The sequence below is a fragment of the Strix uralensis genome, unplaced genomic scaffold (genome assembly GCF_047716275.1).
Source record: "Strix uralensis isolate ZFMK-TIS-50842 unplaced genomic scaffold, bStrUra1 scaffold_147, whole genome shotgun sequence".
Classification (NCBI taxonomy): domain Eukaryota; kingdom Metazoa; phylum Chordata; class Aves; order Strigiformes; family Strigidae; genus Strix; species Strix uralensis.
The window spans coordinates 202,244-273,822 of NW_027436781.1; the positions used below are offsets into that span (position 1 = coordinate 202,244).

The 71,579-nt window shown below is 40.9% G+C and overlaps 3 protein-coding genes and 1 long non-coding RNA gene across 5 annotated transcripts in view; 1 reads left to right on the forward strand and 3 right to left on the reverse strand.

Annotated features, from left to right (window-relative positions):
* The window catches only part of LOC141938557 (kinesin-like protein KIF20B), a 9,727-nt gene extending 3,028 nt beyond the window's left edge, over window positions 1–6,699 (reverse strand). The window contains exons 1-2 of the mRNA XM_074857431.1: window positions 6,574–6,699; window positions 1–129 (exon numbers count right to left, since the gene is read on the reverse strand). The exon at window positions 1–129 is cut by the window's left edge and continues 19 nt beyond it. Of these exons, the coding sequence (XP_074713532.1) occupies window positions 1–129; window positions 6,574–6,699 (255 nt within the window). The remainder of the gene's footprint in view (window positions 130–6,573) is intronic.
* Window positions 6,700–10,300: 3,601 nt separating this feature from the next.
* Window positions 10,301–33,843, reverse strand: LOC141938559 (uncharacterized). Its single transcript, XM_074857435.1, has 18 exons — window positions 33,824–33,843; window positions 32,208–32,364; window positions 31,629–31,715; window positions 31,395–31,502; window positions 31,058–31,196; window positions 28,652–28,836; window positions 26,599–26,647; window positions 25,755–25,949; window positions 24,225–24,301; window positions 16,987–17,242; window positions 16,341–16,402; window positions 16,037–16,156; window positions 14,326–14,452; window positions 13,869–13,994; window positions 13,466–13,602; window positions 12,312–12,467; window positions 11,077–11,253; window positions 10,301–10,483 (listed from the first exon to the last, which is right to left on the reverse strand). Exons 2-18 carry the CDS (start codon window positions 32,361–32,363, stop codon window positions 10,301–10,303), a joined length of 2,340 nt encoding a protein of 779 aa, XP_074713536.1. The 5' UTR covers window position 32,364; window positions 33,824–33,843.
* A 1,889-nt stretch (window positions 33,844–35,732) lies between these two features.
* On the forward strand, window positions 35,733–43,970 carry LOC141938560 (uncharacterized). Its single transcript, XR_012627329.1, has 4 exons — window positions 35,733–35,845; window positions 39,505–39,681; window positions 43,531–43,625; window positions 43,880–43,970. It is a non-coding gene; the product is annotated as an uncharacterized LOC141938560 (long non-coding RNA).
* Window positions 43,971–45,867: 1,897 nt separating this feature from the next.
* On the reverse strand, window positions 45,868–52,974 carry LOC141938558 (syncytin-2-like). Of its 2 annotated transcripts, none has more exons than XM_074857434.1 (2): window positions 52,532–52,974; window positions 45,868–47,392 (listed from the first exon to the last, which is right to left on the reverse strand). In XM_074857434.1, exon 2 carries the CDS (start codon window positions 47,390–47,392, stop codon window positions 46,250–46,252), a length of 1,143 nt encoding a protein of 380 aa, XP_074713535.1. In that variant the 5' UTR covers window positions 52,532–52,974; the 3' UTR covers window positions 45,868–46,249. The 2 variants fall into 2 exon arrangements, with proteins under 2 accessions (XP_074713535.1, XP_074713533.1); XM_074857432.1 differs by lacking the exon at window positions 52,532–52,974 and adding an exon at window positions 50,207–50,595.
* Window positions 52,975–71,579: the final 18,605 nt, after the last annotated feature.

The window sequence follows — 71,579 nt, forward strand, 5'->3', positions numbered from 1 at the left end:
AGGAGAACTTTGGAAAAAATCTCCAATTTTTTGTAGTGTTCCATCTTTCTTTTTAGCTGACTTTTTACGTGAAGTAGATTCTTGCTTTCTTAAGGGGTATTCTTTTCTTTTCTTCTGTGTAGAAGACATCTGTACAGAAATACACAGTCATTGTTTAAGTCAAAAAGTTGACTTATCTTCAAGTTTAATTCCATTTTGTTTGGCTTCAATGTTATTTTCAAGCTGACATTTTGAGCTTTGCTACCGAAACCTCTGCTCATTAATGATACTGCCGCAGCAAGCAATGTAGACAACCTTATTTTATACCCAAAAGAAAAAAAATTGTCAGTTTCACAGAATACATCTAAGGGCATGAGTAATATAGGAAACAAATAGTTTCTTTTAAAAAAGTAGATTCAAAGTTTTAGAGTATTTCATTAGACTAGCTGTTCTAGTTATAAAACAGAAGAAAACTGATGGTGAAAATAAATCTACTGTCCACCCTTTGAGCCTGCCCAGGTTACTACTAAGGCCTAAAATCATATTTTTATAGTTGTCATGCATATAGATGACACAAACCTTAGTTTTACTTCAAAAGGAATTGCCTATAACATGACATATGCTAAGAGTATGCTCAAACTAGTCTTCATAACTACTCAGCATGCAACATCCTTCCCTGGGAATCCCTGTACGCTGCAGCCAGTACACGTTCTGGGCAAATACAGACTGACTCTCCTTGGTTAGCTTAGAAAGTTTAGTAGGAAGACAACGTACGTGTTTAAGAATCCTATTAAAATACATAGATAAGGATTAAGATACTGCTGCATAAGAATGTTTGCTCCTTTCACAAGTCCACCTTTACAGAAAAGGTGGACTTATGAAAGGAGAAACTAACTTCAAAATTGAACAAAACCAAACTATTTTCTTGTTGCTTGTAGAAGGTGAATTAGTCATAGCAGGTTTTGCATTTTCTTGTTCTCACTTTTCACAAAATCCTAAGAAAATAAACATGACAAATTTTAACTAGGATTCTTCCGGAAAGAATAATGATTACCTATATTACAGAAGCAGCCACTATTTAAATGCTATGACTAACAGTAGGGAGGCATTGACTACTGCTGGATAGAGGTAACTATTCAAACGTGAAATAAACACTAAACAAACTTGTGGAAGGGAACTAGAAATGCCTGTAGTCAAACCATTCTGACATTTACTATTTTCTTCTCTCTGTTATTTCCTATACTTTTGACTTTAAGAGATTTGACAAGCCAACACCCAAATTGAAATTAATAAATCTAAGTGTAAATTTGGATTTATGGTGACAAGTATATAAAAAACAGGTTGGTAGCACAGTGCCATTGTTAAGCTGTCTTTTAATGACATCTTCTATCTTGTGAAGTGGTGCTGAGAGATTTCAGATAACCGACAGCCATACCAACTGATAACAGCATCAGAAAATGGAAAGAGGATTTTGTTCTTTAATTAGAAGGGAGCCTCTGAAAAAGATTTGGTTTTGTTTGTTTCTAAAACACCAGGGAGTTTGTTTCATTTTTAAAAAAATTTGACATGAGCAGTATGTGGTTATTTTAGCACTACAGGTTTCCCCTCAGTTTTAGTTTTCACAATGCTTTTCAGTTTTAGGAAATTTAAAAAAACAAACTGTGTCTTCAGTAGACTTGTAACAGTTAAAGTTACTGAATCATTTTATAATCTGTTTGGCATATGTAACATGAAGATAAATATTTAAATATTTAAATATGGGTACAGAAGGCCCCATATGCAGACCGGACCCGCTTCATAGGGAAGTCTGCTGCCTCCCTGGGGGCCGCGTCAATGACCTCAAGGCAAAACTCCCCACTCTAGTGAGACCCAAGGACTACTACCCTCTCCTGGTTTTTCAGGTAGGTAGTGACGACATTACTAGGAGAAGTCCTAAAGCAATGAAGAGAGATTTCAGGTCCTTGGGGAAAGTGATTAAGGGGTCGGGGGCACAAATTGTGTTCTCCTCCATCCCTTCAGTTGGAGGGATGGATGAAGAAGAACACAGGAGAACTCAACAGATGAGCTTGTGGCTCCAAGACTGGTGTTACAGTCAGGGCTTTGGATTTTTCAATCATGGGTTGGTATACAGGGCGCCAGACCTTTTGGCATTAGATGGAATGCACCTGTCCCAGAGGGGGAAGAGGATCATGGGACAGGAGTTAGCTGGGCTCATTGACAGAGCTTTAAACTAGATTTGAAGGGGGAAGGGGGAAAACATCAGCCCATCTGAAGTACATGTATACCAATGCACACAGTATGGGTAACAAACAGGAGGAGCTTGAAGCCATGATGAAACAGGAAAATTATGATGTTGTGGCTATTACAGAAACATGGTGGGATGTCTCCCATGACTGGAGTGCGCCTGTTGATGGCTACAAGCTCTTTAGAAGGGACAGACAAGGAAGGAGAGGTGGTGGGGTGGCGCTGTATGTTAGGGACTGTTATGATTGCCTTGAGCACAAGTGTAGCGAAGACAGGGTAGAGTGTCTTTGCGTTAGAATCAGGGGGAAGGCCAACAGGGCAGATGTTGTAGTAGGAGTCTACTAGAGGCCACCCACCCAGGACAGAGAGGTGGATGAAATATTCTATAAGTATTTAGAAGAAATCTCATGATCGCTTGCCCTTGTTCTTGTGGGAGACTTCAACTTCCCAGACATCTGCTGGAAGTACAGTACAGCAGAGCGAGACAGTCCCGGAGATTCCTGGAATGTGTGGGAGACAACTTCCTGACGCAACTGGTGAGAGAACCAACCAGAGAAGGTGCCCTGCTGGATCTCCTCTTTGTGAACAGAGAAGGACTGGTGGACAATGTGGCAGCTGGAGGCCAACTAGGGCACAGTGATCATGAAATAATAGAGTTCTCTATTCTTAGAGAGGCCAGGAGAGGGCTAAGCAGAACTGACATCCTGGACTTCAAAAGGGCTGACTTTGTATTGATTAGGCACCTGCTTGAAAGGATCCCTTGGGAGACAATCCTGAACAGTATAGGGGTCCAGGAAGGCTGGGCACTCTTTAAGAAGGAAGTGTTAATGGCTCAGGAACAGGCAGTCCCCAGGTGCTGTAAGAGAAGCCAGCGACAGAGAAGACCAACCTGGCTGAACAGGGAGCTTTGGCTGCAACTCAGGGAGAAAAGGAAAGTTTACAGCCTTTGGATGAAGGGACTAGCCACTCACAGTGATTACAAAGACACAGTGAGGCTATGCAGGGCAGAAATCAGGAGGTCTAAAGCCCAGCTGGAAATTACCCTGGCTTCAGCAATCAAGGATAACAAGAAATGTTTCTATAAGTATGTCAACAGCAAAAGAAAGACCAGGGAGAGTCTCCATCCCCTGCTGGATGCGGGGGGAAACATGGTAACAAGTGATGAGGAGAAGGCTGAGGTCCTTAATGCCTTCTTTGCCTCAGTCTTTAATAACAAGACTAGTTGGACTGAGGGAATCCAGCCTCCTCAGCCAGAGGACAGAGACTGGGAGAACGACCCCCCTGCAATCCAGGAGACAGTCAGTGACCTACTGCATCACATAGACACACACAAGTCTATGGGACCTGATGGGATACACCCGAGGGTGCTGAAGGAGCTGGCTGGGGTGCTCGCCAAGCCACTTTCCATCATTATCAGCAGTCCTGGCTGACCGGGGAGGTCCCGACAGATTGGAAACTGGCCAATGTGACGCCCATCTATAAGAAGAGTCGGAAGGATGATCCAGGAAATTACAGGCCTGTCAGCTTGACTTCAGTGCCCGGGAAGCTGATGGAGCACCTCATCCAGAGTACCATCACACAACACATGCAGGACAACCAGATGATCAGGCCCAGTCAGCATGGGTTTATGAAAGGCAGGTCCTGCTTGACAAACCTGATCTCCTTCTATGACAGGGTTGACCTGCTTATTGGATGAGGGAAAGGCTGTGGATGTAGTTTACCTCGACTTGAGTAGGGTCTTTGACACCGTTTCCCACAGCATTCTCCTGGCGAAATTGGCTGCTCGAGGCTTGGATGGTCGCACACGCTTTGCTGGGTAAAAAACTGGCTGGATGGCCAGGCCCAAAGAGTTGTGGTGCATGGAGTTAAATCCACTTGGTGGCTGGTCACGAGTGGTGTCCCCCAGGGCTCGGTTTTGGGGCCACTACTGTTTAAGATCTTTATTGATGATCTAGACGAGGGGATCGAGTGCACCCTCAGTAAGTTTGCAGATGACACCAAGTTGGGTGGGAGTGTTGATCTGCTCAAGGGTAGGGAGGCTCTGCAGAGAGATCTGGACAGGCTGGAGCGATGGGCTAAGGCCAACTGTATGAGCTTCAATAAGGCCAAATGCCGGGTGCTGCACTTGGGTCACAACAACCCCCAGCAACGCTACAGGCTTGGGGAGGAGTGGCTGGAGAGCTTCCAGTCAGAGAGGGACCTGGGGGTGTTGATTGACAGCCGGATAAACATGAGCCAGCAGTGTGCCCAGGTGGCCAAGAAGGCCAATGGTATCCTGGCTTGTATCAGAAATAGCGTGGCCAGCAGGGCCAGGGAAGTGATCTTGCCCCTGTACTTGGCACTGGTAAGGCCGCACCTCGATTACTGTGTTCAGTTTTGGGCCCCTCACTACAAAAAGGACATTGAATTATTCGAGTATGTCCAGAGAAGGGCAACGAAGCTGGTGAAGGGTCTGGAGCACATGTCGTACGAGAAGCGGCTGAGGGAACTGGGGTTGTTTAGTTTGGAGAAGAGGAGGCTGAGGGGAGACCTCATCGCCCTCTACAACTACCTGAAAGGAGGGTGCAGAGAGCTGGGGATGAGTCTCTTTAACCAAGTAATGAGCGATAAGACAAGAGGTAATGGCCTCAAGTTGCACCAGGGAAGGTTTAGACTGGATATTAGGAAGTATTTCTTTCCAGAACGGGTTGTTGGGCATTGGAATGGGCTGCCCAGGGAAGTGGTGGAGTCCCCATCCCTGGAGGTGTTTAAGAGTAGGTTCGACATAGCGCTGGGGGATACGGTGTAGTTGGAAACTGCCAGTGCTAGGTTAACGGTTGGACTAGATGATCTTCAAGGTCCTTTCCAACCTAGATGATTCTGTGATTTAAGAGTAACATTCAGGTGAATAAAACAGCAATAAGATACTTCTAAAATTAGTTCCATGTTATTGAAAAATTACTTAGCTAAATGTTATCCCATCAGGATATGAACATCTACGCTATGAAAGGATTTATAAATGGATTGGTAAAACAGTCTTCTCAAAACATGGATAACTATGTTAGATGAAATATATTCATCTGTAGATAAGGTTCAGTACTTTTCCAGTGCCTTCAGAAGGATGGTTATTTTTACACTTACTTTTCCAGCAGCCTAAGAGAATACTCCTCTCAAAGAAAATTGGTTCAAGACATAGGAAGTTTAAATCAAATCTGGACATTATTCCAGAATGAAGCGTTCAATTCCAGATGAATTAACTTACACAACTTTTAACAGTTACTTTTGCAATCCAAGTTTAACAAAATGAGTTTATTGAAGTACTGTTGAACACTAATCACTGAAGTGACCGTTTCTCTTAACTATTTTACTAAGAGATTAAAAAAACATCACTTGAGAACACTTGAATGAGAATGCTAGAAAACCATCAGACACTTCACTCTCCAGCTGAGACAAACTCAGAGTGATCACTTGCCACTTATGCAAATGACCCACAGGTCATCTCCCTATACTCACCTGTCAGCTTCAGAAGTCCTTAGAAGTACAGAGATTCATAAGCCCCACAAGTAGGATTACAAGTAAGTACCACCACAATGAGGTATTAGGGTTTCATAGTCTTTGTGTCTTAGAAATAGCTCTGTTCATGCTAATGTTGATAAAAGTCAGAGGAAAGAAATGTGCGGTTCAAGTAGGAGCAGTGAAGATTTTTACCACCCTGAACTGCTGTGAAGCCTTAGTCTCGCACATAAACACCACAGCACACTAAGAACGCTGGCACATATAACCTAGCACAACTGAAGGAATTAAAGAGGAATTAAGTTCTACAGAAAACAGGGAGGTTCAGGTGCTCGTGCAATTAGTTCTGTATATTCCCTTTAAATACAAAAAGATCAAAGAAAACACAGACTGGACAAAAAGTCAAAGGAAGTGGTCTTGAAACTCTGAAATGCAATGATTAAGCCCAGAGGCTTAACTTTTAATTGCCTATTAGAAGAGGTTATAGTTGATACCAATGATTGCTTAAACCAAAAGAAGCAGTTCTATTGAACTGGTCTCTAATCCTGCAGATCACAGCTACAGACAGAAGCAAATAGTAAGAGCAAGGAGAGAGAAATGTAAAAGGTGAAGAGGAAGTACATATCAGGGACAAGCGTCCAGAGTCTGGATAAATTGAAATCTATGACTTTATTCAACATAGGCCAGAGATCCACACCTTGGCAGGAGGTGGGGGGTGGGGGGGAAAGAGGTTTAAATATTCTCTGTATATATCCTTAGGATCTCAGTGAGAATCAAAAGGATAGGATTTTAACAAATGATCAGAGTAATAAATTGAAAGACTACACAACACATTTTGTCAGTTGGTCTAGGTCATACCTCATCCCTCTCTTCACTTGTCCTTTTCTTTCTTGGCTTGAGCACTTTAACTGTAGCTGGTAAGGTGCTGCCCTGGTGTTTCACCTCCATCTTATCGGGTTCCAGAGGTGTGAACTGAATTTCCATCTCTGGTTTTGGGAACCAACTAGTATTTCCACTTTCTGTGGACACTTCTGAAGAGTCAAGGACAATTTCTGAATGCTCCTGCAAATACATGGAAATTTTAAGAACACAAGTTTTAAAATAACTGAGTTAAAAAACCCATAATACACATCTTTCCCCAATGGATTGCAAAGTAAGCATTCCATTTCCCAGCTTTCACTTTCAGAACACTTCTAATTGAAGGAATCTACTTCAACCATAGCAGAGTTTAACCCTTACTTTCTAAAACTTTTTTGTTACATTTTAAAAAGTTAACATTTCTATCTACAGTGACAGAACTTGAACTCAGCCTGATACTTTGTTTCCAAGTCATTTTGCTCAAGGGCAGAGACAGTCACAGTTTTCACAAGTAGCAGTAGTAGAATGGACATGACTTTCATCTTAACTCTGCTGCTCCTTAGGAGCTAGGCAGTGATAGCAGCTTTTGAGAGAAAAGTATAACCTTTCTCTAGCCTATCTTTAAGGAATTTTCCCTTCCCCTTCTACACCAGAGAAGTTGTGTAAGTAACAAGGTCCAACTAGCAAGCTACAAGCCAAATTCAACCTATGAGAGGCTTCTACATCACTACCTGTTCTCTGGAGGAAGAGCAGGCATTAAGGCAGCCCGCAGCCCACAAGCTGAAAACCTTGTCTTGTACCTGCTTACAGCCAAACTGCAAGAACTGCACAGTGAGGGTGGGATGGAAAAATCAGTTTGACAATTCTTCTTCCTCAGCAGCACTTACCTTCCACCATCCACCCAACCTGTTTTTCTTAGCAAAACCAGCAAGTGAGAGCTGTGGTCCTCCCAGCTCCTGCATCTCTGTGGCAGCAGTTCAGCTGCTGGCTAGCATACAGGAATGGATTCAGCAGCTGTTTGAATGAAACCTGAAAGACAGGCTGCTGGGGTGGTTGGTGCTTAGAAACTGCAGGTGGCTGCTACTACTGCTGCTGGTGGGGTCCCAAACAGAGCAGCTGCTGTGGCTTCTCGAAGGGCACTCTCCTCCTCTCAAAAAGGAAAGTGATCAAAGCTCATGGAAAGCCCAGAGATAGTCACATTCTGCAACAGGCTCTGCTGGGATTCTGAGTAAGAATACAAGCACCACTGCATTCCCAAGAATGGAGTCGGCTAATAGAAACATTTTTCTTTATAACTGCTATTTCATGAGAGTTAGCCATCAAAAAGTTACACAGGAATGGCTAGTGTCATTAGCTAACACAGCTACACACAGGAATCCTGTAGTGGAAGAAAGCAAATCCAATTTGCCCTGCTACTGCTCATCCATTTAAAAGGGTTTATATATTTGTTTCAAGTGACTTATCTAATAATCAGCCACTTCATAAGCATTGGTGAGAGGTAGGATTTCAAGAGCATGCAGCTGAAGTCAGATATAGCTATTCACATGATTATGTTATACATCTTTTATTTCTACCAAAAGCCACTAAAATGAGGTGATCTGATCACCAAGAAAGGTATTTGCAGAATAAAACTTTAGAATTATTCAGACAACAGGATACATTTTCTTCCCTATTCTGCATTTAGCAAAACCCATACAACTGCATAAAATTTTTAAATTTCAGTTTTGTACCAACCTCACTTAATGAAGAGGCACTGCCAGGACATTGAGATAATGAATAATTCCCTTTAACTGCGTCATATCTAACTGAAATACTTGACAAAGTATAGGATTAGTCCTGCTTTGTTTTTCTATAAACTGTAAATATTTAGAACGAGAAGAGATTATGCTAAACTGTAAACCTCAAAATATTTTGATTTTTCTAAAGCTACAATATAAAAGCTCAAGTGCAGACAGCTAATGAACACCTGGGCTGAGAGACAACACAAGTTTAAGGCAGTAACCTCTACTCATGATGCCATCATGAGATGTGCCCTGCTGGGTCTCACCAACAGTCCGTCTAGTTCAATATTCTGCCCCCAGAGTGGCAAAGGGAGATGCTATTTAAGGATAAGATAGTGATCCTGGTCACCTTGTCATCTGTCCTCTCCATACTCTCCCAGCATTCTTAGCTGTGCATTACAATTGTCAGAGTCTACACCACTGTCTAACCCTCAGAGTATCCATTTAAAAATATATTGATGGATTTCTACTACAAAATTTTTCTAATCCCTGCTGACAGTAACTGTTTCCACCACCTCCAGAAAATTACTAGCTGCTTCATATAGGAATATGTTATTTTAGCTGTCTTAAAATTATTTCCTATTAGTTTCACGAAGTGCTGCCCAGTTCTTGCAGGATTTTAACAAGGACAGTTCTGCCTTCTGTTTACCCACCGCAACCATGATTTTGTAAACCTCAGCCCCACAACCCTCTGGTGGCCTTAACCTCTCCTAATCACAGTGCCAGCTTCTTAGCCTCTCCTCACAAGGCAGGAGACACACATCGTCTTGATCACCTTAGATTTTCTTCTTTATCTCCACTATATCTTTCCTGAGAATTATTTGACTTCCCCCCAAAACTCTACCCCATTCACTTCACACCATAACAGTTTATCACATGATAATCCTGGTAGTAGCCTCTCCTTATTCATAACATCAAGTACTGTGGCTACTGGCTTGAGGTAAATACTTCAGCACCAACTGTTCACAACAATTCTTCTCTGTAACTAATTTTATAGCAAAAATAACTAACTTTATGGTGCTCTCTTAGCTGCCATTACAAAGCTGTATAAAGCAATAACCATTCTGAGAGCTCCTCTCTACTCCCTCATACATCACAAGCTTTATCTATACGGCACCAGCTGAATTGATGAAGTAGCAAGAAACTGGCCAGTCTTATTTGGCAGTAGACAGGAGAGAGATGAAGAGATGCATTTCATCATTCAGTCCAGTTCTGCCACAAGAGGAGAATCGCATCTTCTAGCAGCCAGGGGAGGGTCTGCTAGGAAATCCATGTTCAGCTCTCTTCATTACTAGTTAGCAATGGAGTCACGGAGCATTAATTCAGTTTGGGAGGAAAACTACCTCACTGAATACTGCTCACGTAGCACACAGGGATTTGGTCATAATCAGAAGGCTCAGTACAGGTGCAAGCCTTTCAATTTTTGTTCAGGAAATATGCAAAGTCGATCTTTTCTTTGTGTAAACTTCAAATATTGTTTTGTTTTTAAGTAAGATGCAAGATACCGTTCTGTTCTTGTGAACCCCATACGGGCTGGCAGCTCTAATTACAGAACCATCTCTACTACCACACTATAGGTGGTATCAGGAAAGTTGTCTGAGCTGAAATCCCCTTAGCACTGACATAACCAAACAGAGGTGACATCACAAATATTATGTCTTCAAATCTCTAGAATCTGGATTAGTTAACTAGTTTTTCCCTCAGGTACAGAAGTTTTATAGTGTATAGAGAGGTGGTATTCTCTTAACTAAAGTACTTCTTTTTCTGAGAGGGAACTTGAAAGAGGGAGAGAGAAGAATAAACAAGAACTCAGAATTAATGATATAGTTAAAGTACGAAGAACTACAGAAAGTAACTTCTGGGAGATTCCCCACATTGCTGAAATATATACTGAGAAAACAACAAAAAAAAGATGTTACTAACAACATATCATTAGTACATACTTTCTATAAATATAACAAACATACCTCTTTGTTTACAGACTGATCTATTTTATCTTGTCCTTCAGGTAAAGGTACTTCTGCCAAAGACTGAAGACTTTTATGGTTAACGCCTTGTTTCAATTCCTTTATAAAGTCATCTTTCTCAGTCAGCTGTTTTCTTAGTTCTTCTGTATCAGTTCCCTCATCCTAATAAACATAGCAAAAATTGCCACAAATTGCAGGATTGGCAAAAGAAATTAACATGTGCATGAGCATCATTACAATTACTCAGTAGCATCAGTTTTAGAATTGCAGGCTCAAACAGCCAGCTGTCCAACAAAAAGCCAACAACTTCATGTATGAGTGGCCTCTACTTAAAGCCAAGAAAGGTCATACAACAGCCTGGGAAGATGCAATGCAAAATTTTTATTTTAATCTACTTATGTAGGGTTATAAATTTCACCTCCCATTGTTTGTGAAGTTCTTGGTTCTGTGCAAAAGGCAGCTGATGTGATAGTTGTTTCAGATTTCCAGTCTAATCAAATTGCAATCAAATGATCAAATAGACTTGAGTGTTTATTTGAACTACTAAGTTTTTTGAAACTTCAGTTACTGTTACAAATTCAGTTTCAGAAAAGCATAAAGCTTTTTTTTTTTTGTATTAGCTGCAAACAATTTCAATATGTTTGGAATAGAGCCAAAACATAGTGTTTTGCAGAGTTAGTGAATAACAAAAGAAAAATCACAAAAACAACTAAAAAAAAAATCCCACAGAAACAACAGAAAGAATGAGAGAGGACCTTTCCTGAATCATTTACTGCAGCTTCTTTCAGTTCTGCTATTTCTTTATCTTTTTGTATGGTGATAGAAGCCAAAGTCTTGAGCTGTACTTCCAAAGCTTCTATTAATTTATTTCTTTCTTCACGCCACTTTTGAAGATTGTTGTCCTTTTCTACCAGCTGTGCAGCAAGTCTTTCCTGAATGGGGGAAAAAATAGGTTAGAATTGAACACCACTTCTACAAACCATCTGAACTGTTCTGACAGCTTAGTTTGGCATAGTCAGTACTATTTTATGGCCTCAGTAGACTTGAGAGCCTATGTAGATCTTAAAAAGCTCACACAGAACTAGTTTCACTACAAATATACAAAAGCAAACCATGCTTCAAATGAGAAAAAACTGTATCTATATTTATACTGTTTGTGAAGAGAATTTTTGTCAAGAACCACCACTCCTGCTTGCCCACTTACTGATTTTATTACTGGAAAGTCTCAGGCAAGCAAAGTCACAGACAAAGTGAAAGTAGTCCCAAGCTCCTAACATCCCCCTGTACTGATTGCAGGTCCAGAAGGTCATTGCTAACTACTTCTAGATGCAAGTACAGTTTTAGATTGCACAGATTCATACAATAATTTCATATGCTTAAGAAATTACAACCTTGATACAGCCCAGTGACCAGGCAAGGTATCCACCTTGTTATTAACTATCAGTCACCCTACTTTGAAAGTGGTATGGGAGCAAAACCACTAGCATTTTGACCAAGTATTTTTACTGGAAAGATCTGGAAAGAGGCTTTTTTTGTCAACTACTGCTTGCTTCTTCTCTTCCTTCTAAAGCCTCATAGGCTTCTCCCCCCCCCCCCCCCCCTTTTTTTTTTTCAGAAAAGCCAAGCAACAAATCTTGTTTTTCAAAGTATGTTTTCTTAGCTTCATTAAGTAGCAATTCATTTAAGCATAGGTTACTTATTGGTGTTTTACACACAAGATGAAGTTTGAAGAAGGTGGTGGTGGTGACAGGATAGAAAGGAACAGGCACACTAACTTCCATTACGTATCACGCTTTTTCATTTTGTGACACTCCTATTCTTCCCTTTCACATTGAGATGATCTCATGTAGGCTTTGTCATGTGATAAATGAGGGGACTTTGACAAAGGCCAGCTCCCCTCAAGCACCCACACTGTTAACACTTGACACGAGATCTGCTCTGTACTAACGACTTACGCTAGAGGACTCTGACGAGACCTCCAGTCACTTACAATTTCTGCTTGCTGCTCTACATAACGTTCTCTGTCATCCGCAAATTTTCTCATTTCTCTGTTGTGATGGCTCTCAGCTTCTTTCACTTCACTCATGAGTCTCATTTTTTCCTCCAGCCAATTCTTTTTATCAGTTTGATACTTTGTCTCACTTTCCTATTTTAGTGGAACCAGAAATAAAGCCATAGGCAGAGATTAAGCAACAAAAAAAAGAAGTCTTAAAATCCAGATTACCATTAAACTCATTAATTTCAAAAAGATAACAGAAATACTAGCACAGTTTTACTCCAGCATATTCCCAAGTGCAAGTATTATATTCTCATTTGTTCCTTTCCAGTTAAAAAAATTGTTCAGCAGTTCTCAGAACTTATTATTCGGACTGGCACATCTTCAGGGAACAGACTTTTTTCCCTCTAAAAAATGCTCTGGGTAGGTCACAAACACTATTAAAGTTACACCAAAGGTAATGGCAAAAAGACCCTTTTTACTTACAAATTCCCAATCTTTTATACTTGCAGAACATGTTAAAAAACCTACTTCAAGACTGAAAGGCAAAAAATGCAGCAAAATTTGAATGGTAAACAGAGAGAGTGTGTAACTAAGAATGTCGCTTCAATCACAGCAACTTTGCCTCCTTCTCTGCCACAATCAAACCTCTTGTCAGACATTCTCCCACATAGGACCTGAAAAGCTGCTTGAGAAAAAAGTCTACTTTCTAATCCAAGGAGAATTAAGAGGTAAATCCTTAGTCTAACAGGAAGGACTTACAGGTCACACAGCAAGCACAAGATCTTTAAACAGTCTGATTTATTTGCCCAAGCAACTGACGGGAAAAAGGCTTGAAACAATCCAACTCTTGACATCTGTTCAAGACAATTTTAAGAGGAGCCCAGCTAGAGAAGCACCGTCCATGGTAGCATAACATAGTGAAGGGTGCACTCCATTATGGAGCATCAGTGATGCTGTATATTACAAAGACACCACATCCAGACTTTGCTGCACTGATGCACGGCAGTTTTTAGAGGAGGTTTCCTTTACCAGAACTTGCCACATTGTGCCCTAGTTCTTGAAGATAGCAACACAAAAAAAATTTAGACTCCTAAATGAAAGTTATGGCTTTAAACCTAAGTATGAATTACATCACCATGTTTTACCTTCAGTTCTTTTCGCAGCTTTATTAATTCCTCATTTTCATCTATGTTTTTTTCTGTGGTTTTGCTCATCTTTTGCTGCCAGTCACTATTGCTCTGGTTATCCAGCTCTCTATATCTCTGCTTCCATGCTTCCAGTTCTAGTCAGCACACAAAATGAGGTTATATAACATAGTCTTAAATGCATATTTGACCACATTCACATCCTTCTACTAAAGTTACTTGGATTTATCAGCCATGACCACAGAGGGACAACAGAAGCCTTTAACTGTTAGAAGTTTGTTATGTACTATATAAAATTAATGCCTAAATAACACTCAGCAAATCAAAACAGAGATTTAAAGCAGCTATCACAATACATCCAAAACAATTTTGTCTCCTTGCTCCCTTTCCATGGAGAGATTACCCCAAACTAATCTGTTGGTCTCTTCTAATTTGGTTTCAATCACTTGATCTTGTTTAATATGAGTCTGTTCTTGTTCTTCTAATGTCATCCGCATATCTTCAATTATTTTTTCCTTTGCACACAGATCTGAAAATATATTTACAGATGAGCCCCCATCCTAGTTCCCACCATTCTCTCCCAAAGTGCCTTCATCACAAGTAATTTCCCCCATTTCCTGAGATCTAAAGCTCTATTAGAAAGAAATAGAGTATCTCTACTAAACTTTCCAAATCCAAAATTCTGAAGTGATTCTCATCAACTTGATTTAGGTGAGCATTTCATTGTTAATGTCAGACTAAGGCTTGTATTATACGAAAACCTAACTATTGTTCCACTGCTAAATGTTTATCAAACCTGCAAAAACTGTTATTGTGCTAGTTCATGTTTCAGGGTTTGACTTTTTCCACAATAGGCTTACTTTCAGAGCAACGTTTTCTTCCCACTTTCAATAGAGTCTCCTCACAATCCCTGAATTGGCTGCTTTCAATCAGTTCATTAGAGTTCTTTTCTGCCAATTTTCTTTTAATGGTAGTTACAGTGTTGTCCTGTGTTAAAATAAGATAAATTACTTTGAAGTTTTACAAAGTGAGCACTTAATAGGCTTAGTAATCTTTTAGATGCAAATATTTTTACAAATCTATCTGGGTAACCTGTATATGGGTTGTCAGAAGAACAAGTCAGTTACAGATCAGTTGCTTAAACAAAAAGCAGGTACACCTTCAGACAGTAATAAGCACAATGCTTTGCACTGTACAGAAAGTAGAGCAAGAGACTAGGAAACTACGAAATGCAAAAGGAGTTTACCACCTGAAGTATCCAGTGTCAAAAGAGTTGAGGAAATCCATGATTTGCTCAAAGGGCCAATGGTCAGCTCTACAAGTTCATCACTTTCTTGTCATAGTTGGTAGAGCTGGGAGTCTTAACCACCTTCAGCAAAGCCACAGATCATTTTTATCATGAAAGATCTGATGCAATTTGAAAGCCTAGTCAGTTCTGTCATACATACTTTAGACTATGTATTTGACCAAGAATAAAGTTTCTTTACTCACAAGATGACACAAGTGGCAAGCCATGCCGGTTGCCAAGGACCAATCACTCATCTAAGTAATTCATTAAAAAAAATAATGATCTATAGAACAGACTTGAGGTTTGTTGTCACATTTTAAGTTTCATCCCACACAGTCTCATAGAAACACTGGACAGAGCTAGAGCCTGTCTCTTGGAAGGAGCAGTGATAGGAAGCAGTCATCACAACTGTTACCACTCTGAGCATTAATACTATTGAAAAGCTAAGTTGCTCAGAGGCAGAGAGGGAATAGAAGATTAAGTATGGTCAAAGCTTTAAGTTCACAGTGGAAGAGAAAAATGGATCAGAGCGCTGCCTAAGTTTAACTTAAAATGTTCTCAGAACTACATTTCAGGTTACAGGGCATCAGGCTCAAAAAAACACCTAACCGCATGTTTTGATTTTTTTTTTTTTAACCTGTGTACATGTAGCCAAGCCAGCCTTTTGGCATTCAGCAGCCAGCAGCAGACTAGCCAGCTGCAAATTTTATTGATCGCATCAAAAGCAGAGATACCCTGGCCATCCACTCTTAGATCAAACTCTGCTCAATACATTCATATTATTGCTCTGCCTTAGAAAGTTTGTGTGCATCATGGTAGTAGGTGGGACACACTGATTTTTGTTGCCAATTTACACAACCACTGTCCTTCTCACACTAACTTCTAACTTCAATTAAATTTGAGCTTTTGCTGCAGCAAAACCTCCTTTCCTTCCTCTTCCATTCAGGCAAAAATAAAAAAGACAGTGACATAATCCCTCTCTTCCCACAGCTGGAGTCCTCCCAGTTTGAGTGTTGTTTTTTTCTTTAGAGTGGCTCTTCATAGTCTCATCGACAGTCCTCCAATAGTAACTCCAGATCACTGCTTCCAGAAATCCTATTTTCCACACACACCTCTGCACACATTTTGCCGTAACTTCAGTTGTAATGCCAACTTCGCCTGCTACCATTTCAAGAAAGTAGCAATTACTTACAGAAAAATTCAATTTTCCAAAATAGTCAAGTCCGTTATAAGCACAGATTTAATTTTTTTGTAAACAGAAAATTGAGATGTCTAAGACTTACATAGTCTTTTATGGTTTCTTCTAAACAGGATATCAAATCTTGCAGTCTCGTGATAGCATCATCTTTTTGCTCTGCGATGTCCATTAGTTCTTGAATCCTTTTATTCTGCGTATTCATTTTCTTAGAAAAGAAAGTAGTTCAGTCAATGCTAAATTCTTGAACTATACAATGCATTTAGAAGCAAGATCAGTTAAGCTAAGCTTGATATAAAAAAAGCTAGAAACATACTACAATAGCATTTTAAGCTACTGAAATTTTGTACTAAAGCAAGTAATTTTGCACAAGTTTTTTTTGAGAAAGTTACCTCAGTTGCTTCTTTAAGCTGCTCAGCAGCCTCATCCGATTTAATCATCTGCATTTCAAAGTCTGTAACAGGAAGAGAAGCCTGCATCAAATAAGTGGCTATTACATGGTTTACTCAGTAATCCATTTTTCCAGATCTTCTGGTACTTCAGTAGCTTTTGAATAGACTCATTTATTTTTGTGTTGGCTTCTACTTACAGGACACATTTCAAAAGTTCAGGTTTTTTTGAACAGAATTGGGCCCTGTAACCCGTATAAAATATAGATCATGTCAAGAGACTTCTGCTGAAATCATATTATGAGGTATTGATACTTTTATCTATGAATGTTCCACAGAATACCTGAAAACACTGCATCAGCAAAATGTGAAGTGCTGGGATCACAATATAACCATGAAATCAAGAATAAATAATGTTGACATGTTACCCCCACAATTCAGAAGTCTTCAACTGACAGTTCTAAGTTTTGTCTTAAAAATGAAATAATCAAGGCCTGTGGAATTGTTCAACCCAAACATACACAAAACAATTGATTACCACCTATAGAGGTAACATACGATTTGGTTCCAAAATCCTGCTCAACTGGATTATTTCTATTTTACAGTGTCATTTCTTTTTTCTTTCACATCACACACACACCCAGCTCACCTTTGGTTTTCTGTGTCAGCTGTTCTTCAATTTTGATTAGTTCATTGGTTTTCTCTGTCAGCTTTTCTTTGGTCTGAGTTAGTTCAGTGCTAGTTTTTCCCAGTTGCTTTTCAAGCCAACCTATAGCTTCCTGTGGGTCCTCCAGAGACACAATGTATCTGTATGTTTCTTCCGCCTGCTTTTTGGTATCAACGACATCATTCTGCAGAGAATCAATAACATCCTCAAGATCAATGTAGGTGCCTGGCCCTATGCCATGTTCTCCATCCTGAAAGATAATTTATATCCATTTAGAAGTAGCAAATAGTTACACAATATCCATTATTTCTACTGAAAATTTCAAAGAACGTTATGTACTCAAACATCTAAGTACAGTTAATTCTGACTTCAAAGCCATCTTGTAGGTTCACAGGCAATTTGATTGCCAGTTTCTCTCTACCTTCACACAGAATTCTCCAGCATCAAGTAACAGCTACTTTATTTTTAAAGCATTTAACGGCCCACCATCACATTCCCTTTTATACCACCACAAAAGCATCCCCTCCAAATTTAATATAAAAGCTAGCATTTTTACCCGATGAGAACACTGAATGAACACAGCAAGCAAACAGTTTTAGAAGGAATACATCTGAAATTTTCAAATATCAGTAAAAGTTTGTGAGGTCAAATAAGTTTGTGGTAACTTATCAAATTAAGCTGTACTTAAAACACTGACTTTCTTTCCTCCTTGTTTTTTTAAAAACAAAGGGTTCGAAACTCACAAGAACCAGCCTCAACTTCAGAGTTTAGTTATGCTTAAGTGTATATACAATTCTCATTGCTTCAGTTGTAGCCACAATAGCCTTAAGAGGAAAGAAGTCTCTGGGACCACTCCAGTACCATCCATATATGGGGTCTTAGAAGTCAGCTTCAAATACCTTAAACAGGCACTCAATGCAACAGTTTATAGCATAATTGCAGCTTTTCCCCCAGTTTCTTTGTACACAGTAATTCTCACTTTGTGTTGCAGAAATGCAGAAAACCCCAGATTCCTAAATGCATATCCGAGGCACAGCAACTACTCCTATTGAACATGATAAATATATCTTGCTGAGGATACAGTTAGGCAGCATGCAATTCCTTGAAACCATTCTTCTAATTCTTGAGACGTACCATCACCATAACAGGTAGTTAGTGAAAGGGATGTTATCAGGGGCATAATACCAGAGGTCCAGCTTGTTCACTGCGACGCTTATCCTTTAGTTCATTTTCTTCATCCATGTCTTCAAGATCACCATTTACAAGTTCCTTGAAGATTTCCAGGCGTCTGTCAGAATCTTCTTGAAGCCGTTCTCGTTCATAAGAAAGGAACTCACTATAGTAGGAAAAATAAGTCAGATAAAAGCTAGCTAGTATGAGCTGCTACAAAGTTATTAGTACAGCTGCCTATAAACAAAGATGTTTTTTTCTTTATTTTGGCACAATAAAACAATACACAAAATGGTGTTGCTACACCAGAGTACGCACACTCCTGAAGAATGAGGGGGAGACATATATACACAGATATGGCTAACACTTGACTACAAGCATTTTTTCTAAGCTTCTTGAGCCAGAATACCCATCTGAAGTATCACTAAGACTGCAGTAACCAAAGAATTTGCAAGTGTCACTCTTTCTACAGACATCCTATCAAAGCTCTTCTGTTAGGGAGAGCTCTACAGGAACACTGCTGACAGATTACACACACACACACACACACCCTATGTGCCCCAAATCAAAGCCTTTCCTACACAGTATTTTTCCTGAACTCATAGTCCAAACAGAAACTGATCTATTAACAGAGGCAGTAAGTCTAGCAGAAGAGTGTGGTCTCTTATAGCCAAGAGACAGATTTAAGAAATAAATGAATGGAATTTAATTTTTTTTAATCATTAACTTTAAAAACCACTTAAAGCTAACTTACTTGAAATATATTTCCTGCTCAGCAAAATATTGGGCAAATTCCTGCATCACCTCTTCACGAATCTTTAGTTCCAGCAGTAACTTATTCTTCTTTTCAGCAATAAGTTTGTTCTTCAACTCTTCTATGAGATTCAGCAGCATCTAGAATTACCATTAGTATTAAGTTTTTCATAACGACATGGTTTCCCATAAGTGAGATTTTTCTCATTCCTCAAACACTACAACACCACTTTACCCTTCCACCTGACAAAATTTCTTCCAGTTCTTTTATTAGCTTATTCATAAACAGGAAGATTTATGAGTAGATCAGAAGATCTCTTTGGTACTAACACAGCAGTTTATAAGTTTGCACAGAGCAGGCATTTGTAAAGAACATCCATTTTATTACAAGAATTCTTGAAGTTGTCTTAAACAGGCTTAAGCTCCACAGGATTTGGCTCTTGTTTTCCAGGTGCTCATTTTTGGGACAATATTAATGAAACCTCCACAAAACAGTTTCTAGTCCTCAGTTCCCTCCTCATCTTCCCTAGAAGTGACTAAATTTGCTGTTCCTTAAGGAACAGTTTTCAGCATTTTCTTGTACACAGAATACAGAGAAACAGTCTTCTGTATTGCTAAAAGCAGGTAATACTTGCTGTGCATTGACCACAGGCTACCAAAAGGAGAGAAAGCCAAATCTGCAATTCTTACTGCTTGGTCTATATTCAGACACATTATAGAGTTTTCCCACAACAGGCATCATCACATCATGAGTAATCCCACTTTTAGTTCTTAATGCTGGATTTAGATAAAATAAGGGTGATCAGAAAAAAAGGTGAGAGGGGGGAAAACCAGAATAATACCTTGCTTCAAGACTCCATGCTACGCTAATTCTTAACATACCCCTGGCACATACCATGTACTCTTTTTTTCCCATAATAACTTTATTATCTTCATGTTTCTGCACTGCTTCTTCTCCTGACATATGCTGTTCCTCCATCTCATTATCATCTTCAATCACATCTTCTAAGCTCCTGTCCCATAGGACAGTAACTCTTTTCCTTGAAATTGGCATTTTAATGTGACTAAGTAGTGATGATGTTGTTGATTTCTGGTCAAATGACTGATCTTGGACAAAAACAGATGTGTCCATAGCTAAAACCTACCCAGAAAACAAAGAATAAAGTCTTCAGTATTTTTTAATCCTCTACTGGCACTTCCAAGATATACCCGCTGCACTTCCCTATAGGTCTCCTGAGCACAGTACTCCCCCAGTCTATCGTCTGTTCAGAGTCACTACTTCAACTGGTTTCCAGCTAGAGTATAAAGGAGTCACTTTAGAGTCTAACCCTTCTTTTGATTGCAGGAACACCAAGTTTCACTAGCTTGACAACGTACAAGAGGGTTGCCACCTCATGCACCTTCAGATTTCTGTATTTCCTATACTTTGAGTTTCTAGTTGCATTACACAAATGCCATCCAACAAATTCTGTTTGTTTTAGTGTTGTACTTAACCCATTTAGATGAGCCCACATTCTAATGGCCTGGATCTCTTGTCCTTTGAACATATTTAACTGTCAACAGAAGTTTTCCATGGTTTCCATTAAGGCTGCAGCACTGATCCCCAATACTTTTGTCTTCCAACTCCACCAGGGTTCTATCCCTGCACTTACTCCTACTCATTCTGCTTAACCTCCACCTTCCCACTGAAGCTCCTGAGGACATAAAGACAACCTTTCAAATTCTCTTTGGTGCTCAACCTACATACCTCAGGTGAGCAATATTCCACATTAAGATAGCAGTAGTATATGGGGCAGCTAGACTTGCTACTAGGTGAGAGCATGCTATGACTACAGAAGAAAAATTCACCCAGATCTCATGGAATTTCTTCCAAATATAGCAAGTGTCTTGTCAGGCTGGATATTTTATGGGAATTACGGATTTTTAATAGGAAATATATGTCCCAACAAAGCCTTTTTAAAAGCTTTACAAGGAAATAAAGCCTGACTAGGAGCAATCAGAAAATACGATTGCAACATGAGACAGAAAAACCCAGTCACTAAATTCATATTCTTAGGAGTGAGGGAACCTGCTCTTTAAAGGCAAATCAGAAGTACTGATCAAGATAAACTGCAACACACTTACTTTTTGTGCAATGGCCGAGAACTTTAACACATGGAGTGTTTCATCATACGTTGAAACACATTGGCTTATGTTTACTATCATGTATACACTCCCCTTTCCACTGAAGAATCCTTGAAGGAAATGAGTTAGTTTACTTTCCCGAAAGGGTATGTGCTGCTGCGACCTTTAAAGACAAAAGAACAGATGACCAGATGTTTAATAATTTCCAGTCAGTGTAAAAGCTACCCAGCATGAAGACTTAAAAATATTTATTAAAGTAGTAGTCATTAAATAAATTAAAATTGTTTTGGACTAGATGCAGCTGTTTGTAGAGAGACCATGTGGCTGTTGTGACTGTGGCTTTAGCCATTATCTTAGATAGGCTATAGCAATATAACCAATGGGAGCACTTAAACTGAAAGTGTTCAACGTTTAGCCTTGGGCAGGTCACACAGCCTCATGCTACACCAAACTATACCCCAACCTCTCTCTTCCCTTCCACATTAATGAAGAGAACATATCTAGTTCTAGGCATGCAGTATCCAACATCATCAGAGATCTCTCTCACTCAGTATCCGGCCTCTGAGAATGGACAAGAGCAAGTGCCTAGGCAAGAAAATGAGCATACACCAAACACATGGAGATACTTTTCAGAACTTTCTTCCTAATCTCCCAGCAGTTTGGCACTTCCTAAAAAAAAAAAAAAAATCACAATTTGTGCCCTTGAATTTAACAGCTGGGGATGTAGTTTTTGATGCTTATAGGAAATTTTATGAGAATTCCTAAAACATGACTGAACGCACACTTGCCACCAAATAGGTTGCCTGCATTTTGGACACATAACAGCTATTCAGTTACATGGACAGTGCTACAGAACTCAGGAAGGCAGCGACACTCCTACCAGAGTACATAGACAGCTCATAAATAGCTTTGCTGCAGGACTGGTAGTCCAAAATAATTTTAAGAAAGTTTCTATTTCCTATTCAACTTGCAAAGGGCATGTATTAACACTTTAACAATATAGAAGAAATGCTCTGAAGCATGATCTCTTAAAATTCCAAGTTATTGGGATCAGAAGAAGTCATTCTGAATACATTAACAGCCCTCTAAGCAGCCGCTAGTTTTAATGCATCCTTCCTATCTGGAAAGAACAGAAAAATAAGACAGACTGTAAATTCACAGAACATAATCAGGAACACACGCTAGCAAAGCTTCTTCATCTTAAGGTGTTACAGACTTTGAACAGGCTGTCAGGAAGAGTGCTACGGGGTAAGTGAATTTGGCAAAGCACATCCATCAGCAGACTGGGTTCATTTAACTTCTGGGACAGAAATAGAGCTGCAAATGAGAACATGTGGAGAAAGCAGTTCCTGGACAGTTATATCCAGCTGTGACTATATATTGTACTGTTTTTTAGACAACTAGCTTCTTGTATTATTTCACTCTTATTTAGATCCCCAAGGTAGGGCATAAATAGCAGGAAGGCTTTCTTTTGTCTGCATATGGTTAGCTGGATCAGGAGGAGAGTGTTAAAAGTTATGTCAGTATTTATTAAAAAACAGACAAATTTTGTCAAATGGTGCACAGTTATGATAGCACAGCAATGTTCTGCTGATGAAAAAATGTTACACTAGAAGTATTAGACAGTTGAGTTAGTTCGTAAGGAGTAATAAAAGGCTAAAAATTTGACACTTACTATGACACTGGTGAAAAGGGGGGTTTAAACTTATTCCAAAGTTTGATTTTTTGATAAACCAAGCTCAGAGGAGTAAAGTTAAATTGCTAAAATATACAATAGCATGCTTAAAGGAGATTAGAATTGATGATTTAAAGAGCAGAACAAGGCAAGTTTAAGATGACTTTGGTAGATCAACAAGTCTATACATCATTTCCACCAAAAACTTAGTATTAGCATTGCATATTTTAAACATTGTAGGTAATACCTAAAAGCCACAACCAGTTTGCAATTCGTACAAGGACTTACTTTGACTGTTGAGAATTCTTGAGTGCGTTAATACACTTGCCTAGAATCAGAAGAGAGGTGTTTATATTTCCACTCTCTTTCAATCTATGACCTTCATTGTGGGTCTTGGCATATCTTTCTGAACCAGCAAGATCACACAGTGACAATCTGAAAACAGATAAGGAAAACTCCCTTTATTTACCTTAGAACATGCACAAATTATTCACTTTTTAAAATGATCACTGTTTTTAGAGGAAGAATTTCTTGATCTTCATCTGCACAAACACTTCCATTCTTTTCAGTGTTGCTTTCCCAATCAAATTTTACATTACCTCCTGACAAATCTTTTCCCAACACACTTCTTATTTCCCCTCCCCCCCACCACCATCCTCTTCCTTTTGAGGACTTAGACGAGTTCAGGTATATAGCAGGCTAACAGAAACTTGTGCTGAACAGAGGGGACAAGATATAGAACAGCACTGCAACCTGATGGCTGGAGATAGAGGGCCAAGTACTGCATGATTGTAGAAAGTGGGGAAAAGGAGTGGGAAGTGGGTAGAAAGTGCATGAGCTTCTACCAGGAAGCACTGGGTATATAGTCAGTACCAGTACACCAACACAGAAGATAACTGACAACTTCATCACAAAAGAAGAGAGGGTCTCTGCTCTGAACTTACTCATTGACTCGGGTGACTTGTGGGGCTCCTGAATCTTCAATTTTTAGTATCTTAACTGTGAACATGCTGTGACTAAAAGGAAAAGTTTAAATCAGCAGAGAAGATAAAGTAGACTAATACCTTCAAAATATTTTTAGCCTCCACAACATCTGTTCAAAACACTGTTGAATCTGTCAACTTGTCTCAGCATATACTCTATCAGATACAAACTTTTAAAGAGATGCTGGTGTAGCCTTTATTTTGCTTTTTCCTCAGACATTTAGATGGAATAAAGCTAAGTGCTTTTGCTTGAAGGACAGTATTTGATAAATCTGTTAGCTTTTGTACAGGTTCATCTTACTGACGGATTGAATCCTTTTGACTAAAAACATTGGGTCACACAGTGCTAAAGGATGCCAAACCTAGATATCTAGACCCTGTTAAAGCCTCTTCCCCTCCTAAAAGCCACAATCCATATTTTAGTTCCCCCTTCCTCCCAGACACCATCCTATGCCCAGTGCTATTCAAAAAGTTTCTCACCTTCTGCTGGCGAAAGTATTTAGCTTCGTGCTTGCGATACTCTGGTGTTTCAACCCCAGTTTTAGAAGTCTAAAAGCTTCTTTAGAATCAGAAATCTGAACCCACTGCAGACCTTTAGGAAGAACAAACACAGTAATCTTGTAAATATCATTATCAAAAAGAAAGAAGGGATTAGGGGATAACGTATGCACACCAAGAATAATACGTTTATTTGAGACAAAAACATTTTACTAAGCATGCTTCAGACAGAAATTATGTGACGACAAAATCAAGATTCTTCCTTCCATGGGAAAGGAAGGGCACATATCTCTCATCATTTCATCCTATTAGCACACAGAAATATGCTCCATCCAAATTAAGTGAGCAACCTTAGCCTCCACTCTGAAAAGCCAAAGCACAGGGTCTAATATGAGCATGAACGCCCTATGTTCATACTCATCAAGGCAGAATTCTACCTGGACAGCTTCTCTGGTTTAGCCTACGATTTTGAGGGTGCGGGGGGAAAATCACCTAGACATCTTTCAGGGCCATCAAGTTAAAAAAAAAAAAAAAAAAAAAAAAGAAAATCAGTGAAGAATTTTGTCTGCAATATGATGACTGTATATCACCTTGGTATGGGCTAGAGTAAATACCTACAACCCTACTAATGGAACTTAGAATATGAACATTATGGCCTCTGTTAAACTAGAGGTCACCAAAATTGTACTAGCAAAAATACCAGCTGTGAGGAAGAAAAATAAGAAAATCATCAGCTGGTTTTCCTCTAGAACATCAGGAACAGCCTTATACCTCCAAATGTTATAAAAAGAGATTATGCTGAAGCATAGCTCAAAGCAGACTATTTCCTACTTCACACCTCTTCTAGTCTTTGAAGAAATGAAGGAGTTGGGTTTATCATCTGATTCAGCTTTTTGAATTATAATTTGGCATATAAAAGATAAAAGGAGCAGGCCAAACACCTCCAAAAAAGCCTTTAATCTAGAATTGGTGTCTTGATTTTCCAAAGAACCTATAAATCAAATAGGATTTGAAACCTGTTATTTCCATGGCCAGAAACAAACACTGAACTGTTAGAGTTCTGCTAACCCCCCGCCTCCCCCAACCCACAACAAATCACATCACAGGCTTCATTAGAGTACTGTAAAATGTAATTTGCAGTCAGACTGAACTTTCTCACATATTCTCTGAAAATACTAACAAAATAGAACTGTTGAGCCAATTATAACTATAGGTAAGAATTTGGAGTCTTTTTTAAGAAAATGGAAAAAATCAAAACACTAAAAAATTTGTCAATTGTTCTCAATATTTCTCCCATTTCAGAGAAATATCAAGTCAGTGGAGTGCACGCAGGCTTTTAAGAGTTACAGTTAACAACAGAGAGAAAACACTATTAAAGGTACAGATACTTCTGTGTATGTAGATTGTTGCCTTTCATACCCAAGGCAGACATTTCTAGTGCCACAGTGAATACAGTTAGGAGTTTTCTAATCTAGAAATAAATATTATTACAGGAAGACTGACTTCTCAAATTACACGTTTGGCAATTTGCAATGTATTCTAATCACCTTTTACATAAGAACATCCCTTGATGTCTTGAGCAAGGCGTAGTGTTTTTCTTTTCTTGTCATTTGACATAGGAATCAGTAGATCATAAAAACATTCATTGTAAATCTCACAAAATGAAACCCAAAGAGAAAATTTCACGTGATTTTTCGCAGTTGTGCTAGATTGTTCTGAGCCTTTTAAGAGTTCTTCCAAATCTGTCAAGTACAAAATATTACAAGTCAGTATAGACCTTGTAAAATAAACTTTATTCAAAAAATTAGTAAGTGAAGACTGATATTACAGCAGCCTTCTAAAAAGCACTTACCCCAGACAAAAATCCCTTGAAACTTTTCTCCCCTTTCTTAAATATCTGGAAGTCACATGCTTACCCTACATATCTGCCAGACACCTCATCTACCACTTCCTTTCCCACTTGCAAATTCTATCAAAAACATGCAGCTTTGTTAGAATTATTCAAGTCTCTTCAATGTCTTTAAAAGAATCAAACTGACAAGTACATATCATTCTAACATTTTAAAGCAAACCTAGTATTTAGGTAGTTTTTAAATGCTAGAATTAGGTTTATCTAATTACATACAGGGTCAGGATACCACTAGAGACCATAGCATAAGTAGTACTATTTTTCCTTGCCATAGTTTCATCTCATTTAATGTCTGTTCAGGTAAACTTCTAACCATTTTATCCTTGTGTTTTCTGGCCAGATAAATTGATCACTATCCAATTCACAGGCATATAAAAATGCCAAGCAGTCATTTTATTATTAACATAGGCCAGAAGTCAGTTGTTGACTTTAAGAAAGCTTCTTTGCCTGCTTTAATTGCAATTCTTTAATATAAAACATACCCTTACAACCAACTGGTGCTTTGCTGTTAGTGCTATCTTGATGGTCTACCTACAAAAGAGAACAGAGGCTTTAAGATACATCGTTGACAGTAGATCACCAGTTCCTTTTGTAACAGCTCCTACTAGACAGTAATACAGTGTAGTTGCAATATGCCAATACAAAGATCCTGACTAGGCATCATGTCTAGTTCAATGCACCTGTTCACTCCTATTGAAAGGATTGTTCTTACCTTAATACTCATCCCTGACACTTCCCTTACATCAGGCCCTATCACAGTACAGAGCACTTCAGCTCCCTGAGCCAGAGGAAAACTAGCCACAGAAAAATAGAGGGGTGGGACCCCACAGAGAAACAGGGTGATTTAACAGGATGATTTGCGGAACTCCAGTTGCAGTTTACACATTATTCTTAACCTGGTGAATCTAGAGAGTCTGGAAATTTTTTAGTATTGGTATTTTGCTAATTCAGGATTCCGTATCTTACAGCTTCCTAGGTCAACTCTCAGAAATAGAGGTAAATGTAGAACACTTGTTCACTTAAGAAATTAAGTGAACAACTTACTACTACATGATACAGGCTGTATCACAGTTGAAATAAAGCCCAGGTTTTAGAAAGAGAAGGAAAACTTCCTTCTGCTGAATTCTTAAAAAAAAAAAAAACAAAAAAAAACCAAAGTAAAACAAATCCCTACAGATAGAGGTTAATACACACACACTCCATTCCCACTCTTAGTTTTGGTTGTTTGGTTTTTTTAGGCACAGAACTGCAAAGAAGTGCAACTCGTCTACCAAAACCAGTATGCTTAAGAGAAGAAACATGGATTAAAAAACAGGTGTGATTTGGGTTGGGTTTTTTTAATGTTTTGTCAAGAGCATATGTCATATAAAGCTGGGATTCCATAAAGCAATTCCTGAAATAGTTAAATACGTGTGTAATCAAAACTTTCAGGTTTAAGCTTTACACATATAAAACACCCACCCAAACCTCTCTCTGTTGAAGTAGGTGCAAACTTTGAAAACTGTTGTTATAAGAACAGCTTAGAGATTTAGTGGCAAAACTACAGGGGACACATACATGATCGTTTTTTCTGAAGCCCTTAAAGACTGCTAGAGCTAGATAGAACATACGCCTGTGCTTTTGAAGTGAAGTCTTGAAGAACTCTGCTGCCACCTGCCTTCCACACTGGAGAATTCTAGTTAAGTAACTCGGATAAAAATCAAGGTAACAGATAGATTCCATCCCACAACAGCCACACCACTGTATTATAACCCAGCATACCACTAGGCAGATAATTCTTTTCACTAAAAATAAAAAATGCACTGCAATCCATTTCTAGTTCCAATTCCTAGCATATGCTCAGTTTTCTTACATTATTGCATTCATTTCAGAGTTAAAGACACCAGGAAAAAGGTATGCTTATACAAAATACAAATCCCCACAACTGTAATTGGACTAAACAGCTTTAGAGTTCCAAGCAATTCATGAAACTGAAGTGTATTTCTGGACTACTCAATAGTGAACTGTTTAAGAATAAAGTCCAGCAGAAACCTGTTTGAATTCAAATCTTTAGAAATCCAACAGCTTTATAGCTCTGCTGTTCCAAAAAACCCTTTGCTTCCTTTGAGGTTATTGGCATAGACTGGAAGAGGGGAACAACCTCAAAATCATTCATTTCTTTCAAGTATCCTGGAAGAGAGTAAATTGTTTAAAGGAGCAGACCTACTAGCATCCCCGCAGATGGCGAGACTATTTGCATTCCATCCTTATTAAGCACCAGTAACCCCAGAGGATAAATTATCAGATGCTCAAACTATAGAAAAAAACCTTAGTGTTTACATTGTATAAAGTATTCAGCCACAAGGCAGAAATTCACAGAACAGGGTTCATCAGCAATATTGCTCACTTTGCTGCTCATCTGAAGAGCTACCTGACAGCAAAGACACGTCCATACTTAAATACAGAGAGTTGCTTCCCATTGAAAAATGAACATGGTAACATTGAGCTATCTAAAGATGCACGTACTCGTCAGTACAGAAAGAAGTGCTCCTCTACCTCTTTTGTTAGGCGAAGTATTGAATTTTTAATAGCAGTTTCTTCTTTCACTTGGTCTCTAGTCAGCCTTATATAATCTCTGCACCGATGGGGTTTGAAATCCATTGCTGTGTATAGCCTCCCTTGAATACTTTTAAACAACATATCCATAGTCCTTGGCAGAATACCGATGTCATCTTCTGTCCCTGAAAGCAACATACCAAAGAAAGACCCTAATTATTACTGTGAACAAGATATACAAATAAACAAAGACAGAAAGATAAGCAACTCTAATCTCAAGGCATACATGATGGATTTGGAGGCCACTTACAGCACGAAGCAGTGGGTTTTTTATTCTCAAGGTAATAGCAATGTCATTAGTGTTCTGAAAGGTATTTGGCTTTCAGCAACAGCTCATGCTCTACCCCTTAGACAGTAAGGGGCAGAACATAAAAACTGATGGGGTGTTCTGCATAAACTTAGCCTTAAGGAAAAAAAACAAAAAACAAACCAACCACAACCAACGCACATTCAATAGAGATTTGCAGTTTTTCAATTGCATTTCATAGGCTGCCTTCACTCTCTCTCTCAAGGAAGTAATCTGCAAATACAACTGATGACTCCTCTCTCAGCTGCAGTCCTGTACTAATTCCACAGACCCTACCAAAAAAGTTCTAGAAGCCTTGTGAAGACTCACTCCTTTCCCTGTCCCAGACCCTTTCCTACCAAAGCATCCTACTTTTGCACATGAAAGGCAAAAAGGAGTCAGATAAAAGCCTCAGTGAACACTTGATCTTTCTGAATCCAGATGCAAGTTTAAAAAGGGTTCACTTAACTTTGATTTCTAAACCAGAGAGGAGAGGAAAGAGGGGAGAATGGAAGAGAAACAACTATCCTGTCTCAGACTGACAGCATTATCTTCCAGCCTCTGATAACTCCTACCGCTCCTGAGACAGATGGGCTTTCACCAGTTACAGCACTAGCTGTGTTGCCCAAGTCAGAACCTATGTAAAATCTAGCTGGCACTCAAACACCAAGCTAGGAACCAAATAACATACTAAAGTACTGTTGGATTACATTTGTTTCTCCTCATCTACTCGTAATTTTTTGTTTCTCGTAATGCCACTTGTAATTCAACCTCACATGAACAAAGTAGCAGTCACTGGCAAACAACAAACAGTCCTAAAAAACTGTTGCATCTTTCACTTAAGTCCCTTGCCATTGACTGAATACAGACTGCCATGTACTGCCACAAAGGAAAGGCTATATTGACAATACTGGGAATAACAGAAGAGGAAATCATGGCACCCCGTAGGCAACATTCTGCCCTGACAGTTCTTATCACAAGTTGATAGTTAAGTCCTAGAAAAATATAATAGCATGAAAAAGTCTGCAGAGTCTGAAAAGACATGAATCAAAAAGTCTTGAAAACCCACACAATATAGCCCAAACTAGCCAAGCATGCGGGACTGTACACTTTAGGAATTTTGGGGGGTTGTTATTTACCTATTATTTATTAGGACAGAGCATGCCATCATTGCCCCAGATTAATGATAACTGAAAATACTGGCAGTAGTCTTTAGTTATAATCTACCTAACAGAAGATCACTTAGAAGACAATGTCACTTCAATAAAGATCAATTTCATATGGCATAAGACATATTGTCCTTCTACTACTTCTGTGTATAAAATAAGCATTATAGAATCTAGAACTGCCATTTTATTACAGGAGAAATTGTTTCCATCTAAATCAAGCCACCTTATTTGTTAAAATGTTTTGAAAAATAATTAAAGAATGACATCTTCCAACCAGAAAGGATATTGAGCTTTAACAGTACAGAAACAGTACATCAGGAGACAAGGTCTCCTAGGATATTATTGATAAACTCAGAAACTCGAGACAAGACAGAAATACTTGGAAGTACTCAAATATGTTTCAAACCATTTATGCTCTGCCTGTAATAATTGAAACGGACTCAAATACTATTCCTTATTTGGAGACAATGCATATAAGATGCATATGACCTTTATAATAATGATTAAGAAAATATGAGTCTGGACTTACACACTTTTCACATTCTGATATACAGAACACATATTTTCTTAACTCCCCCCTCCACCCTCTAGATACTTGGAGGAAAAAAGAAGTCACGTACACCTGGTTGAAATTATTACAGCCTTACAAAGCAATACCACTGTATGTCTACGTAAACTCTGGCAGTGACTGTCAGTTGGCAGTTTAGTGATATTGGTTATGGAAGGAGACTTTCAAAGGCTATTTATTATTATTATTATTCAAGAGAAGCCAATGTACAGGGCCTACAGCTTAAATAAAGGAAAGAGTTATAATATTTCTGCTAGAAGTAATCCTCTCAAAAAAAAAAAAAAAAAAAGGAATTTCATTCAAGAACACATTTCTACTTATACCTTGGAATGTGTAGGTTTTCCCAGCATTTGTAACGCCATATGTAAAAATAAGACGATTATATCCATCTAAGAAGTCTTGCACTGGTTGCTTCATGGTGCCTTCAAAAAATTCTTCTTGAGTTGTTTCAGGGGCAAACACCTGAGCATTACCAAGAAACATCTTTATTTTGTTTCAGCAATCATTAGAGACTTTTAAAGAATCCTTTAAATTCTGTATGTTTATAATCTTAAAGACTATTGACAGTTTAAAAATCTAGTTGGATTGCTATTTAATAATATAAAGTTAAACAAATTTTTCCAGGAAAAGATTAAAAATTTTTAAAGACAATTCATTTACTTGTGAAAAAGTGAACTTCTGTCCAACAGTTTTTTCACTCAGTCGACTCAAAGAATATTGGGGTGGCTTCAGTATGACACTTGTTGAATCTTCAATCGAAACACAGCTCTATTAAAAGGAACCAGAAACAATGCAGGCATGAAAAGTGTATGAAAAGCTCAGCTTAGAGGAAAAAACAAACCAAAAACCCCAAGCATACATTTAAGGTATTTTCAAGTTATATAAATGTCACACCTGCAATTCATTTTCTCTCTCCAACGATGTAAATGGCCTAATACGCAGGCAAACTTGTATGTGTCCCTTAGGCTCCAAAACGTTCCTCTTAAATAAAAAAAAAATAAGGAAGTTAGAAATTTGACTAGCTTCTTTGTTGGATAGCTAGCATCTTAAGGCAGTTTTATTTTCACCAGGCTACTTTGAACAGACTTATTTGATGACAAGAGAAGCAAAAGTAATTCACTACATCAGTTTTCACAAGTGCTTAGGCCTCTGCAGAAGTTCGCTGTGATAACTTAAGAGTTCATAATCTTGCAGCATATATATATACACACACACACGACACTAAGGCAATGAGAAATCAAGAATGAAACCCACAAAAACATTCTATGATTAAGCTGCTCCAAGACTGATGCGCCCAATAAGGTATCAATGCAGTGCCACACAACTTAGTCTAATCCTATCTATCTCCTCCAAATTAAAAACATACTAAAGATGCTTTTCATCTTCTCTGTAAAATTCTGATTATTCGTATTGATGAAAAGACTAAGCTTATTAAAAAATATCCAAACAATGCAAACGTTAAAGCTTTCTTACCTGGCTTGTGTCCGAGTCTGAAGAAACCAAAGAAAAATCACCAGAGAGATCTGTTTTAAGGTCTTCCACACTTACTGGCCCTGTTCTTTGAAGTGGCTCAGCACTAGCAATATAGGATGGTCTGAAAAATTCCTCTTTATCCAAATTTGGTTCCATCCTGCGAGATAAAATAAAATCCTTCTTTTGTTTTCTGATCACATAACATAGAGCTTCTGAAGTCTCTTATATAAGACAAGCCAATTTGAAACTGATAGCTGCAGTTTCTTTAAGGAGAAAGCTTTCTTTATCCTATTCAAAATTTACACAGCAAGTTTCTGATAGCTGGGGAGAGGGTCTGCAATGGAGTTCACATCACGATGAAACAAGACCAGCCATTCTTCTTTCAATGCAAAGCAACTGTTTACGAGGGAAAAAGCCTTACACATATACCACAACCTTGCTAAAACCCATGTTTGACAAGGAAGATAGAATTAAAAAATAAAAACACCAAACAATCATATTGTTCCACATCCGTTTCTCCATCATCCCATTATTGTGTCCATTTAGAATAAAAGTTCATTGCAAGAGTAACCCAGACTTCATGGTTATCTCTGCAGGACCTGATAAATAATTGGTATTATAAATATAACACAATGTAGCTTAATGCATGACAGAGTTCAGAAAAATTCTGAAGACTAGCATATAGTTTTAGCTATTAAGGGGACACTAGAAAATTAGACCTCATGCCAGAGGGCAAGTTACAGAATTGCTTTTTAGTAACTTTTTCAGTCATTTTATAGATCAGCAATTCATCTATTAATCCAAAATTTAATGATTTTTGTGCATCTCAGAATCTGGGCAGTGAAAATTTGCTATAGAAAATGAAAGTAAATTGATTCAGCGTTGATAGTAGACAGGTAGATTTCAAAATAATCTTTAAAAAGTGCATTTTATTTCAAAATATTAGCGTATTTTGTCTGCCCTTCACTCTCCAGTTGCTTTTTCCTGTGATGTTACAGACGTGGCTTGGCAGCTTTTGTTATGAATTAAGTTTAACTCATTGGGCTCACAGACTATGACAGCAACTCACTGGGCTCATAGACTATGGCAGCAAGCATTCCAGCAATTAGACATCTACCACATGGTCTCCTACAGTTTTGAAGCTTTGGACATGATGAGTCAATGGTCTAATACTACATTCCCATGTCTATGCTACAGCCACGTATATATATTTTGTCTCTAAATACTAATGGAGAACACACAGCATTCATTAAAACAGTGGACAGACCAGGGCTGGTTCAGAAAAGGTGTTGCCTATTAAGCAGTCGTAATATTTTTGTTCCGCCCAGCAAAAAACCTGAAATATGCCAGCACTTTGGTGTCAAAACATTTAACAGTTCAGCCTGACTATCTAGCTTGTAAAAGGCAGATACAAGGCTTCATGAAGCCAGACAAACTTCACCAAGAGGCAAATGAGGTAAAGCTATACATAAACTAAGCAGCAATGTTTAGTTTAATCTACAGTTCTTATTTTGTCAGACAACTATATGAAAACCAGGAAAAACTTGGCCTGAAATACTGACAAAGCTTGAACAAACACCAAGTTGGGAATAAGCTACTACTGGAAAGAAACATACCTGTGCTGTCCCGATCTAGAAGTCTTCCTCATCAGCTACACAAAGTCACAGGGCAAAACTCTTACCAGACCTTGACAGGAAACATAGTTGTTAGGTAACTGACAGTTTAGTTGTTTTAAATATAAGCTTATTTTAAAGTGTGATTTGTCGAGATTATGCTCTCACTCTGTGCTTTTTTACCTAAGGGGCAAAATACAAACATTAAGCTATGTATGTAAAGCTGGAATTCAAAGCATTCATATGAGCCCAGCATTCAGATAAGTCAGGTTGAACCACTAATAGCATGTAAAACACAAGATGCAAACTGTCCATCTGTCTGCACATTGTGTCATACAGCACTGTAATTACCTTAGATGTTCTGGGGTAAACAGGTATACTGCCCGGCTGTAGCCTCTAAAATGTACTTGTATACTGGGATACGTTATTGTAATTCTGCTTATCGTGACAACAGAGTTTAGAGCTGCAGACACCTTAAGAGAAGGGTATCCAGAATGGCACACAAAGCAAAACCTGGTCACGGTACACACACAACCTGTAGCACTGTCAGACAGCACAAGGGTTGAAAAGGCTCCAAACCTCACAGCTGGCAGCTTATAAAGAAACATAACGCATCCGTACTTACACTTTAAAAAATTTAAAAGAAAAGTTTTCCTCCGCAATTACCAATCTCTCACTGCAAGGCTTCGCAGTGTTGTCCCGTTCTTACGGGACACTGTCGCATGGCCTGGTCATAGCCCTGGACGCTACCCGTGACTTGCACGCCCCTCAGCAGTACCTAAAAGTTTTCACACACACATCCCCCGCTCCACAAGTTTTCACCCACCGTAGTGCCAGGGGAGAAGCGAGGGGAAGACCCCCCAGCACCGCTTCCCAGCTCCGCGACCCCGAGGTCGAAACCGCGGCCTCCTTCCCTCCTCTAGCGAGCGGCCGGCAGCCCGACAGCCCCACAACCCCTTACCGGAGAGCGCACGGCAGGCTGAGCGAGCCCAGCCACCGACCTCCGCCAGGCGAGAGCCGCTCGGCTCTGCCGAGCGGCCCTAGCAACCGTTGCGACTCACCAACAAAACTAAGGCACGGCCGCGATTCTTTTCAAATCTGACCAATGGCAGAGCTCGGCGCCGTCACGCGACCGCCGGCGAGGGAGGGCGGACGTTGCCGCGGCGAAAGGCTCGGCGGGAAATGTAGTCTGGGGGGGGCACGCGGCGGGGCCGGGCCGGGCCGGGCCGGGCAGCCCGGCTGGCGGTGCGGGGGGGAGGTTTCCTCTGAGGCGGCGGCTGGGCTTCGCAGTGGGGGCGCGCTGCGCTGCGAGGGGTGTTCTCTGAGGCTTCTGTGTTGCAGGCACCCAGAGTATGGAAATGTACGGATTTAGGTAACAAAAATCACCATAAGTTTCTCTTTAGACTCAGACAGGAATTCTTTGAACTTTAATAAAGAATGTCTGCCTGTTTTAAATTGAAATAAAAGGAAAAGTAACTTGAAAGTAGTCAATAACTACCAAAACCAAACGTTTGTCTTTCATTTGAAGAAAATGCCAGCTAGTGCAAGCAATTCTGTAAAAGAATAATTCTACACAGATCCTGTATCAGCTGCTTTGATGAGGTTGTCTTTAAGATTATATCCCATCTTTCGTTAAACAGAGGTTGTGTCGTATCAGTAAAAGATGTGTGCTTGATTTCAGTTCAGATGCAGACCATGTTGCAAGAGTCGGTGTGTTTTAACAGCAGAAAGTGATGCGATTTTGGATTTGAAATTGCTTGCCAAACAAAACCGAAAAGCTCTTGTAGACATTCTTTAAGACTTAGGCTAACTTTTTTAAAAGTATTTTAGTTTCTATCCTGAACAGAACAGTGAATTCAAACTACTGAACTAACCTAATGCCAAACCACCTTTTTCATACCAGGAAGGGACTGAGAATGGTTCTCAAATAAAGGGGAAAATTAGCTCCTGCGAGCAAACCTGAAAGTTGTTCTCTTCTACTTGTTGAAAAGGAAAACTGAAGATCTTCTCGGAATATTTTTCAAGGTATATTCCTAAAAATGTTGGGTGCTGTTTTCTGCAGAACTTGGGGCATAACAAAGCTCATAGTACAAGCAGTATTTTGGTTTTGTTTGAATATTAGATTTCTGAAACTGATTTTAAAATACTGCACATGCTGCGTAATTTAAACTAGTATCTCAAAGGACTACCATCAACATACTAAAAGAGCAAAACACAATCTAACATGTGCTCCTAGCCTCACACAAACCATGATAAAGAAAACATTACATCAGCATAACCAACCCAGCCTGTTTTGGAGTGGGAGATGATGAAACTCTATCTATGTAAATAACCTATATGGCTTTTCACCAATATATTCTCCTTAAAGTAGTTTATGCAAGGACAGCCAGTTGCAACAAAAATATCTGCTGCCAAAAGTGTTAACTCATTAGCTCCTGAAATTTGATTATGTTTCTTTTTAAGTCCTCTATAACTTGTGGAGCAAGGTTGCCACTCTGCAAGGGGAAAAGATTTTTTTTATGAATTACTTGTTACAGCTCTCATCATTACCCTTAGAAACTTATGCTCCTTATATTTGGGACAGGATTGAAAAGTTGTGGATAGTCTCCTCATCAGAGTGATGAGATGATGCCCTCTGAGACAGCGTATCTCGGGTAGCTTTTACACTGCTGTCAGAAGAAATTAGAGACACAGTCAACACTTCTGGGACTTGGCCCAGCATCCTTCAGCACATCTGAGCAGCAGCCAAACCAGAACTGGCTTCAGCGTCTTTGTACTCAACTCATCTTCCCCGGGGAACTGACAAAGCACTTCAGTTTCCCCTCAGCACTCCTGGTTCTGCTGCGCTTCCCTGTGCCCTGACAGCGCTGCCTTCCCATCCTGGTTGGAGGAGAGTCCTTCTTCTGCAGGGCTTGTTTGGAGCTGACTGGCAGGAAAGCTCCCGTTCCTTGTCACAGAGGTGCCTTGGAGGAAAATGGTGTGCTGCGTTACCTTCTTGGTAGTCTGCCATATCAGCCCCTTTTCACCTGTCTTTCAGGGCAGTGCGTGTCATTGATCTTGTGATTTGCACAGTCCTGTGGGTGCATTTCACACTGCCTTTAATTTGAACCTATATAGTGGTACCCTCGTTGGCCCAGTGCCATCAATTGCCTTCAGGTGACATTATTTCTAAGTCATATACAGCTGATTTTGTGAACTCATGACTTTGCAGGCTGTTGATTTGTGCATTCTTCTTTACTGATATAGGTATATTTTCCTTTATGTCTTTTAAGCAATAAGCTGCTTCTTCAGTGTCACATTTCCCAGTTCATCCAATATATTTTTTCCACAGCTGACTTTCAATTCTTCAACTATTTGCTTGTTTCCTGCTCAAGATTAGCTTTAAAGGCACAAACTTAAGAGAAAAATGACTTGAGTTTGTCCGTGTAATTGTTGTGCATCAGCGTGCATACGTTCAAGCCTTCCCTTGAACCGAGGGGCGCAGAGGCAGTCACTGGCAAGCAGACGATATTCACGTTGCGGTCCGGTGTCAGTCGGCCAGCACAGCGTCTCTTCCTTCAAAGGGACCTGAACTTACGTCAAATTAACGACGGGAGACAAGGTGACGGGGCCCGGAGCGCGAGGCCCGCCGTAACGTCCAGCCGTAGCACCTCGGCCCCACCGTCAAGGCCCCACCGGCCCCGCTGGCCCGGCAGCGCTGGCGGAAGCCGCCTCGGCGCGAAGCGAGGCCACAGACCACCCGCCGCCGCCCCGACCCCGCCGGGCCCTCGCACCCAGCCCCGGCAGAAGGCGCCCGGCCTGGGGGCTGCCGCGGGCGCTCCCCAGCTCGGGAGGCGTCACCCCGGGGGCAGGTGACGGCGTCGAGGCCCAGGAGATCCGAGCGGGGCTGGGCGTCCCCGGCCGGGAGCAGGCGGGGTCCAGCCCTGCAGGGTGGGGGGCGGCTGGCTGGAGCCCCACGGCGGTGTGGGGCCGGAGCCGCAGCCGTCCCCGGCGGTATCTGTAGTCGGGGCCCTTTCCCCAGGGGCAGGGGCTTTCTGCCAGCCGCCGGCCTCCAAATGCTGCGGCTGTTTCGTGGGTAATTTGGTTAACTGAGTAATTGCGGGAGTTCGGGCAGGGTGGGAGGAAGGAGTTGGCGGATGGTCATGAGGCCGCTCCCTTGAGGTGCTCTGGAAGCATAAAATACAGTCTGGAAAATGAATCCCAGACCCACCGGCAAAGAGGGGGCTTGAGCAGCACATGGCAGTGTGAAATAGCCAGCTGGGGGCCTGGGGAGGAAGGAGGGGATCGCTGATGGGCTGCTGGAGGCAAGCCATAGCACCTGGTGCTGGACTCGGGCCTTGACACTTGGCCTCTGGCGGCTTCCCAGCGCCAGGGCTGGCTGCTGTGGCAAGTAAGGTGTTGGGGTTGCCTGTTGCCCTGTGGTCGTTTAAAGTCATTCACTGAGAAGAGAAGAGACAGGGAGCTCACAGCTGGAGGCATGGTTGTGTTAAGGCATGTTTAGGTACTGCTGCATGTGTGCTTTTCATAGATGCATTGAGGCCACCTGGTCCCATGACAGGGTTTTGTGTTATAAAAATGTGCTACATGTGCTCAGCATATAATTTTCAAATCTTCATAGCTTCATTTGAAAGCATGTACATGGCAAACATAGTATTACTCCTTGAGCAGGAGCTGTATTGTTTTGTATTGTATAGAAGAACTATATTTACTAAGATGTATGTTGTTCAATTTGAATAACTCAAGACTTAGTCCTTGGAAAGAGTGCAACTGAGACAAAAAAGCTATTGCTGTTTCTCCCTCCACCCTGGTTATTCATTCTACCCTTTGATTTATTGCATAATTCTCTGATGAGCTAAAGAGATCATTTCAGCTTTAACCAACCTTTTAATCTTGTAATTAAACCAAATAGTTTCAAAATCGATTATTCTCTGCAATACGGTAATATAAATGATTACTGTTTTGAAGGTCAGATCTAGCATTTTGAAATCAGAAACTTCTATCTCTCATCAACAGGCTTAAAAATGTACCTGAAAACATAATTGTGTGTCTTGGATCATTACGCTTACCAAGTGTATGAGTGTACTTAGGTTCTCAGGTCACTTTAATTCGAACAGCTCTTAAAGAAGCGTGTGTAACCAAGTGCCTCACAGTAATAGTGTTCTATACTGGCTCTAGCAACTAAAATAAGTGAATGGCTTGGATATTTTGAGGAATTAGTAATGCAGTTTTTTTCAGTATTAGTGTGCTGTATATTTTTTACATACATCCATCCATCCATCCATCCATCCATCCATCCATCCATCCATCCATCCATTTAAATCTTTTGTTACTATGATTAGGAAGCTTTTCAAGGCAGGATCATTAGGGCCTTCCATTAGTGCAGTTGTACTCATGTTTGCCTAATACAGTGCATTCTTAACCTCACAGGAGCTTTTTAACATCATCACAGCATAAATGATGATAAAGTATGTTTCTTAAATGTTTCTGTGACATACCCTACTCATTTAAACTGCCAATCTGGAGTAAAATTTAATAGACTCTCAAGATGAATAATAATTGAGAAATATTTTGTGTATGTATGTGCGTATATATATATTTATATGTTTTACTACCAAAGGAAACTGAAGCTTTACTAACTGGAGGGGAAAAAAACCCAACTTTTATTTTTCTTCTGCGTTTTCTAGGGTCTTTCTGTAACTCTGGCACAGATGCTGTAAGACCACCAGTGATGGCTAAGTATTTTACTTCTTTATTGCTGAAAGGGGCTGAAGCATTTAGACAGGAGTTGGCTGATCAGGCCAAACAACACAGTATCACAGTAGTCAATGTAACAGCAAAAGTGGCCTCCGTTGGAGAAAATGGTAAGAACTGTTTTCACATTGTGACACAAGTATTTGTCCTGTAAATGTTTTGTCTGTTTGATTCATTTTGTTTGTCAGTGTCAATGTCTGATGCAATTTGTTGTCAAATGTCAAAACATTCAGTCTGTTTTGTCTGACTGATTCATAGTCATGTAGCAAATAGCTTAGCTATCAGGTATTTAAGATACATGTTGTGAATAGTAAAACTATTGTTTAAAAAATATACGGTCAAAGGTTTTTTTGTGAAAGTGTATTTATACAAGAAAAGATGACTGCTCTTAAATTGCGTGCTGTCTTATTTTTAAGAAAAGTCTGCATAGATGGCTTTTCCGTAGAACTGGTTGCTAAATATAGTTTCTGGGGCATTTGTGATGTGCCCCAGAAAATTAACTCCATCCCAGCCAGAGCCGGTACACTGTCTCACTTTGGGTTGTGATCATGCTGAATCATGTAAACCAGGCATTTTTGAGTTACTGGTAATCACATAACTGAAAACCTTGCCATAGAAAGCACAAGCAGAAAGAGTGACGGTTGGTATCAACTAGGTGTGTAATATTCTTCTCTCCTAGCCGACATTCTACTGATGTCTCAGGACATACTGTTAGAAATAGCTATACAGCTGGAATAATAAATCGAATCCTGTACTTAGAGAAGTCAGTATGAGCTTTGCCGCTGTTTTCACACAGCCATCTTAGTTTTCCTATGGGTTTCAAGGTTACATCCTTTGGACATAAAAATAGAGTGGTATGGTTAATGCAGAAGGACAGATACAGTACAGGAACACTGGCTACTTCAGAAAATGTTTTTTATATGTGCTGCTTATATTTCATGAAGGGTGTTTGAACTGTGTATCCAAATATTGTTTGGTTCCCTAAAATGTCCCCTTTTTTCTTTTTCTTTTTCTTTTTTTTTTTTTTAATTTCTAAACCTATGCCTATGTTCTGCAAATATTTGCATAATGTCTTTTTATCTCTAAGTCTGGGACTAGGCCTGTTTTGCACTTTTTGCCATACATGATGTTAATTATTTTTTTTTGCAGACAGTATGTTAGCTTGAAACCTCCAGGTTAAGGGCTGGGCATGAATTCCAAATCTTACTAGTAAAACTATTTCTCTCCATGTGTTGTTGATTCTTTTTCAATCATCCACAGAGCTGTGTAAATACCAACATGGGTAACCATTATTTAAAGGTAAAAATCTCAGGATTGACTTTCCTGAAATGAAACATATGTTTGAATTTTATTTCAACTGAGGTTTCAGAAGTTTTATTTCAGTTCCGGGCTGCTTATGGAAATTCTTCATGGTGTAAGAAATTCAAGCTTTAATCCTTAGGATTACTTTTTTGAGAATACTGTTTCTTCTTTTGTAGTGTTATATAAAACAGAGGCTGTAAATAGCTGTCTAATGGTCCCAGAGCCCTCAGAACAGCCCAGAAAACTTTACCAAAGGCATTCTGTTGCTCGTTACATTCTCAACTGTTGCTGTCCTCTTACTAGAAGCTTAACAAGATAAATAAATTGGAACATGAAGTCAATACATATCTAGAGTCATGCCATTCTGAAATGGGGAAACTGGCCAAGATACCAAGATATATCTAAATAAATATCAGATATTTATCTGATAGCTGAAGAAACTGAAAGATCTCCACTAAAGGGGGGTGTGTGTGTACATATATATATATATATATAGTTCTGTGTAGAAGCCAGAAGACTGGACACTTCTGTGTCTCAAAAATATAAGGTGCCTCAAAAAGATGTGGTTCAAGAGTAAGAAGCTTACTGCTCATGTAACATGGGCTAAATCCAAGGAGCAGGATATGTTACAGTGCAGCCATTACAGTATTTCAGTGTAGTATTACTCATCTTTCTGGCTCTGACACCCAAGACAGAGCTTCTTTTATCCTTGGCAAGTGTCAACTGTCTGTCTTGACCTCAGAAACTAGTGCCATTCTCTGATGTTATGTACCATTCCTCGGAATGTCATCATGGTTTTGGGCACTCAGGGCTTCTCCTTGAACTTAAGTGAAGATGTGACTGGAGTGGGATAGTCATGCCACTGACCTTCAGATGTTTTAACTTGGGCTTCCTGTAGAGCCAGTGGTGAGAAATGCTCAGAATAGTTTCAGGCCTAAGTTAAACTCTTGTTCTTTCCAGTTATGCTACATGGTACAGCTAAGCAATATAACCATAACCTGAATTGCCCCCTGGAGGAACCTTGCTTTCTAGCCGCTTAGTTTAGATGTTAAATTTAATGTCTAATATTGGGTAACACAGTTATCCTAAAGCATGATAAAAGGGCAAGGAATTAACATTTAGAAAACAAATTTCTTAACCAGTCACATCTTTAAAGGACTTGAAAATAATGGCTCTTTGACAATAACAAATGGCCCAGGGCATTTCCTGTTTTGGTCTGAGCTCATCTTCCTTTTTTTTTCTTTTGTAAGCTTATGTTTTAGTAGTATTTCAGGCTGGCCATTGCCCATCCTGTAGGAAAAACAGAAGGCAGGGAGCTTAATACACACTAGACATCTGCCCTGCATAGAATGAAGTCATACTCCTGAAAAGAAGAGCCTGTATTTGTGCCATGCGATGGGACTACAGTGTTCTTTGCAGTCCTTGAAGAGAAGCACAGTCTTCTTCCCTGAAAGTGCACCAGCAGATGAAAGATGATGAAAACTCATGAAGTCTCTGTTGCTTCTCAAAGGGTTGATTAATGAGCAGCTAGTTTTTTAAACATGTTTTTATACCATTATTTTCAGCCAAATCAGCAAGTAGATCCATGTGGCCAAACAGGTGCTGGGACAGCAGAAGAGCAGGCAGAAATGCTGGTGGGACAAAAGAGCAGGGCTGCTTCTCATCTATTAGGCAGTCTTAGATTGGCTAAATTGCTTCTGAAGTTGCATCTTTGGCAATTCTTCAGCAAGGAGTCAAATATGCAGGAGGCTGGCTGGATTGCAGCCTTTGGGCATATCCAGACTTGCAGAGTTAGAGAGAGTATTTCCAAATGTTGTTCAGCATAAAGTTCTCCATTTAATGCTGCCCTGATGTTGTCACAACATGCTGCAGCCAAGGATGAGAAGAGTTTTGAAGCAGGCCAGGCTTCCTTACTGAAAGTTTGCTCACAGCTGAAATCTGAAGAAATTGAAAGGTTTCCACTGAAATGATGAGTGTTACCAAGCACTGGCTGATCTGACCCTCTGTAGTCAGAATAAACCCCATTTTGCAAAAACTGAGCTGTAAACAGCAAAATTCTGTTGTTAGTAATTCAGTTTTGTGCATCTGAGTTTCCCTTTGCTGTTTCAACAGATTATAGGATCTGACTGCAGTTCCAGTCAGGTGCTTTTGTATAGTGTTGCCAAGTACTGTCATGTACTGCATCATGTATGGGGGTGCACTGAAGAATACACAGACATTTACAAAGCACCGTAAGATCTTTCTGGGTGAATGGCGTTATAAACCTAAGATAATTATTCCAACAATCCAAAAATTCTGTATAAAGCAGATTTTGGCATTGTGAAAAGAAACAAAACATGCAACAATTTAGGGGTAAGGGAGGAATCCTTTTATTTTAAGGATAATATTAGTATAAAGTTAGAAATGAGTAATTTTCTAACTCATTTCTAACTGGGTGACTCATGCTCTTGGCAAATTAATTATCCAAGACAAATGATTCAGAAATAGATGCTATAGTTTTATTATTTTTTTAATCAGATGGCTATTGCTGTTACAAATAAACATGAGGCTTGATTTCAGGTATAACAAATGTAGCTATACGCTGCAAATTATGCCACAGTGCTGCTTGAGTATGTGTTACACATGCCAATTTTTCTTATCTGATGTTTTGGTTTCAGTTTTAGGTGAATGCTGTAGTAGCTACTGGGTGTCTAAAGCAGCTGTGGCCACCAAGAATCTCAGCAGTGAACTTTGACAAGGGAAGTCTAATGTGGTATGTATTTCTTTCCATACAGGAACTGTGATTTATTAAAGCCTCATCACAGGAACATTCCTATGAACAAACTTTTCACCTCAGAATTCTTAATAAATTGTTTGATGAATATTATTGAGAACATTGACATGGGGATGATAGAAGATCCATGCCATCTTTGCTTGGGATGGATATATTGTATTGTTGGCTGTAACCCCCTGTCTCTGTTCTCTTTCTTTTTTTCTCCCTGCCCTGCCCCTCCTCCTTGGCTGCAGTTTGTAAGGGAATATCACAATGCAGGTCTGATCTGTTGAAACCACAGCTAATGCCCATGCCTGCCTCTGATGGGAAGAGAACACAGACCACAAGTTTGGGATTTCTAGCCTCTTTTTAGGCAAGTCTGTTGCTTATCTTCCCCTTTGCCCCCCAGTTCCCTTTGTTTCTGCCCTTCCTCTGTATCATTAATTCATATCAAAGTTCAGTGTTATTGGTTGCTGGGAACGCAGTTTCATTTGGCTATACGTACACTCTTCCCTAAAAAAAGTCAGATACTACCTCCACATTGCATGTTCATCGTGCAGTGAAAATACGGAGCATGATTTTATTGTAGTAGTTCTGAATGATTTTCAGCTGAAGTAATGAAGAGGAAAGTCAGGCACATTTTTGTGAGGGGTTCATGTTTCTCAACTATGATTCTTAAATTGGAAGTTTTGAGTTTTTAATAACATTAGAAATTATTCATGTTCATTGCAGATACCTATACATCCTTATTCTTAAAAGGTAGGATATTTGCTAGCATAGCTGAAATTATTCCTGTAGTGAGACAGGAGAATGTCTAAGGAAAACTGCATTGAGTAATAGTTTCTATTCTCTTTATTTTGTTCAGTTGTAAATATAGTAGACAACAGATGAAATAGCTATTGACGTAGAGAATAACACAAATTACGTCAAACAAGGACTTCAAACAGCGTGTTTTGAGGTCAGTAACCTGTGTGCCTAGAACTTTGGTCACACTGGTGACAGCCAGCTGACATAACTTATGTGGATGTACATGCAAAGATAAATAGGTAGCTTTTTGCTGAATTTTCCAAGCAGAACAGCAAGATGTCAGTGAAGGTGTATGTTTCTAATAGGCTCAAGGTGCTTCAACAAAGGAAGCTGTTATAGGTAAATTCTCAAATTGATGTGAGACAGGGCCAATAAAAATTCCAATTGTTTATTTAGCAAGCGGCAACAAGCAAAACAGCGCTGGGCGGCCGGGGAGTTCAACTCCACCAATGGCGCGCACTTTCGAAGTTTTTTCGTCTTGCTTATGTGTTACAAAGTGATGTATATTAATGAAACTCTCATATATATTCATAATCTATCCCCGCCTACCCCCGCTTCATATTTTAATGAGGTTTCTCTGCGCAGTAAACTTCAACAGTTCTGGGCGGTGGTCGCAGAGTCCTGAATAGTGGTCGTAGAGATGAAGTATCTCCTCTTCCTCGCCGTTGAACTTTTCACCCCAAGGTTCTGCGCAGCCTCTGTAGTTCTCTGACATGTCTCTGCTTGCCTCTTGTCTCTACATGTCTCTGTTAAAGCTCTGATAAGGACGCACCACTATATCTTCTACCTACCCCCTACACAGCCTTGATTTATTATGTTAGTTAAGCTAAGCGCTTTCTGTTAGTCGGTTAGTTTTATACAATGTAGCAATATTAGCTTTACATAGCTCAGGTGGTGATTTACTTCTCCATTGTTTTAACTGAATTTGATGAATAAATAGTTTACTATCTATCACAGAAGCCAATACTGATGAGTTAACTTGCTGAAACTGCAAGAGGTTTTTTTTGCTTGTTTGTTTGGTTTTTATACCTAAATGGATCCTGTTTTCAATAAACAGCATGAAGGAGGAGTCTTTCCAGGGCTCTGCCATATCAAATAGAAGACAGCATGTTCTGTCTGATGAAATGTAGGTTTGACTGCTAATCGGCCAACGCAAAGCACTGCTAAATTAATAGCCAATTTTGCTGAGAATACAACTTCTCAGGAACTGAAGGTGTTTCCTGAATCTGTGACTGGCTGAGAAAAATGGGAATTCCTTTTAAGAAAATCAGGATATTCTGATTTTTTCAAACAGAAGTCTTTCATATTTCCATGTCAGCACTGATCCTGCCTAGGCAAATGAGTTAAAAATCGGAGAATGACTCTGGAATACTGCAACTGAATTTTCCAGTTGGGTGTCGCAGTTGAGACGGACACGACAAACATCAGATTGTGTGAAAGCGACCAAAATGGCTGCAAAAGCCCCTTTATTGTTTTAACAAGCTTTTTTATAACCTTCTTCAAAGTAGGTGTTCATACAGGATTGGTTTACTTTAGTAACTAACAGTTCACGATTGGGTGATAGTTTCTCGCCTGAATCGTCAGGACAGTTCTTCTTATCTTAGTTCTCTAATCTTGTTTCCATGGCACTTCTCAGGACTTTCTCGCCTCTCATGGATACACTGGAATTTCTTCAAGGTTAAATTCTTCTTCAGTTAGACTAGAGGCAGACCCGCTGCCTCCCCCGACAATTCCCCCTTTTTGTATTTGTGCTAGAAATATTGCAGAAGCAGTCTTCTGCAGGGCCCTTTGCAGAAGACTGACAAGACATGGCAACATCAAAGCACAGTCACAATTACCAAGATCATGACCCCCACAGTTTTGACCAGAGATATCAACCATCCAGAAAGTCCCCATCCTTTAAACATCCTTGTAAGCCAATCCAATCCGTCCTCTTCTGTTAGACGCCTCACACCATCCTTCAGCTGCTGTATACTTTTAAAAATAGATTCTGAGTGGTCAGACAAATTCATGCAACACATTCCTTCAAAATCTTCACATCCATGTCCTTGCGCTAAAAGCAAAAAGTCAATTGCAGCCCTGTTCTGTAAAGTAGCATGTCTAACACTATCAACATCAGTTAAAAGGCCACTTAAAGCTAAAGAAGTAGCGTTAGTCTGTTTGCTAAGCCAACATCCCAACTTATTCAAAGTCGTTAAGGCATTTGCAACACCAACTCCTGGTGCCAATATGGAGGCCGTTATGATCTGGCCTGGATTCCAGAATTCAACGTTATCTCGACAAGAACTTTCAAACCGATGAACGGTCCTTGGGACTCGCTTATGTTTTCGAGTCATATTCAGAATCATTGACACATTTGGTGTTAATAACGTGAGACGTCCGAGGCTACACGGGCCTCCATTCAGTTTAGATGGGACGCCTCCCCAGGCACGATCTCCACAGATTAGAAACACACCAGGAGGTAATGCAAGAGGAACAGCAAAAGATCGTGAGATGTTAGTCGAAGTATAATTGCACCAAGCAGTTGAATTATGATAAGCAGCATTAGTTGCATTCACATTTTGCCCTCTCCGTGTGGTGTTATAGGAGTAATTAAAAAACACACAAGCATCCATTATAACAGAGCCTAGCAACTCTAGCTCTTGGGGTTCTTGCGTAACCTGTGGAAGGTGACTATATACACCATCCCAATTATCTGTACAATTTTTTGAAGAGTTGCAAAGAGAGAAAGCCTGAAGGGTTTGTGGGATTGGCCATGTGTCTACTGGCACTCCCACCAAACAGGTGGAGAATGGATTTTCCGGGTTCGCAGTAGAAAGGCACAAGGTTTCTTGATGTGTCATATTTGCCAAAGTTACCCAGATATTCTGCTTGGGTTGTGGAACTACCCATCCTTCAGCCTGATGCAGGTTCCAGCACAGGCCGAACACACCGAGCAGGAACCCAGCGAGGGCCGGCATCTGTAGAGACACAAGCATAACCCCTGCCCCAGGTTAATAATTCACATGGTCCACTCCACTGGCCAGTAATTAGATCTCTAACATGCACTTTGATGTCTTTTTGCAAATCCTGTTTTGAAAAAAGAGAAGAGAAATGCTGAAAAAGAGGAGGTAAAGAAGAATTATCCCCGTAATGGAGAAAGTTAAGAACATAAACTGCTTTATCTAAACATGCCTGTGGTGGTTCCCCAATCATTCCCCCTTTTTGTTTTTGAAGCTGCCGCTTCAACGTACTATGTGCACGCTCAACAATTGCTTGTCCTGTTGGGGAATGGGGAATTCCTGTAACATGAGTAACACCCCACAAATTAAAAAATGTTTGAACCTTCTGTGAAATGTATGCTGGGCCATTGTCCATTTTTATTTGGTGTGGTACCCCAAGCATAGAGAAAGCCTTTTGGAAGTGTCGAACTACATCTTTTCCTGTCTCCCCGTTATGTGCTGTTGCTACTACGGCATGAGAATAAGTATCAATGGAAACATGAACATACTTCTGTCGGCCAAATTCATTTATGTGAGTAACATCACTTTGCCAAATCTGTAAAGCCTGCATACCTCTGGGGTTAGTACCAAAATATACTGGTGTGTGAGTTCCTTGGCAGTCAGGGCAGGCGGCTACAATAGACCGAGCTTCCGCATGAGACAAGCCGAACTGCCGTCGTAAAGCTCGATATCCTTGGTGAAAAAATTGATGTGATAATACAGCTTGTTGCTTTATGTTAGGAACAGTATTAAGAGCCATAGCGGAAACAAGAGCATCTGCTCTGGCATTACCTTCTGTATAAAATCCTGGTAAAGTGGTATGACTACGGATGTGCATGATAAAATAAGGTTCTGTCCGTAGTTGAATACTTTTCCAGAGTTCTAAAAGTACATCAAATAATAATTGATTGTCTGACATGGTCAAAACCACTTTGTCTAGTCTAGAAACTAAGTTAGCTACATACGCTGAGTCAGTTACAATATTTACAGGAACAGAAAAAATAGAAAAAACAACAGCCATTGCACATAGCTCTACTACTTGTGGAGAACCATTTTGATATACTACTTTGTTGTTCCAGTTGTTGTTTTCATACCATACTACTGCTGCTTTACCTGTTTTTCCTGAGCCATCTGTAAAAACAGTAGGGCCGTTCACTGGTTCTGGGCGGCTTAAATTTTTTTGACCAAATGGTATTTCTCGAGCAAATTTCAGTAGCGGATGTGACGGCAGGTGATATGACACCTGTCCTTGAAAACCCGCCATGGCTGCCTGTAGTTCATAATTATTTGCCAAGCACCATTCAAAATACCAATTCTGAACAGGTAAAACAATCTTAGCTGGGTCACGCCCTGTTAGTTCTGTACATCGTTTTCTGGCTTTTATGATTACATCAGCAATAAGCTCAAACAGTCCAGGAGCAGTTTTTCGTGGTCGGAATGACAGAAACATCCATTCTAGAATGTGCAGTGGGTCATCCCACTCAGAATTCCACTGCACCAAAGCACCAAATGGTACAGTTTTGTCAATTAGTACAAAGAGTTGCACCAATTGAGACAGATCTATTCGAGAAACAAATTTCTCGTGTATAGATCGTTCCACCATGTGAATTACCTTTAATGCTTCCTCAGTTAATACTCTGGGTTCTGTTGGATCATTGGAATTTTTTAATAATTCCAATAAAGGTTGCAGTTGTGAATTGGTCAGTCCGAGATAGGGTCTAATCCAATTCAGAGATCCCATTAACTTCTGTACATCATTAAGGGTTTTAACTTCAAGGTTAAGTTTCACAGGTTGAGGCATTACCTGCCTACCTGTGACTGTTAGTCCTAAATACTTCCAGGGTTCTACTTTCTGCACCTTTTCAGGGGCGATAACTAATCCATAGTGTTGTAATGAATTTCTAGTCACATTCTCCATGTCATTCAACTGCTCCTTGTTGTTTGATGCTAACAGGATGTCATCCATGTAATGGTAACAATAACTGGTAGGGAATCTTTCCCTTACAGGTGACAAAGCTTGTGCCACAAACCATTGACAAATTGTTGGTGAATTTTTCATGCCCTGTGGCAGAACTTTCCATTGATATCTTTTTGCAGGTTCTGCATGATTGACAGAAGGCACAGAGAATGCAAATTTTTCCCTGTCTTGACAAGCTAATGGTATTGTAAAAAAACAATCCTTGAGATCCATGACAATGATTTCCCAATCTTGAGGGATCATGGCCGGTGAAGGCATGCCTGGTTGTAGAGCCCCCATCGTGGCCATGACAGCATTGATCTGCCGCAGGTCATGCAAAAATCGCCATTTTCCTGATTTCTTTTTTATCACAAACACTGGAGTATTCCAGGGGCTCTGAGAGGGTTCAATGTGTCCAGCAGCTAGCTGTTCTGCCACCAATTCTTGCAGGGCCTTTAATTTCTCCATTGGTAGGGGCCACTGATCCACCCACACAGGGTTATTCGTTAACCAAGTTAAAACAAGCGTGGGTTGCCTAACACCCTGCAGCACAGTGGCCCCCGTTAAAAATCCGTAGTAATCTTCACCCCCCACTGTGACAAGCAATCTCTCCCCCATAGATTGAGGGGAGCTGCTGTCACATATGGTTTAACGACTGCTTGTTGGCCCTCAGGATTGGTGATCAGAATTGCCGTAGCTGCTGTTCTTGCTCGTGCGGAGCCTCCCAGCCCCACTACCCCTGTGTCCACATCCTCTGTTGGCCAGGTGGATGGCCACAGATAGTTAGAAATAATAGTCACATCGGCGCCCGTATCTAGGAGCCCCGCAAGCCTTACTGTAGTCGGTGAATGTCCATGATTTGACAGCGTGCACGTCATATGTGGTCGAGATGATGAGACAGTCTGAGACCAGCACACTTGAGGGGGTCCTGTAGAACCGAAGCCTCCATCGCCTCGCAGTCGCTGTTCTGCTTTTGGGACACAACTCAAAAAAGGAACAAGTTGAGCAAGACGAGTACCTTTTGGAATCGTAACAGGTGGATAAAGGGTCGAAACTAATGCACAAATTTGACCCGTAAAGTCAGCATCAATGACTCCCACATGCACGATTAATCCGTTTAAGGTGCTACTTGATCTTCCTATAAGTAACGCACTCAGTCCTCGTCCTATGGGACCCCTCGCCTCAAGAGGGACCTTAACAATGTCTTTTGTAACTATAGTTATTGTGTCGGCAGTGGATACATCCAACCCTGCTGAGCCAGTAGTTGCGGCTGATAGCTGCTCACAGAGGGGATTTGACCTGCTGTCTGGAGGGGATTTGATGTCCTCGCGTGCCCTCTCGCACTCCTCTTGTGGTTTCCCTGTATCGGTTGCCCGTTAGCATGAAACTTGGAACGACATTGTTTCGCGAAATGTCCCGATTTCCCACATTTATTGCAATTAGTTCCTGGTGGGACAGTCATGGGCTGCTTGCCTGCCGACCTTCTGTTCGGGCAATTTACTTTCATATGACCGTCTTTACCACATCCAAAGCATTTTCCTGTATTTCGCATGTTCATGGCAGTAGCTAAAGCCGCCATTTTATGTTCCACTGTACCAACCTTTGAACATGCGGCCACCATGTCAGGAATAGAAGGATCTCCTGGTAAAGACTGTATTATCTTTTGGCAGTCCTCATTAGCATTATCCTTTGCTAGCTGTTTGCATAACATTTGTCTTAACGTTTCATCTTCTACCTGTTTCTCCAATGCAGCAGATATTTTTTCTACAAATTGCAAAAAGGGTTCTTTAGGACCTTGCCGGATAGCAATATACTTCTGTTTTGGAGCTGCCATTTCCATGGTTCGCTTTAATGCTGTAATCCCTATGTGTTGTGCCTGTTCAAGGACAATCGGAGGCCACGTAGCTTGCAGCTGAGGGTTACTAAATGGTCCCTCGCCAAGCAAGGCGTCTTCTCCGAGTCCTAACCTCGGATCGTCTTGTGGCAGTCGAGCATTATTTTGTGCAGCTGCTCGTGCCATCTGCCTCCAAGTAGATTGAAACACTTGTAATTGTACTGGCTGAAACAGCACTTGTGCGAGATGTGTAACATCATATGGACACAACAAATCTGTGCTGATTATTCGAATAAGTTGCATCACCTCAGGAGAATTGATTCCAAATTTCTGTGCTTTATTCTGCAAATCCTGCACCACCTTCCAACTGATCGGATTGTGCTCATCATGCTCATTTGTGCCTGCAACAGCTTTATAAACAGGGAATGCACCATAAGCCTCTGCTGCTATATCTACAGGCTTTGGACATGCCGGGGTTGGAGAGTATGGGCTGAGGCGTTCAACCAGATCCCAGTTGCCAGCCTCAGCAGCATACTTTCTAACTCCCTCCCAAAATCGATCAGGGGACCTTGGAATTACAGTTACTGTGGATGGAGGGAGAGTCCATGGCTGGGCTTTCTTCACCATGGGTTTATCTGTGATATGTAGAGTTTGTAAAGCCGTGGTTAAAGCTTCTTCTCCCTCACTTTCATTTTCGCTCTCGCTCTCTGGCTCTGTGTTACCCGCCCTATTTTCCTCCTCGGGGGGGGCTGATGGAATCACCCCTTCTGCTGCTGCGCCGCTAGGGGCCGCCGCTGCACCACTAGGTGGGGGGGGCTCCTCATCGCCCCGCAAAATATTTAATGGTGGAGGAGGAGGAGGTGGGCGAGGGCGCGATCTGCTTTTGCCCGTGAGGGGTTTCCTGCCTGCTATTCCTGAGGCTGAGGTATCCACTGCCTTTGTCCCTTTGCCACAGTCCTCCCCGTCATTGTCTTCAGGTCGAATGTCTGTTAGTTTCCCATCAGAGGCCTCACGCTCTATCTTCCATTCCTTTAAGGTTTCACTCAATAAGCGCCATGTGGTTGCCAACTCACATGCCTCTTTTTGTCCTTTAGAGACCTCATCCAATATTTTCAATCCTACTGCTTGCCATGCACTCACACTGAATGCAGTAACTGTTGTGGCTTCAAAGCCTTGCATCTTACTCCATAGCAAAATCTTTTTCAGGCTTTGTTCTGAGGTTTTAACCCCCTTTCTTTTTAATAGGGCTTTCCAGGTAGACAAAATTGTCTCCTCTTCCTTTGTTAATGACTGCCCCGTAATTACAGTCCCGTTCCCGGTGGCTCACCTTTTTAGGTGTCGAAGTTCAGGTCCGGACCAGGCAGATTCCCTCTGCTCTCAGCTACACCGGGCTCCGTCTCCGCGGCTCTTCCCGCCGCCGTTATACTTCTCCTTTAAATGACCACTTCGCTCTAATCACGTCGCTCTAATTTATCACGTCGCTCTAATTTATCACGTCGCTCTAATTTATCACGTCGGGGTCACCATTTGTCGCAGTTGAGACGGACACGACAAACATCAGATTGTGTGAAAGCGACCAAAATGGCTGCAAAAGCCCCTTTATTGTTTTAACAAGCTTTTTTATAACCTTCTTCAAAGTAGGTGTTCATACAGGATTGGTTTACTTTAGTAACTAACAGTTCACGATTGGGTGATAGTTTCTCGCCTGAATCGTCAGGACAGTTCTTCTTATCTTAGTTCTCTAATCTTGTTTCCATGGCACTTCTCAGGACTTTCTCGCCTCTCATGGATACACTGGAATTTCTTCAAGGTTAAATTCTTCTTCAGTTAGACTAGAGGCAGACCCGCTGCCTCCCCCGACAGTTGGGGGGCATGGATATTTTAATTTTCATTTGGGGTCAAACTGATCCAAATACGTGTTTCGGTTTGGAGGTGAGACCTGTCTGCAAGTCCTTTCTCAGCTCTCTCACTACTTTTTGTTTTAGCATTGTTGCTTTTGTTTCTTTAAATGGGAGATGAGAAGAGCAGTTATTCACACTTTATGAAGTGTCTGAAGACCTGTGGGTACAGAGCACTCCATTAGTGCAAAGTATTTAAATGTAGAACTATGTCTTCTTCCTTTTTCCTTATGCCAGTCTGTGCTGTGACTGAAATCAGTCTGCTTACAATCAAATTTAATAGGGGCAGAGAATATTTTTTTTATGTTTTAACCACAGACTTTCTCATTCAGTGAAAGTAGGGTTCCAGCCTATTTCTCTCTGCAGGAAATTCATATATATATATTTTTTTAATGTTTTAATTGATTAGGTAGTTTTTGCTACTCCTATGAAAACAGTCATGATGTGTCTATCCAGTGCTGTTTGCATTTCCTTCAAAATGTGGGAATTAATCCATGCTAAAAATTACTTGGTTTATGTGTGCGTTGTTTAGTTTATATGTTCTGGGAGGATCTAAGGACTGAAAACTGTAATAAAACATATATGGTATTTGTTATTCAAATCTCAAGGGGAAAAAGAAGTTGTAGTCAGGATGTTGTGGCCGAACAGTTTTGTAATTCTCTTACGTAAATAAGAAATAAGATATGTGTATATAGTTTCTATTGTTAAAATCAGTTGTTAGAAGGGAGCTAAAATGGCCCCCATCTCCAAGCCACTACAAAAACACTTGTGCTGAGTCATCCCCCCCTTCTGTGACGGAAACCTGAGACAAGCCCACCGAAACCTGAGAAAAGCCCGCGAAAACCTGAGAAAAGCCCGGGAAAACTTGTTTACACCTTTGCAGACCCCTCAGGGTACGCCCATCATGAATATGGATGAAGCCTACACTATAAAGGGACTCGGTTCTGCCGGGTCAGGTGTGTGTCCTGGTAGAGCAGAGACTCCCGGCACACCCAGCGCTGTTTTGCTCACTCGCCGCTTGCTAATAAAATTTTATTGATCACTAAAAATTGAGAAGTGGTTATTTCCCACTAAATTACAATTAATCAATAACAAAAACTGGCAATAATAAGGAGGTCATAAATCAGGCAGCTTTTCTTGGTTTAGGATTTTAGGTCAGGCGTATCAATTCCAGCTTATGCTAGATTGCAGCTGTGCTTGTGAATGGAGACTAGATCATGTCATGTAACTTGTGGGGATTTTCTCACTTGCAATCCATGACCACTGATGCCTCATAACCACTGCAGCAGGGGTAGCTGTACCTTCCTGTCTGGTTTGTGTGCTTGTTCTCTTTCTTTTTTTTCTTTCTTTCTTTTTTTTTTTTTTTTTTTTCCCCCTTCTAAGAGGAAATGAAATTAAGATAGATGTCTCCTTTGGTATTTTAAGTAAATTTTATAAAGGGAGGAAACGCAAATCAGTTGGTGCTTGCCACATATAGAGCAGTCAGACAAAAAGTATGAGGGGTTGATGTCTTAGCACTATCAGTTCTGTTTTCAGTGGATATACAGAGGTTTTGTAAACAAAAAAGGTATCTCTGTCTCCTGTTGTACAGGAGTTACACAATGCTTTTGTTTTCTTTTCCCGTGTGTGAAATGTCTGGCACCAAAGTAACTCCGAGGCTTCTTTATCTGACTTCTCTGTCAAAATTAAGGATAAATACAGCAAATTTGATTAGCAGTGTTCATGAGATCAAGGAGTCTGTTTTACCATTCTGGGTTAAAAAGAATGATAAATGTGTATAATTAGGACTTTATGTGTGTCAAAATAATGCTTTGGTCCCAAGGTGTTCAGTCATACGTTGTGAGATAATAGAACATCATCTATGCTCTGTGGTACTTGGCATATATGTTTCTTAGACCCTTTCAGGTTAATCATTGATTCAAAGAACTTGTTTCAATGACCCAGATGGTCTCTTTGAGTCTTAAATTCCCATTAGACCAAGTGTGTGTATTAGTTATGTTTTATTGCAAGAAAACAAAGATTTTGGTGACACTAAGGTTCCTGCAGTGAAATGCAAGTTGCCTTCTGTGTGGGAGAGATCCTGGAAGTTCCTTTCTATTGTTTTGGGTTTTTTTCACAGTGTATCTAATGAAAAGACAGAAGTCTGTGTAGTTCTGTTTTTCTTTTTTTGTGTGTACATAGATTGTATTGACCTTGTGAAAACCTGAAAGCACTAAATTGGCCTCTTGAACAAAATGAAATGCATTTCACAGAACAGACTATTCCCTGTAGTATTTATTCTGAAAGGTCACCAGTCACAGAAACATCAGAGGATGTAACTATGGCAAACCAACCCAATGTTAGCATAATGTTTGGTTATTTCCCTTCTTTGTTACTAGGTAATCGGAGCCTTTAGGAACACATTTGTCATTTATAGCACAGCCCCTTCCTACACAAGACTCTGATTCTTTGCAAACATGGATAAAAAAGGTATTTTTAAAAAGATTAGCATTTGAGTTTTATTGTCTGTGGTTTCAGCTTAATTTCACAAGGACATATTAAATGTTGTTCAGCATCAAAAACCTAAGCAAATGTTTGTTTTATCTATCAGAAAGCAAAGTCATGTTGTTCAAGTACTAAAGTCTTAACTCTAGATTAGTTGTGGTGTTTGGACTTAACTCTGTGCTTAAATGCTCTTTCAGACATACACTTCCCTGCTACTGAAGGTGATTGAGGAGCAAAACCAAAGGTGTGGTGTGTTTCTGTTTTGCACCGATTCCCATCCGTGGACTAGTTTGGAAGAAGGAAAATAGAAGCTCTGTGACCTTTCTAGCCTCTGATGGACACTGTGTGTTCCCTCCTGGGTTAGAGGAGTAAGCCAGTTTTGTCTGGTTTGGAGGTATGTATGTCTAGCTAGAATAGTTCAGAGAGATGCTTTTTTTCCCTCTTCCACATACAGACATAGAAAGTCTGGTTCCCTGTTGTAATAAAACATATATGGTATTTGTTATTCAAATCTCAAGGGGAAAAAGAAGTTGTAGTCAGGATGTTGTGGCCGAACAGTTTTGTAATTCTCTTATGTAAATAAGAAATAAGATATATGTATATAGTTTCTATTGTTAAAATCAGTTGTTAGAAGGGAGCTAAAATGGCCCCCATCTCCAAGCCACTACAAAAACACTTGTGCTGAGTCATCCCCCCTTCTGTGACGGAAACCTGAGAAAAGCCCGCGAAAACAGGAGAAAAGCCCGGGAAACTTGTTTACAACTTTGCAGACCCCTCAGGGTACGCCCATCATGAATATGGATGAAGCCTACACTATAAAGGGACTCAGTGCTGTCCTGTAAGGTGTGTGTCTTGGTAGAGCAGAGACTCCCGGCACACCCAGCGCTGTTTTGCTCACTCGCCGCTTGCTAATAAAATTTTATTCATCACTAAAAATTGAGAAGTGGTTATTTCCCACTAAATTACAATTAATCAATAACACCTGTTCTTATCTGATTCATAATCATTAATATCCATGGGAATTTCGTGTCAGCATTTAAACTCTGGGAATACAGACCAACGCAAGTGAAAAACCTCCATGCAGCTGAGTACTAATAGGAGAACCAGTTTCTCCTCCTCTTCAGATGTGGTAGTGCTGAATAAGGAAGAGCGAGTCTTTTGTAATTGTCAGCCATTCTGTTACTGTCTTTCAAAGTGCTTGTTTTGAAGCTGTTACTTCCCTCCTGATGGCATTATGAAGGTCCATATAAAAATGCTGAGTTGGAAAAAAAGTGAAGACATTCAGCCGAGCAAAACCAGTAGTTTACATACATGAGGGTAATTGTCTGTGGGGGAGCAGTCAGGAACAAAGGCTTTTCTCTACCAAGTTCTCTCTACCAAATGCTCTGTCACTTGTTACAATCATTTTTATGATGATGAACAGTAATTCTCAATCTCTGGGTTGTTAACTTGCCTGTTTTTCAATTACATTTTGTATATTTAAGTTTGATAGTTAAAGATAAGCAGCAGTACACTGAGCCAAATACTTAGGTACAAGGTAGACTGGATGGGAGCAAAGGACAGTGTATTTGAAATGAGATTTTTAGCTTTTTTACATACCTAATAGTTTGAATCAATTACCTGGCTTTTCCTTTTTTACAAACTCTCTGCAGAATAGAACTTATGGCATGGAAAAAAGATGATTCACCTCTTAACACCTACTTTATCTTCACTGGCTTGTAATCCTAAGCAATAATCAAGGACTAGATTCTAAATGTTTACTAATTTGTGGAGTTTATTTGAAATGTCTGAACTAAGGCACTGAAGGTTTTTGTTTCCTACCAAAGATGGGCAACCAACAGCTCTGCCAGGGATCAGTTAAAGTTGTGGAGAGTAAATGCACCTGCAAATTAAGTTGTGATTGTCTAGTTGGACACAGAGAAACAGAGGTATCGGCAGGAAAAGCTTTAGAAGGAAAAGGTTCTTGCTGTTTTGTGACTGCTGCATGCTTTTTTTCAGTTGGGATGAAAGACGGCAACCACAATCTCTAACCACATCTCAGCACTGCCAGAGAATAACTGTAGAAACCACTTGGGCCACGACAAAGTCTGGCCGCAGGGATGGGCAGGCTGGTGAGACCAGGATACACCTGTGTACTCTTCTGACTGTTATTCCCTAGTCTTGGCTATTGTTGTTATGTTCTAGTCCAGACAGCTTTTTCCAGGTAGCGTTCATACCGCCTTTCCTGGACATTCAGCTTGGCACTTGGGCCAGGAGATCTATCTATGCCCTATTTGTCATCAGTGAAGTGAAAGAACATGCCTCCTGAGGGCTGTTCAGACTGCCAAAGCTAAACTCCCGCTTAGACAGGAGTGCCTTTCTCCATCTTTCTCATCCTTGATGAAAGTGAAGGGGAGATGAGCTTCAACTCTGTGCAGGGGAACCGGGCTTTTTATTAAATCAACAGGTTTTGTTTAAGTGTCACAGAAGGCATAATTGAAAGGAGCCTGCACTGGGAGGTGGGTGGGGAGAAAAGGAAAGGAACTGATGGTCTCAATATAATCTTTCTTGGCCTCAATCTGGCAAAGATTTAGGCATATGACTAAATTTATGCCCTTCACTTCCTCTATCATCTGCAATCAGTTTCCCCTCTCAGATGCGTTAGTGTTGGGGGAAAGCAGAATTCTCGTGCTAGCTAGCTGTTGTCATAGTAAGGCTTAGCTTTCCTGTGATGGCACTGATAATACTAGAGCACTTTGGGTCCCTTTCTAAGTACTTTGTCATTGCATTTTCCAGATAAGAATTCTACACAGTTTTAGAGCTGGTTTTGTCCCGTTTGATTTACACATTTATCATATGTCATTATATAGTTATGTTTGACTGTTAGTCTTCTAGTCCTGCAATTTAAAGGGAGAAAGAGCATTAAAACATATTTCAAACAGGTGTCTACCTAAGGCTAGTTGTTTTTAGTACGTTTTTTTCCCAGTTCTGAAAAGAAATTAGGAAGAAATACTGAACTCCTAGATGTGGTTCTTTCCTTTTGATACATGTGATATGTGAATATACCTAAGCCAACAGTATCTGATTTTTTGCAAGAAATGCTATTAATATTTTCATGTTACTTTATTAAGCTGTACTGTATTTGCTTTATTTTCAAAGGGGAAAAAATGAATAAGAACTAGTATGACTTTCCTGTAATATAGAAACAGGGTAAACATAGAATAGAAATATAAACAGAAATGGCAGAGTGCCAGCAACCCCTTGAACATAAATCTGCCAGCAGCTGTGCCAGAAGTCTGTTTCATTACACTCTTGGCATTGGTTAATAGAGTTTGTGTAAATTGAGAAGATGTGTACATGCTCCTCATTGCTACTTCTCTCCAAAATACGACCAAAGCTTTGTATCTGCATGGCTTTGAATTAGAATAACACCACTGGTGCTCTGTAAGATTTTTTTTTTGGTTCTTGGGTAATGGATTTACCTGTGGACTGCACCTGTTTGGTGCTTATTTTAGCTTAGTCTCAGACCAGGGACATAGGAGGTCCACAGAATGAGGGAGGACGAGCCTAAAAATTTCAGGCCAGGTTGCCTGTGATAACATGCCTGAAAGGGTGTTTTGGTTTGGTTTGGGTTTTGGGGTTTTTTTTTCAGTTCCATTGGTTTTGAAACTGTAAGGGCTGGAGCACAGCATATTTGATCCTGTGGCAGAGTATCTTAACCCCAGGGTAGTCATTAGTTTGCTGAAGCTGACTTGTAGAGTTAGAGAATTGCAGCCTGGCTCTCTGTGTTTATAAACAAATAAATAGAGGTGACAAAAAGCTGGGAGTCTGAAGTGCAGGCGGGGATGGAATAATCCAGGAAGTGTTTGCTCTGCAAATGTGTAATATGCAGTGAGTCAGTGTAGCAGACTTGTTCACTGTTCTGAGTCCATTTGTGTCCTGGATTTCTTCAGCGTACTACGTGTTTGTAGTCCTCTTCCCACCAGATTGCTAGTGAAATATATAGGAAAATATTTTAAAATAAGCAAGTAGTTTCCACCTACTCCTGTTCAGAAAAGAAAACAGAAATCCTGAGTAAACGTTAATATTGAAAGAACTGTAAGCATCCTCAATTTTGTTTGCCAATATTGCATCTCTACCTGGATTGTTGTCTTGCAGGTTAGACTGAAAACTGAAGTGGCTCACAGGGTTTATTTATAAAGTTAGGATAAAAGGAAGAGGAAAACTTCACTTTGGTTGCACCAAAGGGTTAGAAATTCAACCTGTAATACATGCCATGACTTCATTGACGGGTGTTGTAGTTCTACCTAGTTCTTGATTTGCAACAACTTATATATATATAAAATATACAGAAATTAATATAAAGGGATGTAGAGTAGACATTAATATACTGAATGTGTATCTGTGGTATAAAGGCAAGAGAGTGCAGTACCTCTTAAAAACAATACCTGCTTTCAGCCAGTTGTGCTGTGATGCATCATCTCATAAATAGTATGGATAAAAAACCAGCAGACAGCAGGTCTGGAGCCAATGGCTCAACTGTGAGAGTAGCAGGATAGTTTATTTCTGCTTTTTGTCCTGTTTTGAAGAGGTGACATTATCACTTCCATCATATTTCTTCTGGATTGTGTTTTCTAAGACATTCCAGATTTTCAAACACTAAGTATAATGTGAGACCTTCACATCACCAATTTAGCTCCAGTGCAGAATATGAGAAGAGCACAGGCTGCCTGCATCAGGAGTGAGTTCATGATGTACTGTGGTTCTACCTGTGGCTCACAGTTGATGCAGAATAGGGTGAACAATTCATCTGCTCCCAGTTTCAACTTTATTAATGCAAAAGGCTCAGGTCTTTTTGCCCTGAATGCCAAATGGATTGCACTGTAGTTTGCTTGTGCCCAGAACAAGCAATGCTATATACACCTGAGAACATGAGATTACTTCATTTTAAACCCTTACAGATGATCCCGTAATACATCAAACACTCTAGTTTTATTCCCGTTGTCTTAGTTTACATTGCAGAAGAGCTGAAGAATTCTGAAATCAGAACTGAAGAGGGTATGTAAAACCTTTCATTCCAAAATTCAACAAGTGTAAACAAAAATTATATGTAAAAGGTGATACTTTGCAGTGCAGAAATCAGTTCATGTGATATTCACCAGTACAAGAGTCTGAAACTGTTTTGATAAAGCAGCACCTTGGTCTGAAACTTGATATTTCCACAACAATACAAAATGTTAGGAAAGTGTTTTCTTCCATTCGTGCTGGAGAGCTTACAAGATCAGGGAAACTTGCTCACTTAGAGGACTCACTCTCAAGGACTCATCTGTCCTTGTACATAAAACCTGTCAACTGATTTGGACCGTCTTTAATGTTGCTCTGTTTCTTATTTTCTCCAGCATTATTTGATGTGACATTTGTTGTTGTTATGTGCCATTGGTCTACACTGCCCCTGAACTTTTCAGTGACCTGAGCATAATTGTGCAATATTTACAGCAAAATATTAGGGAAATATTTAATTAGAAATAAAAGATTGGAAAGAACCTCAGTAAGGTGTCTAGGCCATGCCTTTTCCTTGCTTTAAGTCAGGATCAGCTCGACCTAGACTGTTCCTCACAGATATTTAATTTTTCCTAAAAATTTGCGGCAATGGACAGTTGAGTCTTCCGGTGCAGTCTAATGCTTGTCTAACTTCATTCTAGGAAATGCCTGAAGTCTAAAGTGAATTTCCCTTACTGCAGTTACTGCTTAGGAATTCCTTCTAGTTTCTCAGCAACTGTGATATATCTCCTTTGCTGTTAGCTGTTCCAGATTTGAGTATCTCTTCAAATCTTTCATTTCCTAGACTAAAACTTGATGTTTTCATTTAATCCTTTGTTAGTTATTCCAGAAGTTTACTGCCTGAAATTGAGCACAGCACTTGAAACAGGTACTGTATTCCATTGCAGAGCCAGTGGGCTGCTATCCTACCACGAGGGAATGTAAGCGTGCAGTTAAAGGTGACTTCCTTTTGTTGCACTAAGGTAAAAAGTTGCCACCCTTCAGCTGAGATACAGTAACTGCCTATCTGTCTGCTCTGCAGTTGCAGAGAAAAACAGATTTGCAGGAATGATCCCCTGTTCTGCATCGGGTGGGTTGGTTGTGGAGTCAGTTTCTGTGTCAGACATAGAGAAAGGGGCAACCGTTACCAGCTGGGGACAGAGCAGCAAGGATTCCTCATGCCCTGAGAGGTCTGAATTAACAAGGAAAGTTCGCAAAGCATAACCAGCCAGCTGCCTAGAACTGCTAACAAGTGGTATGAAGGTCCCTGCCAGTCAAGGCAGCGGCCGCCTTGTTTTTGGTTTAAACATAATTCAGTAAGTTAGGGAGTTCTCAAAGAATTTCACAGGTTTGGAAGCACTACAGCTCCTTCTAGCAGTAAACATACATAGCATGCTTGCCTTCCTGCCCTCTTCAGGGCAATCGCGTTTGGGCTAGCAATTACAACAGTTGCTTATGCATTAGGATATGAGGAAAAGGAAAATTTGGAGTGTTTTAATCATCAGAACACTAGTTACTGGTTTTTAGGGAGAAAATTCTACTTGTTCTTTGTTCTCAAACGTGCTTTCTTTGTTTCCCCAGCTTCATGCGCCTGTTTTTCTGTGGCTTGCTCCCAGTTACCTAAATATAATGTTGTGTCCCTAGCCCAGAAGGGGAGAGAATGTCACATTACCTCTTAGGAAGCAGTTGCTTAATACAATGTCCCTTTCTGGAGGCAATTAGAATAGCTCTTCATTCTTCGTAGGTGTTTTTCAGGGGAGGGCCTGTGTCCTGTACTAATTTTAGGTGTAAGGAGGAGAGACGATGTGACCTGGTTTTAGTTTAAGAACAATCATCCATGTAGGGACTGGCAGTTTGTGTGAAGAAATGACCTTCATGTGCAGGGCCAGAATTCAATTACCGCTTCTTTTCAAGTACACGCATGGCACCGCAGCACAGCTCACCCGGTTTTATGTCCACTTGATATTTAATATATTTCATTCAGAAAATGGTGTTTTTACACTTGGCTGTCTCAAGGGTCAGAGAGTAAATCAGTGTCACAGGATTACCAGTGCTGCACAGGGAAAGCCAAGATACTAAAAAAGCACGAGGTCAGACGCATTCAAGGTCACACTAGCCCCACTAAGCTGTTGAGGAAACAACGTGACTACGCAGACAAAAACTTGAATGTTGATGCTGATGCCCAAGTAACTTTTTGTGCGGGGTACAAGGCACACCTCGAGTCACAGGAGCGCGCGGGTGGGTGCCCTGAAGCGAAAATGACCCCGCAGCCGGTTACTGGGGCCAGGGGTGCCGGCTGCCGGGGGGACCGTGCGAGTGGGGGCCGCCCCAGCGCCCCCCGCCCCGGCGCGCTCCCGGAGCCCCGCAGGTGCCGGCGGCGGCCGGGAACGCGCATGTTAGCCGGGCGTTGGGGAGGCGGGGGGTCGCCGCCGTGTCCCCGGCGGAGGACGGCGGCCGCCCCTCTGCAGCGCGCTGCGAGCAGGACGCCTGCGCCGTGCGCTGCCGGCGGCGGGGGGCGGGCGCCGCATCCCCAGCGCTCGGAGCTGCGGGCACGGGCGCCGGCATGAGCGGAGGCTCCACCGCGCCCAGCCGGAGCTGAGCCGGGAGACAAAGGGGAGAGGTCTGCCGCCATGGGGGAGCCGTTCCGTGCCCAGCCCGCCGCCCCGGCGGGGCCGCCATCGCCCGCCGCCTCCTGCTCGCTGCTCGGCGGGCTGCTGCAGAACGGCTTCCACCCCCCGAGCCAGCCGCTGAGCCACGGCGGCTGCGGGGAGGCGCCGCACCCGCTGCTGCTCCGCCCGGAGCTGCCGCCGCTCAGCCACGGCTCCGCGGCCAAGAAATGCCGGCTGCGCCGGAGGGTGGACTCGGGCCGGCGGCACAGGCCACGTAAGTGACGAGCGCGGCGGGCTCAGCGCGGCAGCACTGCGGGGCGGCCCCCTCCGTGCGGCGCTGCCGCGGCCCGGCCGGGCCGGCGTCGCCATCGGCCCCGCTGTCAGGCGGCCGCGGGTCCTGCCCTGCAGATCGCCGCCCGGCCGGGGCTGGCGGCCACCCGGCTCCCGCGCCGCGGGCGTTCCCCCCCGCCGGTGGCGGCCCGGGCGGGCGGAGCGAGGGCCCCCGGTGCCGGCCAATGCGGCGGCGGCGCCCGGGCACAGCCCCGCTGCCGCGTGGGCCGGGCCCGCCCTGCGCCAATGGGGCGGCGGCGGGCGGGGAGCGGCGGCCCGGCACAAACGCGGGCGGGCGGCGGGCGGCATCTTCGTGCCGTGCTGTGCCGTGTCCCGCGTCGGGCGGCGCCCAGGGTCCTGCCGGCCTCCGCCGCCTCCTGGACGCGCCCATGAAGCTCATAGAGCCCAAGCAGCGCTGTGAGTAGCGCCTGGGCGGGCGGGGGTCGGCCTGGGTGCCGCTGTGCGGCGGGAGGGCGCAGCGGTCTTGGTACATGCGCCTTCTCCTTCCCCAGAGGCTGGCAGAATTAAGAAAAAAGTAGACCTGGGAGCTGAGTGCAAATCATTCGGACTGAGGCGGGGGGGGGGGAGGGGAGTATATTGCAAGCACGATAAATTTGTAATACACTCCTTACGGTCATTGCTTGTGGCTTTGGTTGGTTTGGGAGATGTTCATGAACTGGCTGCTCATGTTTTGTTGCAAGGCTGTGAGTCTCAGACATCCATATTTGTAATGTACTTAATTGTATAAAGTTTGTTGATTAATGGTATGTTTTACTTACTTGATTACAGCTGACTTCTTACATTTAGGTATGGAGCTATTCAATAATTTCATGGTGAAACTCTACAAGTAAAGCAATCCCATGGAATTGGAGTACTCTGTTTCTTTACAGTCTCACTTTGCTAGCCCTTCAAATAAAGCAAACGAATGTTTTCTTCTTTGTTAAAAGTTCAGCATGTTCCAAAAGGGTAATCAAGGATAGTCAGGATCGCAGCTACCTGCTGCCAAAACTTAAAGATGTTTCTTACTCAGTAGGAAGCAGTGTGCATTCAGCTAGTCTGGATTACTACTTTTTTCTTTCTTTTGAAATGAATACTTAAAAAACTTTTCTGTATAAGTCAGAAGAATAGTCAGAAGGAGCCTTGAAGAGCTGCAGCTTTCACAAGGCTACTTATTAGCCAGTGCCTTCTCTGGCGTTTTTAAATGTTTTGCTGAGCTACACATGCTATTTTACCTTAGAATGTTCTCAGTATTGATTAATCATACATAGTATTTGTAGATATTTAATTTAGTCTTCTACCAAATTTAGCGTATTGGTGACAAAATCATTCTCTGACACAAACTGGTTTTGTAGTCTTTGTCTAGCTTCACACTTTCATTCAGGAACAAAAACTGCAGAACTTGGACTAACTTATGTTTTGATTTGGTGTAACTAAGAAGGGTCAGCACTTGCATATCAAACTCTTCATAATGTTAAAAACTATTTTGAAACAAAGAACGAGGCTTTTATGTATTCATGTAATCACTTGAATAAGAAAGAATGGGGAATTTGGTATTTCCCTCATGTTACCGAAAAACTCGGAATAAAACTTATCAACACCAATTTGATGCAGATAAGCAGACACTTCTTTATTAACGGCCGGGTGCACGGGTGAATCCTTTCACCAACGACGCACACCATGCACCAAAATCATACATCTTATGTGGAACGTACTCATACATATTCATTAAGTATTCATGCATAAACATAACAATTCCTGGAAATCATTATCATACTCTCCTCCTATTTCCGATTCTGCACAGTAGAGTCCAGAAGCACCTGGAAATGGGTCTGGGGTGTAATGTGAGTCGGTGGGTAATGAGTCGGTGGTCGCGATCTCCCCCTGTCGGAGTTACCTATTGCCTGAGGACACTTTCTTGGCTTAAACTTACATGTTGCTTCAGCCGATTTCCCTATTTTCCCATTAATTTGGATTCTGACATCTCTCTGCATTCTTTCAGGTTATTAAATACCTTATAAGTAAAATTATCTTGAATCTTAAGCCTGTTAGCTATAGTTCTAAATGTTCCTACTAGGTGATTCTGACCAATTCTTTCAGCCTTGGTACAGGGCTGTACAGGGGAGTTCGTAGTAGCCTCGGTTCCTGTATAGAGTGCAAATGCAGCATAGGATTTTTACTAAATATCTCTTATAATTCTATAGACCTATTAAAATTAAACAAATTAATACTAATCTATATTAAATCAATAACATATCAAATCAGTAACATTGGTATACTGCTGTTGGATTGGGGTGTATTTATTTATTTAAAGTCTCATGAACAGCAGCTTGTAGTTGGCACCACCTGTCAGCTTTTCAGTGACCAGTATAAAAGGAGCTGATGGTTTGTTTCTTTGGGTGGAGGTAAGCCTGGGGTGTTTGTCATCTCTGCTGGAATCTGCTCTTAATACCTGTTTAACAGAGCATCTTGTCTCAGGGACTTCTTTTCTAATGCATATTAGGTGATGATTGCTGGGAGTTCTGTGTTGTTACTTCATATCAAACTAGTTGTCAACAAAATCCCTTTGAATATTGGAGCATTTTTAAGAAAGAAAAGAATGTGGTAGAATTTTCTTCAAGCAATTGCAGTAGAAGCCCTAAAAGCATAGATCTAGAACAAAAAAAAAATAATAATTTTGAAAAACATGGCAAAAAATGAAAGGCGAAGCATTGAAGAAGTGGTCATAGGACTCGGAACTGACCTTGTTTTGGTTCTGTTGTTCTGACTTACCAAAAATATTCTGAAAATAAGAATTCAAAACAGTAAGTGGAAACATGCATATACTGATTATCCTTAAAGATTCTGTAAAATGTAGGGAAATTTTATTACAGCTGTGCTCATAGAACAGGAAGAGGAAGATGTATCCTCAGGATATTTTCCTGCAATTTTGGAGCGTTTTTGCCAGACTTCCAACAGTGATGTGATAAAAGCTTCCAGACCTCTCTGTTTGGAAGAGCTCTGCCTTGGGTAATTTTCCTGCCATCCTCAGCATGGGCCAAGGGGAGCTGGGGGGGCTGAAGCTTTGGCAAGAGCATGTTTTTTTTTTTTTCCCCCTGCAACTTTCTCTGTCAAATGGCCCTCAAGAAAAATAGCCTTCGCTTGTGCCTTAGACCCAGAGCCAGCACATGGTTCATCAAATGCATCTGTTATCTAAGTGCAGTGAAAGGTGGGGAAGGAGGGAAGAAAACAGGTGAAAAAAAACAGAGTTTGTTTTTTGTGGGTTTTTTGTTTGTTTGTTTGTGGTGATGTGGGTGTGTTTGGGTTTTTTTTAATAACTAATTAAGTTCTCTGATTTGATTTCTTCTATGCCCAGGTAGCACCCATGCCAGCAGGAAAGGGTGAGGGGGCGATGAGGCCCCTGGGTGGGAGAGGAGGCCAGAGCCCACCTGGGGAGGCAGGAGGGGTTGAAGTGTCTCACAACTGTTGGCTGGGGGATTTGGCAGGCCTGACAGCAAACAAAAAGGAAAATCAATATTGTGTTTTGTTTCTACCCTTAAGAAAGGAAATATTTTAAAAGGAAAAAAAAAAAATCAAGAAAAACGATGAATGTATTTCTTTCAGTACTGAAAACAAGAACCAGATTCATACTGCCAGATTTGGTCTGCAATCACCCTTCCTTTACTTTTTGAATATTATTGAGGTACACACATTTATGACTGATGAGCTTTCTTAATGGAAAGCAGCATGTCTGGCAGCAGTGTGACAGCCGCAGGGATTTCCAGCTGGTGCCCTGGCTGAGTAGGTAAATGGCTTAGGACGCAGGTTGCACCCCCCTGCAGATGTTGTTCTGAGCCCTCTGCAGTTCCAGACTGCACTGCACTCTTCGTGCTGGTCTTAGAGCCCTTCCCTCAGCTGGCCTCATGTGAAGGATTGCAGCAGAGGAGTGGGAGGCTCCATGGGAATTTCCTTTGCTGAGCCATCAGGGCTGGTCTGACCTGTGCTGTTGTGTTTTAGGGCACTGCCAAGCACAGGAGTGTTCTTCTGCCTGGCTGGGGCATTCCTGCCACGTAGCATTCCCATTTCTTAGTCTGAAGGACTCTGTTTCAACAACCCAGTGAAGTTGTGTAAGATGTATTTAACACTTAGTAAACAAGCCCTTGAGCTGGCTCATGTGTTTTTGCAGTTAATTTAGTACTTTACTAAGCGCAGCTACACTGTTGGTTTCTAAATCTGGTGCATTCGGTGTCTTTTTTTGTCCATACAGCACATTTAAGAAGGGTTTTACTAATTGCAGTTCAGTAGTTCAGACCTGTTGTATGTTGAGATCACTCTAATTGCATTCTCAGAGTATGCATAGAGCTTGATGGTGACGCTTATGACTTTATTTCGTTGAAATTGCTACTCCCATCTCATCCATAGAAATGCTTTCTGTCTGAAACACAGCTGCATTATGATTTGCTGTGATAAATGTTAATTGATAAATGAGAGTCATCGTCTCTTGTTTGAACCTTATTACAGATTCCAAATTAAAACTCAGAAAGCATTTTTCTGGATGCATGAATGGTAAAAGGTATGGGGAAGAATAGGTTTTGGAAAATATGTAGAAGATCCCACAACTGGACAGGCATCATGTTTTTAGCACGGACTGATTCTTGCATTAATCATTAAAGCGAACACTAAAGTGACTCCCGTGCTAATGGATTAAAGCAATGCACTTAACAATATGTATTCCCTGCTCATTGATGTGTGAAAAATCTTTGTTTCCAGCTTTTGTGAATATATTTAGGAAGGAGGTGATTGATGCTCCTGCTACATGCAGTTTTATTGCAACTCAGAGCTGCAGCTGCCTCAAGTTCAGCAAACAGAATCTCCAAGTAAAGATTAAAAGCAGTTTCCGTCTGTGGGAATACAGTAATTCCTGAACTGGGAGAGGTCTGGGTCCCAGTGCTGGTGACCAGATCTCAAAATCATTGCACTTCAGCCAGCAGTGGGAGCTCTCTGGAGCAGATTTCTGTTTGTGGTCATTTATTAGCTAATGTGTGCAGCTTCATTTTGCATGGATGATGTAGCTGATGCATGTGAGGTCCACAGTGCCTCACAGTCAGGTCTTCACATGTTTATCCGCATTAGGAACCTTGTGGTGGGAGTACAAATGCACCATGATCACTTGGAAGACTTACGAAATGACACAGCAGCTCTGATCTGTCGGTCCAGTTCATGATTTCAGTCATTGTCAGTGCAAGATCTGCTGGATTCATACAAAGGTGTATTTCAACACCAGGTTTGTTTAGAAAGGGTAGGAGAGTGAATTTGTACTGATGTATATTCAAACTGTCCTGGCACCAGACTCTTCTGTTGATTTAACTCACCTTAATGCCATAATTCATTAGAACCAACTCCATGGATACGTGTACAGTAAGTGATGCTTTGTACTGAGCAGTGGCAAAGAGCAAGGGTTGTTTTCTGTTTAACACGTGTACAGCACACACAGGTTTGCTAGTCTAATTCTACGTACGTATGGATCTATCTTAAGGTTAATTTTTTTTTTAGATGAACACCTGTAGTTCTGCATAGTGGAGCCTGTTGACTTCAGAAAGTATAATTGCATGTGAAATGTCACACAACCCTTTCCACTTAGTTCTGTTTAAGAATTTTGCAGTAAGCAGGGTGCTTTATCCCAGCCTGTGAGATAGCGATGTTGGTTTGAGTTTAATAGGAGTGTGTTTAGTGTGTGTGTTCAGAATGTAATATGTGTGTTTTTGTGGATGTTGACAGTGCTTACGTATTGTATAATGAGCGTTGTCTGTTTTAAAGATTGGATAGAGGATTGCTAGGTTTTAAGAATGAGGGGGAATTGTTTCTGTTACTATTTGGTGCATCAACGTCCCTTCCTTATGCCTCTGCATTGTCTATGTTTCTCTGTTTTTCCTCTCTTCATTTATTGTAGAATGTGCTTCTTCCAAAAATTGTGTTCAGAAGACCGCTTAGAATATGGAATTTAATGGCATAGGAATGAAAGACTAATTAAAATGAATGGATTGTGAGGATGTGGGCTTGGGCTGGAGGAGAAGGAATGGGCGTACGTGGCAGGTGAACAAGGAGGCGGTGGGTGATACGGAGCTGTGGATGAGGTTGTGCTGTTCTGATAATGCCTTCTGTGTCCTTACCATTGATCAAACTGCTGTGGATTTTAGAAGGTGACTCAGGCTTTGTTTCTGTGGTCTAGTCTGTACAGATGTACAAGTGCAGTGCTTGGTTAAATTTGTGCCAGCTCCATGTAGGTGCTGGGATCTGTCCATGGGCAGCTGACAGGAGGTGGATTGGAGATACCTGAGCTTCAAACATAGAGTGAGGAAAACAGAATTCTGCCTCTGCACTGCTCTGCTAGCAGTAAGGCTTTTGCTTTTTCTCTCTCTCAAATGGTTTCTTCTAATATTCCTCACTCTCCTCTCTGTAAGATCACTTTTGTCTATAAAACTTACTTTGCCTTATCATCATCTTTTTTCCTCTTTTTTTTCCCTCAATCCTCTTCTTTTCCTCAGGATTCTTGTAGGATTCTTAGCTGTAACCTTTCCTGCTGCCTCTGCTGGTTTGGCTTGCAGTCTCGTGATTGAAGACTGTGCTTCTGACCTTACTCTTTAATTTCTACAAACCTGTGTGGCACCCCTCAGAAGTGCCTTTGAGTGGCTGGAGCTGAAACCTGGATGAACAGTTCTTACTGAACCTGTTTGCCTTCGGGTGGCCATCATGAGACCGTAGTTGGTGGAACTTGGTCAAGAAACTCTGGTTTTCATTGTAATATCCCTAAATAATTAAGTGTGCACACCAATCTGTGTGGACTAGAAACGCAGCACCATAATTTTCCATACCCTGTTGCTTCATTTATTTATACATTTTTAATTATATTTAAATTTAAAGCTCTGCTTTCTAGGAATACTTTTTCCATGACTTTTTTTTTATATTCCAACTACACTAATTTATTTCTTCATACGCTGTCCCGTTCTGCTTAATTCTGTAGTAAAACCTATGACAGACAACTTGCTTAAGAGCAGTACAGGTAAGGCCGTGTAGTTCAAAAGTAGTTACTTGTTTGAAAAGAATTTGTAACTTGAATGAGTATCATCTGACAGTATGTACAGTAAAACTTTAAGGTGGTTTGCTCTTTCTCTTGTTTGAAGTAGAATAAGATTTTGCTTTAGGAAATTGGCTTCTTTAGAGCAGTTGAGTACTTTCAGAAGTATTCAGTGTGCACATCTATATATTACTGAGAGTGAAGCAGCAATAGGAGATTTATCAGCTGACTGATGCTGATTACAGACATCTCGTTCTGCAAATAATTTGTTTTCTTTCAGGTAAAAAATGAGGATACAGTAATTTTTCACCCAGTTAAATCCACAGTGTATTAACTTTCTTTGCCAGTATGGATTTTCTGTATCAATAGCGATTTTGAGAAGAGAGACCTTTTATTTGCTCGTGGAAGAGGCCACGCAGCACACACTGACCCATTCCCTCATTCAGACTGCAGCTGGAATTGGGTAGTGAGGCTTGTAATGGACTAAATGAGCTGTCGGAACTTTGCACTCCCTGAATAAGATTCAGCAAGCTTTTTCCTAGTTTTTAGAAGAAAGAAGATACTGAAAATTGAGATCTTCATGTACTTTGTACAAGAAGTAAATTTAACTTAGGAGATCCACACATAGAGACGTACACGCAGTTGCTGAAGTTTTATTCTTTAACAATGAATGAGTCTGATTCTGAAAATTCCCAAGTTTGTGGGAAATCCCAAATTCTGAAGTTGGAAATGGCTTTAAACTCTGACGCTGTTCTGGTGTTTGACCATCAGCGAGAACCTTGTATAACTTTGTCTGAAGTTACCCTTCTGTAATGTCATTGTCTGTAGGGTGGGTGTGTGGCTCCGGTAACACCTACAAACCACCCAGGGCATTTGGATGAAAAAATTCTGAGAAGTCTTTGGATGATGATGATTTTACAAGGTAGTTTTTAAAATAGCACTTTGAGGTTTGAGTGGTGTGGGTGTTTTTGTTTGTTTGCTTTT

Excerpts from the sequence above, each read along its gene's own strand:
- LOC141938559 (XM_074857435.1), bottom strand. The coding sequence starts at position 32,363 with ATGGAACCAAATTTGGATAAAGAGGAATTTTTCAGACCATCCTATATT. Across the intron at positions 26,648-28,651 it reads TACTTCGCCTAACAAAAGAG|GTAGACCATCAAGATAGCAC; the intron begins GTAGAGGAGCAC and ends TCTCTTTTGTAG. Across the intron at positions 13,603-13,868 it reads GACCAACAGATTAGTTTGGG|AACTGGAAGCATGGAAGCAG; the intron begins GTAATCTCTCCA and ends TGTGCTGACTAG.
- LOC141938558 (XM_074857432.1), bottom strand. The coding sequence starts at position 50,248 with ATGACGTGCACGCTGTCAAATCATGGACATTCACCGACTACA. Across the intron at positions 47,393-50,206 it reads ATGGACATTCACCGACTACA|ATGCCGGCCCTCGCTGGGTT; the intron begins GTAAGGCTTGCG and ends GTGTCTCTACAG.